Source organism: Dreissena polymorpha, chromosome 6, assembly GCF_020536995.1.
Source record: "Dreissena polymorpha isolate Duluth1 chromosome 6, UMN_Dpol_1.0, whole genome shotgun sequence".
Taxonomy (NCBI): domain Eukaryota; kingdom Metazoa; phylum Mollusca; class Bivalvia; order Myida; family Dreissenidae; genus Dreissena; species Dreissena polymorpha.
In genome coordinates, this window is record NC_068360.1 from 23542192 (window position 1) to 23614280 (window position 72089).

Sequence of the window (72089 nt, forward strand, 5' to 3'; positions counted from 1 at the left end):
CCTCCTGCACTCATGTTGTGTCTCTTTGCAAGCCTGTTTGTAGAGAAGCATGTCTGCCTCTGAGAGGGTAGATCTTGCCCTAAGATAGGCCTTCTTCTTTCTTCTAGAGAGACGCTTGGTTTTCTGGGAAATCCAGGGTTGATTGAAGCGTGTAGAGGTCATCTTTGACGGCACATGGGTTTGGAGAGAGGTCTCGACAAAGGCTCTGAATGTCTTCCATAGGATGTCGATTTTGGTTTCTTTGGTGTATCTCGACGTGTAGTCTCTGCTGAAGTCTAGTATGGCTGAGCTTATCTCTGTTGTATTGGCATTTTTCCAAAGCAGGATCTTCCTAGGGGAGGGTTTCAGTCTGGCTGCTGTGGATCTGGCCTGTATGAAGACAGTTTCGTGGTCGCTGATGCCTGGTAATGGTTTACAGCGCTCTATTAGGGACGAACGGTTTGTTAGGAAGAGGTCTAGGGTGTTGTTACCTCTCGTGGGGAAGTCAACCATCTGTTCGGAGCCTGTGTCCATCACCGCATCCAGGAATGCTTGGCTTATCTGCTTGGAGTAGCTGTTGCTGGAGATGGTGTTCGTGTCCCAGTCAATGTCTGGTAGGTTAATATCACCTGCTAGCCATATAGTCGAGTTGGGGTAGGAAAGGTGGAGCTGACGGAACTGGGTGCATGCCTCTTCTGTGTAAGAAAGAACGGAGTTTGGTGGTCGATACGTCGATGCAATGATGAGTGGGTCTTTGCCCCTGCATATGAATGATGCAGCTGTAAACTCTGCAGACGTGCTGACATTCAGGTCGGTACCTATTATCGTCTCTTTGGAGGCTATGATGACGCCACCATGCCTGTCTTGGGTGCGATCTCTCCTTGAGATAACATGGTATCCTGCTGGGAGTATTTCTCGTTCGTAGACTGCAGGGTATAGCCAGGTCTCGCTGCCGATTATAATGTCAGGGTCTATTTCCTCGAGGAGGAGCCAGAATGATGTGCGTTTGGCACGCATACTCTGAAAGTTTACAACTAGCACTCGCATGCTGGTAGGGCTATTGGGGGTTGGTCTTTGCTTTACTGGCGAAGATGTTTGTTGGGGGGACCCTATGGAGCTACCCTCTGAGTGGAATGAGGTAGTAGTATGGCAAGTGTCTGGTGAGCGTGTCGTGTAAGAGAGGATGCTATATGTGTTCTCTGTGGCTATAGAAGTATGGACAGAGTCTGCTGACACAGTGGTGAAAAGTGTGCTGGAAAAGTTAGGTAATCCACAGCTGCAACAAATCCAACTGACGTTCGGAGTGAGGCCTTTATAGACGGTGTTTGGCATCCCCATGCAGCTGGTGTGAAACCAGGTATCGCATGTGTCACACGCTACGGCACGTTGGTTTGATTTGCAAGGTTTTCCGCAGACGCCGCAAGGGAATTTGATATTTAGACCTGGATTCGGATGGCAATCCCCGGATATCTTGATCAGGCGAGTGGCTAAGTTCCATTGTTTTTGGCTTTTTCCAAGTGGCAGGGGCTGGGAGCCAAGAATAACCAGGCAGATGGTTATATGAGTGAATGCAACCTTACCCATACCTGTTTTTGGGTCGTAGGCGTGTTGGAGACACCGTGATGAAGTTTTACCTGTCCACTGTTTACACCAGAAGTCGGGATTTCTTGTCTTCGCTAGAGCGAAAAAGTCTAACTAAGCAACAAGGTACTCGGTAGAACCGTGATTTTCGTTTTGAGCTGACGAAAGGTATTCTTAGGAATAGTCTTCGAGGGGAACTCCTGTCCCGAGCAACGGCAGGGCCCGAGAAAAAGAATAATTTTCGACTCTGTCTGGACAGCTAGTGCGCGCCGTGCAAACGACCTTGACAACTGTAATCAGTTTTACTTTTATAATCATTTCACGCGTAAAATCAACTTTGATGTGTATTAATGACTATTGTGTCAATGATTTTAAGTAAATTAAAATGAAAATTAGGTGTTGTTTGTTACATGCGGTTAATTATTTATTAAAATATCAAAGTTTCTTAGTTATGTGTATAGATCGATTGAATTACAGATATGTTATCATTATCCACATATCTGTGCGACGGAAATAAAAAAACTAAAATAAAAATGTAATAATAAATTCAAAGAATAAAATAAAACAATGTTTTAATACATATATGTATATGTCTCCTGCCAGTATGTACATTTTTTGTAAAGCTTTGATATTGTATGTAAATATTGTAATAAAAACTAAAAACAATGTGCATGAAAACATTTGTTAAACTATATATATATTTTTTGAAATTAAAAGTACCAACCATAAATACATATTTTAATGTAAATGTATGTCTGCTATAAATGTGCCTTAGGTATAAAACTTGAAAAAATATTTTGTGAAAAAAAAAATGTTATTTTGTAAAATAATGAAATAAAAAGTATTAAACTTAACTCTTAAAGAGTTTCTCATTTGTGTGTATGCATAAATTACGTATCTATAACACATAAACACAACAATATTTTGAATAAGGTACGAGTTGACTTAGGTATAAGTTGACTTCCGCGCGAGTTGACCAAAAACGTGCGAGTTGACTAGCGAGCGAGTTGACTTAGGTACGAGTTAATTGTAAACCTTGGCAACATATACTCGCGTGGTCACGTGTTTCACCGGAAGTAGCTAATAAATGTAAACACTAAACTTTAAACATTGAATTATAACAATTTAAACTCTGTATTTGTTTCGAATAAAGAATCAAATTTTGACCCAATCAGTATAATCAAGTGTTTATAGCAGTGTATGTAAGTTGTACATAACTTCAATAACCATCGTAATCATTTCGAAAAAGCCTTGCACACACCAACCGTATGCAGTTTGAAGTGGGTGGGGTAATATCGTTATAGAATTATTAAGTAAAATAAAGGTATTTCTCAATATTTATAGAAAATAAACAATTGTTAGTGATAATTTGTGAATAATGCACATTCTATTATGTTAAATAAATTAATCTATGCCATATATAATAAATAACAACACAAATATACAACATCTCAAAAAGAAATATAAAACATATGAATATATGTTTAAGCATCTCAATTCAAATTAACACTGCTATACAATTAAATTTTGTCATTTAAAGATTAGGACATATTTGCAGTTCTAATAATTGTTATAATTATTGGTCTAAAGGTTGTTCCAGTGCTAGATAATTGATTGTAAATATCATAGAGGAGTTTTGTTAATATTAATTTATTAATCAAATAATTAACCCTATACAAATTGACACACGCAGTAAAAACACTTTCTGTATTACTTACACGCATCAGTGGTTTCATTTTTGCACTCTGCCCTGTATGTCCCTTATGTTCTACAAAATTTTACAACTGACAGAAGCTGGTTGCTTTATGTCTGCCACTTGTGTTAGACTCTAAGTATATTTTCATATAGGATTTAGGAGACAATCATTAAAAAATTGCCAGTTTTTCAATTTTGTCACCCTTTGCAAATTTGTCACAAATGACAACTCTACTAAATTTTTGTTTGCTTTATTTAAGTTGTAGACTGTCACTGAAACCAGGTAATCTGGCAGTACCAGAAGATACAATCATTCACGTCAAAACGCCATGTTTACATATCGCATAAGCGTTTGAGGAGGCAATTATAATGAGTCATTGACTTAACTCTGTTATAAAGAAAAATGTAAATTGTTATAATTTATTGTAGTCACAACAAAAACAACACCGTTGTCTGGCATTCTTATCTAGCATCACTCAGGATTCTGTCGTTGAATACGTAAGAAAGCACTTATATTGAATCAAATATGAAATAAACATGGACAGTCAGGAGCCAATGAGACTTCTCATAAACAGCCTTCCATAGTAAATGAGCCCCCACGCCATCAATCCAATTTCTTGTAGTGGTATAGGTAAATATAAAATAATATATATTTTGACCTCTAATAAACAATAAATGACCCCCCCCCCCCTCTTAGGAATATGTAAGGCCCCTTGTGCGTTTATGGGATTATAAGAGGATGTAATATGGAATACTTCCTTGCAAAGCATATTTAATGTCAAAGCTATGGATGTATATTTAAATCATTGAATTGTACATAGCTTTACATGCTCCAAATTGCTCAACATTGGTGCAGGTGACAATCATAAGCAGGATTCGACATTAACTTTTTTAACAGCCAGACCATCTGACCAGCTCCTCTTAAAATGTACTAGCCCGAATCTGATGTCTACTAGACCATAAATGACATAGCAAATAAACACAATTGTGTCTTGTAACTGTTTAATCAGGTTTTATCATTAAATAATTAGTGAACACAAGAAAGTTATTTTGATGCACAGAGTAAAAAATATAATAAAACTATTTAACAACATAAATTGTTTGTTATAATTTCACTGTTTATCACCAGTTAAACAAATGATATCTGTACAGCAGGTGACATTTATTCAACGTCATCAAATTCTGGCCTCCTTGACCGCTGTGCTCCATGCTACCACAGCTCCAAGGCCCTTTTCCCATCAGCGTCATCAAATTCTGGCCTCCTTGACGGCTGTGCTCTATGCTACCACAGCTCCAAGGCCCCTTTTCCATCATAATCTGTGTCAGTTTTACCGTCAGATTCTTCTTTATTAACTTATTTGTCGGACGAAAATCCAATCTTGAACAAAGCCATTCTTTTAATTACATTCTCTCCTCTGCTACGCCAAAATGCTTACATTGATGGTACCGATTTTCGATAGAAGTCGTAAAAACATGATGTAAAGTTCTAAGACACTGCAGAAAATCATTAATATTCTTGACAACTTGACCAATGGAAACAACCAATTTCTGCGGGAAGCTCTCCTTCGCGTCTAAAAATAGCGATGAATCATGTGAATGCTCCTCATTTATTTATATACGAGAGACATAGTTTATTCAGACTTATACAATAGTACATCGTCTTAATACAAAAAATACACATCATATTCTGTCACGTGAATGTGAATAATAACATAACACTGTATAACATAATCAATACAAATAAACATAATATATGTTAATAACACATAAGTTCTAACGAGGGATGGTGAAATCTATTCAAGAGTATTATTTAGGATTGTATTTCTTACAACTAAAGCTTCTATTACTATACGCTAGTTTTGTTCTGATGTAAATAACGGATACGAGAGTTATTTTACACACTAAGAGAAAAAGGTTTTTGGTTAGTTATAGTTATATGAATCAGTATAGATTTTTTATGTACGACCAGTCGGACAAGCTAGCCCACAGTTTTACTAGCCCGACCACCGATCTTACTAGACAATGTCTGTCGGACGTGCCTGAGTGTCAAAACCTGATAAGGCTTGATGTGTTTCTTACTTGTCAAGGATTGTTGCGAACATTTTGTGCCATGGTAAATATTGCACTATAATTTAAGAGAATAGGTACCAATTGTCATATAAATAATTAAATAAAGATGGTATTGATAGAATTTTTTTTTAACAATTTCCAAGATACAACACATTCAAACCCTACCTATGCCACAAATCTAAATCCTACCTATGCCACATGCTGCCATTAAGTAGGTTAAACAGAAACACCCTTTTTTATGCTCCCGAAGGAGGGCATATAGTGATCGCACTGTCCGTCCGTCCGTCTGTCTGTCCGTCACACTTTGCGTTTAGGTTTCTAAAAATGCTCATAACTTATATGTAGCTTTCAGATGTAACCTTGATATTTGGTGTGCATGTGTATATGGACAAGACCTTTCCATACGCACACAAATGTTGACCCCTGTTCATTATGAAAGACTTTAATATCATCTGAAATCATACTCTTATTATAATAGGAAGTTCAGGAACATTTCACAATACAGACAATGTTGGAATCAAGCCATTTCCCTAAGCTTCAAAGTGCCACCTTTGAGCCCCTCACTGGGGACGGTGAGGTCGAGGTGAACTACCGCAGTGGGGCCAGCTTCAAGGGCCAGGTCCAGGGCCATAAAAAAAAGGGGCGAGGTATCTTTACTTGGCCAAATGGGGACAGATATGAGGGCGGTTTCCTGGACAACAACAGGGAGGGAGCTGGTAGGAAAATCCAAAGTAGCCTCCCTCTGTGAAAATGGCGCTTAATGAATGTGCAAAAAGTGTCATCCCAGATTAGCCTGTGCTATATGCACAGGCTAATCAGTGACAACACTTTCAGCTTGTATGGTATTTTTCGTATCATAACAAAGATCGAGTTTTGGCAGAAAGTATCATCCATAATTAGCCCGTGAAGATTGCACAGGCTAATCTGGGCTGACACTTTACACACATCATGCATTATAAGCCCCGTGTTCTCAGACCACTTTTTAATTCTATTCTTAAATTTCATGCACATTATTTTGAAATTATTGTAACTTGTGAATTGTTATATGATTGTATTTTTAAAAATGGAAAATTGTCAAGTAATTGATTTTAACTCTGAAAATATAAACTTCTTTCAGGCATTTTTTTACGTCCCCGGTAGGGTGGCATATAGCATTTGAACTGTCAGTCGGTCTGTCTGTCTGTCTTTGTGTCCATCAGAAAACTTTAACATTGGCAATAACTTTTGCAATATTGAAGATACCAACATGATATTTGGCATGCATGTGTATCTCATGGAGCTGCACATTTTGAGTCAAAGGTCAAATATATGGCGTTAAAAGCGCACAGTAGGGGGAATTGTGTTTCTGACAAACACATCTCTTGTTTTCATTTAGTTTCTGATGAAAAACCAGTTTAAAAGAGAAAATATTTCTTTAAAACGCTTTCTGCTTGGTGAACAAGTTTACTGCATGATAAATGAATAAGTATTTATTCATCTGAAATGTTTTAAAGAAAGTCAGATATATGTTTGTAGGTTTACAAATATGGGCTGATGGTAGCCAGTATGAAGGGATGTTTCATGATGACCTACGCCACGGAGAAGGCTGCCATAGATGGGCCAATGATGAGGTGATTTGAAATAGATATAAGTCTCGCTTTGTGAAAAGGGAGGTTTTAAGGCATGTGCATACAGTGTTGTCCCAGATTAACCTGTGCAGTCTGTACAGGCTATTCAGGGACGACACTTTCCGCTTGTATGATCTTTTTGGTTTAAAGAATCCCTCTTCTTAGCAAAAATTTAGTTAAGCCAGAAAGTGTAGTCCCTGATTGGCCTGTGTGGACTGCACAGGCTAATCTGGGTCGATACTTTAAGCACATGGATTGAACCCCCTTTTCACAAAGCCAGGCTCATTTGTATATGTTAGTGTTTCAAGCTATTACTTTTGCTATGGATTGCAACTAACAGCAAATTTGGTACGGTTAATAAAGTTATGGAATATTTGATCGCTCAGTATTCAATAAATGCGAACAAGCTCTGAAGGTTTATATTGTTTTATTATTAACAAAGCTGCTTCAAACATTTTATTTACACCTGCAACAATATACACACAAATACAAAATAATCTAATATAGGTCCGCAAAGATATACATGTACAGATAGGCCATACAAGTAAAGCTGTTTACATTTTAATTAACAGAACTACTTCATCATGGAATTTCATCTATGACTCTTTAGTTCTTCTGCGATTGTCTCACATAACTCACTTAAAAATGGCAGCCTTTTGAACAGCAAGTGTAACAGGGATCCCAGAACAGTTTTTTATTGGTTGAGAGTTTAAAATTTTCAAAAATGATTAACAAGAGTCACTATGGTATGTTTGTCTGCCTACCTGCCTGTCCGTCCATCCGTCCGTCCGTCTTTCCATTTGTCTGTCCGTAGCAACACATTCGTTTGGAGTTTCTCGAACACTGTTAAACAAACAACATCCAAACATTCTGCTTTATGATATGACAGTGAGCATGTGAAATATGTATTGACGTTAAAAATACCAAAGTTATGCCTCATGTTTTAACTTAGAATTTCTGTAAAGACTAAAGTAATATTATTTATAATAAAAAATGTGCTCTGAAACTGCAATGTTAAGATGTATCATATTTGGTTTTTAACATTCTAATTGCCCTTCTGGGGATTGGATCGAGGGGGGGTATAATTGTCACTTCTTTTAGAAGCTCTTGTTTTATTTGGCTTAATTGCTTTTCTAACGCTAAAGATATGCAATTTTTATATGATTTAATTTGATTATGCTGATTATGTAATTGCCTTGTTTAATAATACATTGTAATTTTAATGCATCATATTGAATAACCGTTTTTAGCTTTTTCTAATGCAAGCATAATTATGTTGTTTAAATAGAGCCCAGATGGCTTGACCAAATGTGTTGATTTGTATGCTTTTGTTAAATTAGGCTTCAACCAAGAGCACTAGCTGGACAGTAAGAAATGTTATAAGGAATAGTTTGTTCACAATCTCTGTTTTGCACAATAATTGTACTAATAATTGTGTCTTGTAAGATCTAGATAGAATCTACTTCTTGATGTTTATGTGTTATACGTATTCAGAACAACACAGGCCTCTATCTGTTCACTCACATGTCTCTATCTGTTCACTCACATGTCTCTATCTGTTCACTCACATGTCTCTTGCTGTTCACTCACATGTCTCTTGCTGTCATTCTGTGCTTCACCGATCAGTGAGCATGCTTTAGCCAGTTCTAACTAACAAATTCATATGAATTTTGTTTGATCATATACAATAAAACACTTGTTGTATCACAAACAATAGTTCGTATTTCTATTAGAAAGAACTGATAAACTTACTAATAAACGACCTTTAAATTAACACTTCATTCATTTATAGTTATGGAAAATCTTTTAATCTAAATTGTAAGAGAAATCCAGAGAAAATGAGCTTTTTCAAAACAGTATTTAATGAGAATAAATAGTGGTATGCACCATATAAATGACATAATTTATTGTTTACTTTTCTTTTAAAACAAATAAAACTATTTTTAATTAATAATACTACACAAAGTATTTATAAAGATAATGATGTTAAAAAAAATATAATAAAAGGAAAATATATTTTGGTTGATTCAAATTGTTGTATGATGTTACATAATTGAATGTCATTTTTATCTGATTTTGAAATAGTAACCTTTGTGTTTGAAGTTGAATGAAACTTTATTGTTTAATATTTAAACTGTCATCTTAGGGCAGTTAAAGAAACTGATAATGTTAATTGGCTTTTATTATATAAGTATCTTATCTTCAAAGGCACATTAAAGAAGCCATTCATCCTCTGTTGTCAAAAAAATCCCTCTGGCAAACATGTCTATTGTGACAATAGTGTTTGTTCAATAATAATTATTGCATCTTATCTAAATTGATTTTTATCTAATATGTCTCCTGTATCTGTTGTTTTGACAACTGTTTGTAAAATTTGGTATAAAAGTGAAGAACATAAAATATGAAAAATATATATATATAGGAGATAAGAGATAGACTTTAGGCCTTCTTTGTGAAACTTGACTGTGTGATTACTGTGTGATAAATATAAATTACATTAAACATTATAGGAAAACATTTATGAAAAACTAACATTAATTTAACTTAACATTTTTTTAACTGTGTGTCATTATCGTGAACTCAAAGGATATTTGTTATTATTGCTGTTAAACTTTATACTTCGTGAAAATAAACACCAAAACTAATTAACACTTCGTGAGTTGCTTTTGCGTGTCTTTCCCAACAACGTGGAACTGTGTCCCCAAAACACAAAATCTCCGGCAGCGGAATAATAATAGTAATAATTATTCTTCATTTATATTTCTTAGCATCCCAGGTAGTACATTAAGGTAGAGCACCTCTAATGATTTCCCGCGATTTATTTTACGATCATTGCCGATCTTCAATGATCGCTGATTTCCAAGAGATGCATTTTATTTTTTTCAAACTTCGAATTTTGATATATGTTTAACTTATTCATTTAGAATACATTATTTTCACTATAAATATTGACTTTGATCCAATTAATATCTGAAAAATACGATTTCACCGATTTCTTCAAAGATCGAGCGAGCCTTTTTACCTGTTTACTTATGGATATCTAATTTAAGTTTGCACTGATTTGAAGTTGTCGTGGCCAGGGTGGTTAAGGCGATAGACTAGAAATCTTTTAGGAATCTTCCCACAGCAGGTTCGATTCCTGCCGACATTGCATACTTTTTGCGACGCGTTTTATTTCTTTTCTAATGTAATTTGATTTAATATAGCACATAAGCTATGTTTATTGTTAAATATGTTGAAAACTGTATGCACATCCTTCAATTTTAAAATTAAAACAACGTTATGGCTAAATTGATTAATTTACTGCTGAAAGTACGAATGATTCATGTTGCATTTTTATTTTTATTTCAAAAAGTAAATGGTAAATCTGTCTATTTTTTTGGTTTATTTGCTGTATATAGTGTTTCTATAAAAACTAAGTTTAAAATATAACTTAAATGATACTATTTTGAATTTTATGACACTTTGTTTTTAACCGACCCAATTTTTACTTGGCTGAAATCCCTTACATTTCATGGCGCTATTCCATAGATTAAAATTTGTAAAAAATAAATGTCTGTAAAATAATACTTATTTCATCTTGTTTAAACTTTAAACACCTTTACTACATCTGTACACACCAACTGCATGCCCATATTTGGAAATTTGAATGAATTATGGAACTTTTATATACCCCAGGGGTGAAAATAAACTGGACAAAAGCCGGGCGTGAGGGTGGTTTTGAAAAAATCGGTATATTTTTTTTTAAAGCATGGAAAGCCTACCTACAAATTTGCATGTAGTTCAGTGAAATGATGCTGATTAGGAAAATAAGTAATTAAATTATATTTGGATATGTGCCCATTAGAGGTGCGCTACCTTAAAACCGTTGACTTACTGGCTCGCTTACCATAAAGCTAAGCATTGATTTTATATTGTTCTCACAGATCATAATATTATATACAGTGGAACCCCTCTAAACGGGACATCCCCAGGACCGATAGGAAATTCCGGTTTAGAGAGGATTCCGGTTTAGAGAGGACATTGAATATTTTACTTTCAGAAGGTCAATTACATAGTCTAATTTAGGGGGAAAAACACTTTCAGCAAATTGTAATTGTAATAGTTTATTTACATATAACATTCATTCATACTTCATCACATTATAACAATACATGTCACTTAATCTGTTGATTCGAAAGCACAACATAAATCAAACAGTGCACCTCTGAAAAACAAACAATGGTATATGTATACTTTTGTTAGTTCCTTTTTACACTTAAAAACATGTCAAGAACGACCTGTTTTTCCAAACATCTACCACTGCACAATAGTCTTCTCCACCTTGTTTATCATAGCCTGAACGGCTTCCTACATAAAAAACAAAACACACTAAAGAACTCTTTGTTTGTTATCAGTAATTATAATCAGTATTAACACCTCTATTGATCAATATGTACATCACAGGACAAGTATCTTTAAATTGTTTTGCGATATTTACAGTTTGCAAATTTTTCGACCACCTTTATCAATTTCACGCGTCTTTAATCCGCTATTCACAACTTGTTGACACTAGGTCTGAGGTGCGATAAACAGACCCTGAGCAGTTTAGAGAGGTACAATTACGTATGGAATAACCTAATTTTGATCCAAAGAATGACCAGTATTCGGAATTGAGGGGATTCCGGTCTTGAGGAGATATTTTACGCATGGTTTTATAGGAACAAATTTGGGATCAGACAATTTGTCCGGTTTAGAGAGGATTCCGGTATAGAGAGGATCCGGTTTAGAGGGTTTCTACTGTACATATATGTGTGTAAATATTGTTCTTACATTTTGTGGTCACAAATCAGATTCTTGGAATGTTCAATGTATTACTACTGTCGTAAATATCATGTTGAAATTTTTTGTAAAACAATCTTATATACTTTTAATGCCTTCTACATGTTGATGCAGTGACCATTCCCATTAACCCATATCACACCCAACCTTTGACTTTGGCCTTGTCTTGAAAAAAGTGTAATCACCATCCACAGGGGCCATGTGTGTTTGTCAAACATAATTAATCTTGGTATAGTTTTTAATGTAAAACTGACTGAGCACTATTGGATTGATTACTAGGGCCTTACCTTTTGCGTTACTGAAAAAGTTTAACTGTGTGATTGACAGGTTATATGAGTCATGTTCTGAGAAAATTGGGCATAATGCATGTGCGTAAAGTGTCGTCCCAGATTAGCCTGTGCAGTTCATACAGGCTAATCAGGGATGACACTTTAAGCCTAAATCGGATTTTTGCTAAGAAGAGACTTCATTTAAACGCAAAATGTCATAAAAAGTGGAAAGTGTCCTCCCTGATTAGCCTGTGCAAACTGCACAGGCTAATCTGGGATGACAATTTACGCACAAGCATTATGCCCAGTTTTCTCAAATGTGACTCATATAATTGAGCCTTGCTGTGGGAAAAGGGGCTTAATGCATGAGTGTAAAGTGTTGTCCTAGGGAGGACTCGTTCTGTTTCATAAAATTTTTGTGTAAAGGAAGTTTTTTTTTCAACAAAAATCCAGTTTAGGTGGAAAGTGTTGCCCCTGATAAGCCTGTACAGTCTACGCAGTTTTATCTAGGTAGACACTTCACTGACATGCATTAAACCCTGTTTTCCCAGAACGAGGCTTATATAATTGTGTATTTTCTGTGTTGTAGGTTTATAAGGGCATGTTCTTTCAAGACCGTCGGCATGGTGATGGAACCTACAGGTGGCCCGACGGTTCTTCGTTCACTGGACGCTTCTACATGGACAGGAAAGAGGGATACGGGAAGTTCCTGTTTGTCAACGGAAACACTTTTGAGGTGACATTATTTTTAATTATGTGTAATAAAGTAATTTTACATATGCCATATTTAGAGGCTAGGAATAGTGCCAAAGCTCTGTCGGAAAATTAGAGACATTTTACATCTACTAAAAATATTATGATGGAAAGAATCTTTGATGAAAATTTAATGTAATCAATTATGATGACCTGTGAATCTGTATTTTATGACAATATAATGCAGCAACAAGTTGTAATATTATCGAGTTTTTAGGGAGGCTGTTTTCGGAGAAATCCCGAGCTATTGTCATAGCCAGTTCGTCGTCCGCCGTCCGCCGTCCGCCGTAGGCGTCGTGCTAAAACCTTAACATTGGCCATAACTTTTTGAATATTGAAGATAGCACCTTGATATTTGGCATGCATGTGTATCTCATGGAGCTGCACATTTTGAGTGGTAAAATTTCAAGGTGAACATCAAAATGATCATCCTTCAAGATCTAGGGTCGAAGAAAAACAAAGTCCAGGGAAGTAATAAGCTTTAAATGGACATAGTTATCTGACCTGCCCATGTATATATTTTTGTTAAATAAATCAAAGCGGCGCAGTAGGCGGCATTGTGTTTCTGACAAACACAATTGTGGTCAAAGGTCAAGGTCATCCTTTACGGTCTACGGTAAAAAATAAAAGTTTAAGGGAAGTAATAAGCTTTAAAAAGGGAGAAAATTATTCAATATTGAACATAGCCACTTTATATATTTGGCATGCATGTGTATCTCATGGAGCTGCACATTTCAGTGGTCAATCACAGTCACGGTAGTGGCTTTTAATAATTTGCTACTAAAAATAGAGATTTGTTAGAGACAATTATTTTCAAGGGAAGTAATTTATGTAATTATTAATCTCGTATTATATATTTCCTTAGCAAGAATTGAAGTTCTTTTCACAGTTACTGTAAAGGTTTATTATTTTGATTATTTATAACTCAAATGATTGATTTGTCAAAGTTTTTTTTAAATGATATAATTTCTTTGATGTTCATTACATACATGTGGACTTATGTCCATAGATACATGATCAACTCTGGCTATGATCTCTTTTTAACCACAGGCCTTGGTTGTCAGTGATGTCTGACATGGTCATAATTGACTGTGAGACCCTCCCCCCCCCCCCCCCCAGTTGGATTGGACAAAAATTCAAGGGAAGTAATAAGCTTTAAAGGGAGATGTTTTCTATACCTGCCAAATGATAAATAGCAATTTTTTTTCAAAGCGGCGCAATAGGGGGCATTTTGTTTCTGACGAACACATCTCTTGATATAATTATCATTTCTTACCTGTTCTAATTTGTGAATGCTAGTTTTCATTAAATACCAGTGGACTTATGTCCATACATACATGATGAACTCAGGCTATGATCTCTTTGATGAACCACAGGCCTTGGGAAGTAATAAAGCTTTAAAGGGAGATGATGTCTATACCTGCCAAATGTTAAATAGAAATTTTATTTCAAAGTGGCGCAGTAGGGGGCATTGTGTTTCTGACAAACACATCTCTTTTTGGGTCACTAGGTCAAGTGTCAAGGTCACTGTGACCTCTAAAATAAATTATTCTGACAAGCTTTCGCAGCCAAGTGTGGCACCCGTTATGCTGTGCTCTTGTTCATATTTTATAATGTCCATGCTCCTTTTCTTACATAACTTAATTTTGTTTAGAAAAAACTTGTTTAAACAAAAACAACCACTACAACTGACTCTAGATTTTATCTATTGAACAAGTTTAGAATAAAATGTTTAATTTCATCTTATCAATAGGACCATGTGCATCTTTTCTTATAAAGGCTGAAATGTTGATGTTGGAAATTTACCCTTTCCAAATCAGAAGCAAAGTGAAAATGGCTATGTGCAAACAGCATAAAACCAGAACAGCCTGCGAGTAACTCACAGTCTGTTAAGGTTTTATGCTGTTTGCTGCTCATCAGTATCTTAGGTTTGGAAATGAAGCCTTTAAAACTTAAATCCAGTAAAAAATATCTTTAATTTAGTTTAACTTTCTAAGTGACTACAAATGCGTCAAAATACATATTTAAGTGGTTATGGGTTATTACATACTTCTTCAGGGCCTTTATAAAGAAGACGAAAGAGAGGGCCCCGGGGTGTTGACCTACATTGACGGGACACAGGATGTTGGTCTGTGGCAGGGGGAAAAACTCATCAAGGTATGCTCGCCTATAGAAGGAGCCTTTGCCATGTGTGACCACAATGAGTTTGATTACAATCCGGAGGAGCATGTAAAATATCTGGAGGAGGACACCTCGAGCGCCGGGAAGGAATTTGAAAATACTCTCAAAGAGCCAGAGGTTCTCTATAAACCTGAAGCCAGAGTTACTGAACGAGTAAGTCAGATGTTCAACATAGCGCTTGACCCAAGGAGTCTGGCAGTAAACAAACAGGCTTTTGATAAGGAGTTTTACAATCAAGGGGAATGTGTGAATGAAAAAGAAAAGATGTGGAACAGCACGCCGTCCATTATTGCCTTGCAGAGGCATGTGCGGAAACATGCCTACGGGAAGAAAAGTTTATCGTATGATGTTGATGACGTGATTAAGGGCAACAGGAAGACATTTAAGGAGAAAGGACCATTGGAGTTGGCCTCTGAAGAGCTGATTGTAGCTGCAACAGAGGGAAATGTTAACAAGGTCCAGGATTTACTGGCCTCAGGAAAGGTGTCCCCAGATGTCGCCGATAGAAATGGTCATACACCCTTAATTGGAGCTACAGTAAGATGTTTACTTATTTTTAGTTTTAGGCAATTTGTTAAAAAAACATAATGTATAGTGACACGATGGAAATCTAGAAAACACAAGTAGCCTTATTTGTTTTTGTAAAAGTAAAAATATAAAATATAATAAAAAATAAGGACAGACATTTGTCATGTCAAAGCCAACACAAATATAAAAAAGTAAATATATGAAGGCATTGTGGTATGCTGAATGCTTTTATAAATATGTACCTTGACCACATTCATTTTAATAGTAAATAGGTGTCTATCACAAATCTAAGGTCATATTTTGTACCTTTAAATGTTCTGTCAATATATGTGTAAAAAGGGCAGATATCTTTACATATTGAGAATTAAGTCTACTTCTGTTTTTTTTATAACTGACTTATGCAGTTTAGATAATGGAGTTTAGATAATGGTATGTAGCTGTTCATGTATGTTATTGCATGATTCTTTTTTTTGCAGTTGTCATTAATGTTTGTTTTCAGGTCAACTGGAACATTGATGTGATCAACTGCCTACTTAACCATGGGGCCGATGTAAACAAGCTGTCTGACGAAGGTTGCTCAGCGCTGTCTGCAGGCTGCATATTCTTTTACCCCAGTGAGAGCTTCAGGTATAATATAGCTGAAAGATACTTAGTGGAACCCAAAGAAAATCCGATGAAGTCAAAGGAAGAAAATTTAAAACCAGGACAGGCTCAAAACCAACAACAACATCAAACTAGTCACACAACATCAACACCTAAGAGTATTCTATCTAAAAAGCCTAATACGAACAAAAAGAGGGACAGTTCTTTAAAAAACGACAGCATCATGAGTAATGAATCAGAGAAACAAATGAAAAACATGCAAAACGCTAAACAGCAGGTGAGAATAGATGAAAATACTAACAACAACCAGGGTACGCCAGTGACGAATGTCGATGGAAAGGGGGACCAGGGTACGCCAGTGACGAATGTCGATGGAAAAGGGGACCACGTGGACTTCGATTCAAATCTGAGTTTGAAATATTTCCCGATTGAGGTTTCAGACCAGCTTATTGAGCGATGTGCGACACAGTTGAGCATGAATGAGAAAGTGGTGGCAGGAAAGAGAGGCCATAATAGCGCTGACCTGGGCACTGTCAGGCATTTAGCCGTGATTAAAAACGAGTAGGTGCATTTATTTTATTACAATTAAAATATTGAATGTAAATGACATGTGAAATTGTATGTCACTTATTAAGACCAATACATTTCGGTTGCTTGGGCATTTATAAAAAAAAGTCATTAGTTCATTTATGAGTCTTAAGACTCTTAACCCTTTCAGTGCGGGAACCGAATTTTGAAGGCCTTTGCATACAGTTTGGATCCATATGAGACGCCACAGAACGTGGCGTCTCATCAGGATCCAAACTGTTTGCTATTCTGATAGTGTTCTTTGAAAAAAAATCGAAGAAAATGCTAATTTTAGAAATTCAGCAGAAGACATTTTAGCAGACGACAAACTTCCCAGCATGCAAAGGGTTAAGTATAATTGTGAAAAGATAAACCACATGCTAAATCTTACTTGATATGTACTATGTTGATGGCATGATGCAAGACATATCAATTAAAATAATACTGGCACATACATTGTATGTATTTCAATTTGTTGTTCCATTAATATTTTAGATTTTTGAAAGTACACGTACATAACATCAATATTTAAATTAAATCACTCAGTAAGCATAATACATTTTCTAATAGAACTGATTGAATGTTTCTTATGTGTCACATAATCTGTTGCTCTGTAAAATCATTGGTTATACATGGAAGGTTTATTGTAAAACAATTTTATTTAGTTTAAAACTACCAAACAGCTAATGCAGTTAAACCCTTTCCCCCATAAGAAGCAAAGTGAAAATGGCATTTGCAACCAGCATATAACCAGAACAGCCTGCGAGTAACTCACAGTCTGTTCAGGTTTTATGCTGTTTGCTGCTCATCAGTAACTAAGGGTTGGAAATGGAGCCTATAAAACTTGAATCTAGTAACTTTCTAAGGGACTACAAATGCGGCAAAATACGTATCTAAGTGGTAAAGAGCTAATGCTTGAAGTCGATATATTGATAAGTAGCTTACTTGAGCACAAATTCTCATGGGGCCTTTTATGATACCTGATGTCCTTTGTCTGTCAGCCCGTGTTTGCATGTGACTGTTAACTTTAATTTCATCTAACGACTTGTACGCCTGAATCTCTAGGCAGCTTTAAGTACTTGACTGGATTGATTCTCTTTCAAATTGCTCTGGTCTATTGCATTTGTGGATACTAGAGCTAAAAAAGTATTTAAAAATTGAAAACTCTATAAATTTTCCTATCTGAAACCGCAAGGGTCAGATATTAAAGGGGCCTTTTCACAGATTTTGGCATTTTTTAACTTATTCATTAAATGCTTTATATTGGTAAATGTAAACATTGGATCGTAAAAGCTCCAGTAAAAAATCAAGGAAAAAATTAAAAAAAGGAAAAGAACTTTGCCCGGAGCAGGTTTCGAACCAGTGACCCCTGGAGTCCTGCCAGAGTCCTGAAGTAAAAACGCTTTAGCCTACTGAGCTATTCCGCCGAGTACACATTAGTGACGTATTTTATACCTTATATAAGCAATTTTCGTAGTTTCACAAAATTTAACGACAAAAACAGAGCTCTCCAAATTATTCAATCGTTTCGCGTTGCAACGCTTTATAATTTTTAGGTTTTAAAATCGTCAAAAGATGCATATAATGGCTATATTAGAGCATGGTTAATGTTCAGTATTACTGTTTCCTCACAAATATCATAACTAAAACGAAAACTTACGAATCTGAAACAACTTTTCAATTTTGTCAATTTACCAAAGCGTGAAAAGATCCCTTTAAATATTTTTAGTGTAACATCATTCTAGTGGTTCTCTACTAAGTTCGTTCAAATCATGCCCTTGGGGTCAAAAATGGTGACTCCTTGATTTACATGATTCTTAAATACTTAAGTTACAAAACGACTTAACATTTTCTGTAACAACAAGGCCCACAGATTTCATATTGAGCAGGTAACAGCATATTTTGGTCATCTAACAAGTGTGCTCATATCATGCCCATGAAATTTAATTAGGCTTATTGTTTCCCTTTCATATATATGTATTTTGTGAAAACTTCAAAAATCAATGAAACCACAAGGCCTAGAGGTTTGGTATTTGGCATTTAACATTAAATGGTAGTTCTCGTCAAAGTTTGTTCAAAGTATGGCACTGACGTAAAAACTTGCCCTGCCATAATATAGAAATAAAGAGTTTTGTTGAACCCTCTAAGCCTGTAGGGCATTTTCCTACCCTGAATTGGTTCTTATATCACATCCCTGATGACCCTTTTGCATCTTTCAGACGCGGGAGGATGAAGGATACTCTGGAGCTGTTACTGAAGAGGGGAGCCGACCCCAACGCGTCCGGGGTGCCGATGCCCGTGCTGTTCTTTGCCATCAAGGCAGCGGATGTTGAGATGGTGCAAGCCCTTCTCGCCAAGAACGCTGCCACGGGGATAAGACTGCCCAGAGAGGTATGATGGAAATCTTTGTACATGCCTGAAGTGAGTTTTTGATTTAGAGGATATGGGCCTTGCTCTGGGAAAACGGGGCTAAATACATGTGCGTAAAGTGTTGTCTCAGATTAGTCTGTGCAGTCTGCACAGGGACGACACTTTCCTCCTAAACTGTATTTTTGCAAAGAAGAGACTTCTTTGAACGACAAATGCAGTAAAAGCGTTACTGCGTAAAAGCGTAAAGTGTTGTCAGTAAAAGCGTTACTGCGTAAAAGCGTAAAGTGTTGTCAGTAAAAGCGTAAAGTGTTGTCAGTTAAAGCGTTACTGCGTAAAAGCGTAAAGTGTTGTCAGTAAAAGCGTTACTGCGTACAAGCGTAAAGTGTTGTCAGTAAAATCATTACTGCGCACCAGCGTAAAGTGTTGTCAGTAAAAGCGTTACTGCGTAAAAGCGTAAAGTGTTGTCAGTAAAAGCCTAACTGCGTAAAAGCGTAAAGTGTTGTCAGTAAAAGCGTTACTGTGTAAAAGCGTAAAGTGTTGTCAGTAAAAGCGTTACTGCATAAAAGTGTAAAGTGTTGTCAGTAAAATCGTTCCTGCATAAAAGCGTAAAGTGTTGTCAGTAAAAGCGTTACTGCGTAAAAGTGTAAAGTGTTGTCAGTAAAAGCGTTACTGCGTAAAAGCGTAAAGTGTTGTCAGTAAAATCTTTACTGCGTAAAAGCGTAAAGTGTTGTCAGTAAAATCGTTACTGCGTAAAAGCGTAAAGTGTTGTCAGTAAAATCGTTAATTTGTAAAAGCGTAAAGTGATGTCCCTAATGAGCCTGGATTAGGCTAATCTGGGATGGATGACACTTTCAGCTTTTATCATATTTTTGGTTTAAAGAAAGTCTCTTCGTAGCAAAAATTCTGCTTAGGCGTAAAGTGTTGTTCCTGACTAGCATGTGCAGACTGCACAGGCTAATCTGTGACAACACATTACACACATTTATTCAGCATTATTTTCCCAGAATGAGGCCCATTTTCTGATTGGGTGAGGAAGAGATATAATTTGATAAAGAAATTCTGTTCAAACTCTACATTTGCCTTAAAAGAGTAGTTTTTAATAGTTACTAAGGTAAATACTGTTCAGCTTGACAATTTCATGAATTCTTTTACACAACTATCTAATCAATACCGGTAATAGCAATTTTTTTAAACACAATGATCTTTATACATTATTTGTTCAGTCAAACAACGAAACAAACGAAATGTGTGCATTTGATTGAAATCTTTTTGTATTATAATGATTGGTAATGCTCAATGACAAATGTTGTTATGAACAAATATAACAAGACTTGATTATGTGCAGACCCTTAGGACAGATGGTAGACTGGTTAAGGTAAGATGTCATGGGGAGCAAAATGATGTTAACTAGTCAACTATAGTTGATCATATTTTCACATGGATGTCTTTGCACTCAAGATTCCACAGTATTTTAACTATGAAATTCAAGAAGATGTAGCGTGAACTAAAGTCTATTTGACTACATTGTTTTAATGCTGCAAATGCCTTAAAATAGACTTTCAGAGTTGTATTGTTTATTCTTCATTTTATTTTAGTACTTGTAGTATCCTTATTTTCAGTTAAAACAATTTACAACTCACTATTTGTTAAATGTTTATCAATATTATACAATATAGCATAAATTGCAAAGATTGTTATTGTGAAAATAAACTGCAAAGATTGTGATGGAGAAAATGTGATTGGCAATAATATAAATCTGTGTGCATATGTCAGCGTAAGAAGTAACAATTTAATCGTCTTATTAAATCTAGCATAGCATCATACTACATACTGTACCTTACCGTTATTTTAACAATAAAACCACCAGCAACAAAGAAGGGGATTTACAGCACTCACCATGGACGTCCGTGCTACTGTCTGTCTGTAAACTTGTCTGACAAAAAACACCTGCACTTTAACCCATTTATGCCTAGTAGACTCTCCCATCCTTCTAAATTGGATCAATTTATTTCCAAAATTAGGGATGTCTTGTATATTAATTTCTATATTTAGAATACTTCTTACAGAAATTCCTTTGAGCAAACAGCGCAGACCCAGATGAGGCGCCGCATCATGCGGTGTCTCATCTGGGTCTACGCTGTTTGCCATTGCCTGTTTTCTAGAAGCTAGGCATAAATGGGTTAAAAGAACACCATTCAAACTTGCATGCCTAATTCCTTATGATAAACAGTTGCGCATGCAATTATAACATGACCATTAAAGCTGGTTACCAGGTGGCAGTAGTGTAGAGGATATGTTGTCAGCCTAGCAATCAGGAGGTCATGGGTCCAATCCCCAAAGTGGGAGCGTTCTTTATATTTCCCCCATAGACACCAAGTACTGGTTCTAGTCCCAGGAAACGGACTCGAGAGGGTTTCAAATAAGCCTGAGGCTTTATATGCAATCCAGCTAAAATAAAAAGATTCAAACTAAAACTTTCTAAGCATTACAACATGTGGCGTTGTGGGGGTATTCAATCACTACTGTGACAAGCTCTAGTTATTTATTGACCTGTAGCTATTTCAGTTTTCTTTTTTCTGTGACTCATAATTGATCATTTTGAGTTGTACTTAGTTATAAGTGTAAGAATAATAATGCATGCTCCAGTTTCATGATGCTGCAGAGTAATTTACCATACATCATGGGATTTATAAACCCATCTTCTACCATGCTTTAACCCATTTATGCCAAGTGGACTCTCCCATCCTTCTAAATTGGATCAATTTATTTTCAAAATTTTGGATGTCTAGTATATTTATTTCTATATTTAGAATATTTTGTACTGAAATTCCTTTGAGCAAACAGCGCAGACCCAGATGAGACGCCACATCATGTGGCGTCTCATCTGGGTCTACGCTGTTTGCCAAGGCCTTTTTTCTAGACGCTAGGCATAAATGGGTTAAAAAGGTCTTGCTTATCTTCATATGTTGGTATGTTTGTACAAGACAGGTGTGTCAAGAATTGAAAGATAGTATACAAATTTAAGAAATGCATTGCAAACAAATTGCCTTGAATTGTAGCAAAGTTTAAGTATTAAAGTAGTTAGTGTAACATCCATTAGTTTGCCTCAGTAATAACCATTGGTAGTTTATTAATGTGCTTCTGATTTTTGTATTACCATTAGCACAATAAATAATTTAAAATGACTATAGTAATATCTGCCTATGCTTTTATTGTTCAATACACTCATTAAAATTTGCATTTCAGGGTAAACCCATTTATGCCTAGCGTCTAGAAAAAAGGCCTTGGCAAACAGTATGGACCCAGATGAGATGCCGCATGGTGCGGCGTCTCATCTGGGTTTGCGCTGTTTGCTTAAAGGAATTTCTGTAATAAATATTCTAAATATAGAAAAAAATAAACTAGACATCCCTAATTTTGGAAATAAATTGATCCAATTTAGAAGGATGGGAGAGTCCACTAGGCATTAATGGGTTAATTAAGTGTGACACTAGTGAATCTGAACAACTTTTCAATATCAGATACAAGAAATATAGGATCTGACAAAGTTGTCATTTCATATGATATTTTATTGAACATGTTCAGGAATTTTGTAAGTATGCCAGCCTATTGAAAGCTTACAAACAAATTTTCTTATGATATGTCACATACAGTTATTTGAGCAAATTTACCAATGTGATTGGTCAGTCAAACAAACAATAGCCAATGAAAACATTATAAAATCTATATTACACATAGTTAAGATAAAAATATTTGTAGCATGTGATTAATAATTGTTGCCTTAATTTGCATGGTTTTGTATATGAAAAGACAAGCAAAGCTTGATATAGACAAGTATAAACAGATGCACTCAAAGAAACAGGCACTGCCAATGTCGTACAAGCATCAACTGTGTGTATTACCCAGAAACAATGGTGATTATAATTATACACATCTACTTCTTATGTCATATTTGTTCTATATTAATATAGTACTTCCAATTATTATAACTAGTAACCTTGTATTTATTTAAAATAACAATAGTGATTATGAACACAGTACTGCTAAATGGTACTATTTGTTCTACATTTATTTTGTACTCCCTGTTGTTAATGCCTTCTAGTTATTGCATATCTATTAAAAAGTATGGGTTTGTACTATTCTGCAATCCTTGTAGTGTGTATCATTATTTATACAGGGTTTGAGTGCAAAACTGTTCTATCTCTTTGATATTGCTAAATGAGTTATTATAGCTTCCCATCCACCTGGTGAGGAGAAGCCCCTTCTGTCTTATAAAATGTACATTCATCTTGGAAATAGGCACCAATGCATAATCACCCTAGGCAATATAAGGTTGAAAGTTTTGGGCCCATATTCACAAAGGTTCTTCTGAAAATATTGCACCAAAAATAATTAAGTGAAATAGTGAAATGCAATGAATTATTTTCACGGATGAGAAAAATATATGAATCTTCAGCATTTTCTTGGGAGATATTTCTATCTTGAAAGAATGGTTTTCATTTCCATGCATAAAAACAGACAAAGACTTTCACAGACACAGACTTTCACATTTCATAAATTTAGAAAAAAGGGAACTTTGTTAATAAAGGCCCTAGCTACTGTATATGTATAAGGCAGTTGTTTTAAAGACATATCATATGTTAAATGTGTTTTTTCTACATCTGTATTACAAGTATTACATGTTTTGTGTGTGCATAATGTTGTTTAGTGCATGTGCAATGTTGTGTTTCTTTGTGCTGTTTAATTGTTGACATGTTATTCTCAGTGTTCAGTACTTGTTCATAAAGCAACATTAAATCTTTAAAAAATATAATTAGTAGGACTACCAGACGCTATTGATTGTCCTTAACTGATAATATTTTAGAACTTTGACACATTCATTTGATTACTGATTACCTTTTTGTTCTTGCAATGAGTGATAGACAGGATGGTGTTTTTTATATAGATGATGAAGGAACCTCATTCTGGGAAAACTGGGCTTAATGCATGTGAGATAAGCCTCTTCAATCCACACAGGCTAATCAGGGGTGACACACAGCTTTTATGATATTTTTCATTTAAAGGAAGTCTTTTTTCAGCTAAAATCCAGTTTAAGGTAGATAGTGACGTCCCTGATTAATATGTGCAGACAGCACATGTTAATCTCGAACGACACTTAAGGCATGTGCATTAAGCCCTTTTTTCTTCCACAGCAAGGCTCTCACTGATACATTGTTGCAAACTCTGTTCACAGAAGGGAGGCCTGGCCCCGCTACATATTGCTGCTGCCATCCCTGGGGAGGAAGGGGTCCTCATTACAGAGCTCCTGCTGGGAGCTGGGGCCGACCCCAATGTGAGAGCGGAGCCAGACGATGCCTTCCTAGACACGTCATTGGTCAGTATACTGAGTTTAGGTCACCTTGACAGGTCATTGGTCAGTATACTGAGGTCAGGTTGCCTTGACACCTCTTTGATTAGTATACTGAGGTCATTTTCAGCTAGACACATTATTGGTCAGTATATTGAGATCAGGTCACATTGACAGGTCGAAGGTTAGTCTAGTTCAAGTACTTGTAGGTACATGTACTACTTGAAAGTACCCTGGGTACTCATAAGTATAAAAAAATGAACCACAGGTACTAGTAATATGCTTGAAGGCAACCAGCCATACTCTGGGGGTACATTCAAGTATACTTAAGAGTACCTGTGGCATAGTTGAAACATGAGTTCAGTCTCCACTGCGCTTATGTTCTTAACCCTTTACCTCTCAGATAGCTTTTTGATGCGTTTGAACTCCTCAAGAACATCAAATTAAATTAAAGACCTTTCTTACTGCGTTCAAGTTTTAAAGGCTTCATGTCTAGCACTAAGATACAAATGAGCAGCAAACAGCATAAAACCTAAACAGACTGGGAGTCACTTGCCAGCTGTTCTGGTTTCATGCTGGTTGCATTTAACCATTTTCAAGTTTCTTTTTAGCAAAAAATGGTAAAGTTCTCACCCTAAGACACCAATTACTGGTTCTTCACAAGAAACAAGGCACGTATTTGGCGGCAATCAAGCTTAAATGCACAAGTTTAAAGGAGTGTATTGAAGATGGAACATGAAATTATTGTATGACTGCCCCACAAAGCTAAATGAGATACTTTGGTTTAAAACTGACTGTCAACACAGTGATCGGTTGATGGGAGTACCATAATTAACCCTCACCAAAGGCGGAGGGATATTGATTTAGCATTGTCTGTACGTCAGTTTGTCAGTCCGTACATCTGTCGCAAACTTTTGATGGCTATATCTCAGAAACTATACAAGATATTAATATGAAACTTCAAGGGTGTATATATATATATATACATGTATATCAATAAGGAGAAGTAGCGGGGGATATCAATTCAATGAATTTGCTTGTTTCTTTTAGTTTTCTGACACTAGGTTTTTTATCAAAGTCTTTTATAGCCATTGGCAAACTTATTAATTTTCATGACTCTCAATTACTTGATATCCAGATTTTCCCCTGTAACAAAGGCTAAAATTGTCGGACATATTTATGAAGATAACAATGATTGTAGCAAGAAAAGAATGAGTTACAGTTTTTGTATAGAAGCATTTCAGTATGATGTCAGCAAGAGCCAATTGTTATAATTGGATTGCTATTGAAAATAAGTGAGCTGTTAATAAATGCCAATTAACAATTTAGTTTTCTAAAAGCAAAATGCCCTTTTTCAAAACAAAGTGTGTGACAAATGAAATAGGCGGCACATGTAGTGTGCAATATTTGAAGATGTTTAAGTCAATAATTCACTGATAAAGAAATCAATACTTCCGCACTTAATTTTAGTTTAATAATATAAAGTTCATACAACAGTATATCAAATGCTTACCATCAGGCAGATGACATTACACACAATAATATACAAATGTCAATTCAACCAGTTTTAAGACATAATGTGGGTTTTTCCCAATTTACAAATCTTTCCATGGTAAATTTCCCTATTTAACAAAGAAAGTTTCCCAAAATTGTCTGAAAAAGACTTGCAGAATCATAAATAAGTTTATATACATTCCTAAGAAACTATTGGAATGTTGTCTGTGGTTATTCTAAATTTTGAATGCGCTGCCCACTACAGATGGATGAATGGTCCAGGGACCTGATACAACCGGACAGTCAGGAGCTGCTGGGAGGTCGCACTCCACTACAAATAGCGTGTGCACGGGATGACAACTACAAGGTACTTACTCCCTACATTTGATAGTTCTAGCTTTGAACATGGTGTTTTATTCATTATGTGGTACTTAGTTTCACTTATTGCAGAAATTGTTGAACTTATTGTAACAACTAACTCAATTGCCATTTCATATAATTTGTTAAGTTATTTTACTCCCTTGACATGGTTCATATAATTTCTAATCAAAATGGTACTCACTTGCATCAATTCTATGAATTTCTAAATTATTATGTACTGACTTGCAACATTTTACAGAATTTCATTAACTTGGTTGCTTGGAATATTAAAATGAATTTGTTAACAACATGGTTTTGCATTCTACATTTCAATGAATTTGTAAAGTACATGTTAGCTTGCTATAGTAAAATGAGTTTGTAAACTACATGTTACTATCTTTATGCCCCCCTTCGAAGAAGAGGGGGTATATTGTTTTGCACATGCGGTCGGTCTGTCCGTCGGTCAGTCTGTCGGTCTGTCGGTCTGTCGGTCCGTCGGTCCATCCACCAGATGGTTTCCGGATGATAACTCAAGAACGCTTTGGCCTAGGATCATAAAACTTCATAGGTGCATTGATCATGACTGGCAGATGACCCCTAGTGATTTTCAGGTCACTAGGTCAAAGGTCAAGGTCACAGTGACTTGAAATAGTAAAATTGTTTCCGGATGATAACTCAAGAATGCTTACGCCTAGGATCATGAAACTTTATTCGTACATTGATCATGACTGGCAGATGACCCCTATTGATTTTCAGGTCACTAGTTGTACATTTCTTTGAGTTAAGTTAAAACCTATTTATTTGAGTTGATTGCATAGAAAGCCTAGGGCTTATTTGAAACCCTCTTGAGTCCATTTCCTGGGACTAGAACCAGGACTTGGTGCCTATGGGGAAGATCTAAAAAGTGCTCCCTCAGTGGGGATTCACCTCCCGATAATGAGTTTGTAATTTCGAAGAAATTTCTATGAACTTCATACTACTAACTTAGTTGAACAGAATTTATGAACCTCATTTTAAAGTTTATGATCACAGTTGAAGAGTGTATTTAAGGTTTCAAAGATATAGATAGAGCTCAACAGATAATACTGAGTTTTGATTTGAAGTTGAAAACTTCCTTGAGCTAAGGTCCAATTTGAGTTATCACCAACTGAACTACCGGTATTGTTGACTACTTTTCTAGAATGTCTTCATTTTAGCTTTGTTCCCCATTAATCTTAATTATGTTTTAAAGAGGAACACTATTTTTTATTACAAGAGCATTTAACCAATAGATGTATATGAAATATTTATTGAATTGATATTTATTGAATTGATATAATTATTAATATAATAATAAGATATTTAATATCACATATTTTCAGCATGTGACCCAGATTGTGAATCTATTACTGCGGCATGGAGCCAACTCCAATCTTACTTGCAATGGTTTCTCTCCCCTTGCATTGTGTATTGCAAGTGGAAATGACTTGGTAAGTAAGCAAAATCACACATTTTGCTCATTTGTTTTGAATAAAATGCTATGAGCCTCACTCTGGGATAACTAGACTTTAACCCTTTGCATGCTGGGAAATTTGTCGTCTGCTAAAATGTTGTCTGCTAAATTTCTTAAATTAGCATTTTCTTAGATTTTTTTCAAAGAATATTATCAGAATAGCAAACAGTTTGGATCCTGATGAGACGCCACATTCTGTGGCGTCTCATCTGGATCCAAACTGTTTGCAAAGGCCTTCCAAATTCGGTTCCAGCGCTTAAAGGGTTAATGCTTATGCCTAAAGTGTCATCCCAGATTAGCCTGTGCAGTCAACACAGGCTAATCAGGGACACCACTTTCCACCTAAACTGGATTTTCTTTAAGGAACGACTTCCTTTTAACGAAAATTTCCATATAAGCGGATAGTGTCATTTGTGATTAGCCTGTGTGGATTGTGCAGGCTAACCTGGGATGACACTTTCTGCCCATGCATTAAGTCCAGTTTTCCTACAACAAGGCTCATGCACTTATTAGTTGTGTTATGTTGTATTTAAACTTAGTAACATTTAAAGCAATCAAGCTAATGGAAACACTCTTTGTTATGCCACTATTATTTGAAGACTTTAGTAAGATCTTTAAGAAAGTTCACTAAATGGGGATCGAACCAGTGATCTCTCAGTTGCAAGGCTGACACTGTATTCTCTACACATATCATACTGTAACTGTGTCCTTGTTACTTCAGTGTATTGATGAGCTGCTGGTGTTTGGCAATGATGTCAGTCTTCCATTGACCCACGGTGTGGGGAGCGCACTCTGTGCTGCCACCAACATAGCCTACGAGCACAGGCGGCCCATGAGCGCTCGCATCAGTTTGGTAAGAACTGGAAATATTGTGTACATTGTGACATTTATTCCCAGTATAATAAGAAATTATTAGATATAGGTTTTCTTTTATTATGCTCTCTCTACAAAGAAGCAGACATAAAGGTGTCCCAGACATCAAGGTGTCCCACTGTTCCTCTGTCTGTCTGTCTGTCTGTCTGTCTGTCTGTCTGTCTGTCTGTCTGTCTGTCTGTCTGTCTGTCTGTCTGTCTGTCTGTCTGCCTGCCTGCCTGCCTGCCTGCCTGCCTGCATGCCTGCATGCCTGCATGCCTGCATGCCTGCATGCCTGCATGCCTGCATGTCTGTCTGTCTGTCTGTCTGTCTGTCTGCCTGCCTGCCTGCCTGCCTGCCTGCCTGCCTGCCTGCCTGCCTGCCTGCCTGCCTGCCTGCCTGCCTGCCTGCCTGCCTGCCTGCCTGCCTGCATGCATGCATGTCTGTCTGTCTGTCTGTCTGTCTGTCTGCCTGCCTGCCTGCCTGCCTGCCTGCCTGCCTGCCTGCCTGCCTGCCTGCCTGCCTGCCTGCCTGCCTGCCTGCCTGCCTGCCTGCCTGCCTGCCCTGCCTGCCTGCCTGCCTGCCTGCCTGCCTGCCTGCCTGCCTGTCTGTCTGTCTGTCTGTCTGTCTGCATCATCATAGTTTCCTGTTTAAGCCATAACTTAGCCAATAATTTATGGATTTTGAAATAACTTGGCACACATGTTAACAATAAAAATGAAAACATGTTGTGTATAACACCTGTCTCCTTGCCCCACAGGTCACATTTAAAGGTCAAAAATCGAATCTGCCACAAAACAGCTTGACTAATCCTGTTGCAGCCATACATTTGCTATATAAATATGGATTTTGATGTAATTTGGACAAAATGTAACCAATCATAAGATGATTTATAGCATGTAAAACATGTCTCTTCTTCTAAGGACAAGATCACATTCACAGTTCAAAGGTAAAAAATGTCCATAAAACAGCTTGTTTGCATGGCAACTTTTCAAGAATCATGCTAAATTAAAATAGCTTACCTCTAATGACCACCACAAGCAGACAGCATTAAGTGTGTAAAGTCTGTCTCCCTACATTAGAGGTCAAGGTCACACTTAGAGGTCAAAAGTCAAATTTGTCCATTTAACAGCTGATGCTCACTGTAACTTTTTCATTCGTCATGCTTTTTAAAACACTTTCCACTGATGACTATGAGAAGACAGCATATGTATTAAACCTGTGTCCTTATTACCCCAGAGGTCAATGAGAAAGGTCAAATATGGTCATTAAGCAGCCTGTTTTGGCTGTAACTTGTGTAATTGATCATGCAATTTATAAATAACTTACCATAAATGGCAACCACAAGGGACTGCAAGAGTGCCAGGTGCAAAATCCATCTCATTACCTCATAGGTCAAGGGCACACTTAAAAGCAAAAAGTCACATTTGATCTCAAACATCTTGCATTTGTGACCCAATCAGATTTATGAGTCAAAAGTGAAATATGTGGGCATCTGTTCCCTATGGACACATGTCTTGTTTTATGTGTGTCTTGAGATAGCCAAACTAATTTATTTATTTTGCGTTAATGTTATTTAGACAGTCATTACCATTTTAGTCAACCTTATAATTATTTTTAGTTTGAAGAGCATAGTCATTGAATTATTAAGATAGATAGAGTGGCAGTCATCAGAACAGAACTATGATTTGCACAATGAACTTGGTCAAATACACAATGAGTAAATAACATATGGTTGTAATAGTATAAATCTTATATATTTGCAGAGAACGTAGCGTCCTCTCCCTGGAAAAATGGCCAACCTCAATATTTACAAGTTTTCAGAAGAAGGAAAAAAAAATCTTTTTTTTTTAGAATTACAGAATGAAGCTAAAAATTTGTATTATGACTTTTTAGATATCCCTACATGTGTTCTTATGTTTACAGTGACGTTTGACTGTTTCTGTAGTCAAAATGAGAAAATTGTCTAACTCAAGCTTGTACAGCTTGAGTTAGACAATTTTCTCATATTTTTTTAATTGTTTACATTTAGTTTGGAAATTTTCGTTCCAACCAATCGAACTTCGCCAAATCCTCACATGGTATAACTTTGTAAGCCGATTGGAAAGGACCGTGGAATTCTTCGCGGGAAAAGCAGGCCGTTTTTTGCCATTGCGAAAATGTCAAAACCCGTTTTCGTGCCGAAACTGAGATTGGCCATTTTCGTAGGGAGGGGACAATGTATGAAAAGTTTATGTGAACATTCATTAAATTCTCTGTCAAGGTGCAATTATTCAAAGGAGGTTACTTTCAGAGAATTTTTTTAGAATTCACTTTTACGATCTAATAATTACGGAGACAAAGCGAACATTAAAAAATTAATTACCAAAAAAAAAAAAAGAAATAAAATCCATGTTTAAAAGGAAAGTACCCTATCTGATATGAAAATATTAAGCTCATACAACAGTTTTGTTCTCAACTCTCAAATATACAAGCCTCACACTGGGAAAACTGGACTTAACTCTCTCCGTGCGGGAACCGCACTTTGAAGGCCTTTGCAAACAGTTTGGATCCAGATGAGATGCCACAGAACGCGGCGTCTCATCAGGATCCAAACTGTTTGCTATTCTGATAGTATTCTTTGAAAAAAGTTGAAGAAAATGCTAATTTCAGAAATTCAGCAGACAACATTTTAGCAGACGACAAATTTCCCAGCATGCAAAGGGTTAATGCATATGTGTCATGTGCGGACTGAAAAGGCTGATCTGGGATGACGCTTTACTCACATGCATTAAGCCCGTCTTTCCAGAGGCTTAACCCTTTGCATGCTGGGAAATTTGTCGTCTGCTAAGCACTTACAGAGTTATGTAATGTTTGTATTATGTTCAGATTGACAAGCTAGTGATGGCTGGAGCCAATGTGCTGGCTCCCATTGCTATCGGACCCAAGAGGAACATTGGAACAGTCGTGGACTATGCCTACTACATGTTCCACCAGGTATGGTCGACATGGAAACATAATTTTTTATGTATTTTTGCGTTAAAATAATGTATTTATTTTCATTCTTTTTGCAGAAAATATGAAAAGCTTGTAAAGCTTTTAATTGTTTCTTGATATGGCATTTTTATTGTCAATTTTTCAAGTATGTAGAATAATCTTGCATGTATATGCTGCTTTGTTGCTAGACTTTTGGTAATTCTTAAATGTAGACAATATTATATTTATACAATGCCTCATTTCCATTTTTGTTTTAATATATTTATTTACATTCATTTAATTTAAACTTCTTTAGCACAATTGCAGTAGAAGTACTTACTTTTTATTTGAAACTAACTTTTTATTTGAAACTGACCCTGGAATCTGTTTCCTGGTCCTAGAACCAGTACTTAGTGTCTAACGTTCATTTGACTACTATACTAAATGTTCTTGTACATGTATGTAACATTTCTTAGAAATGTTTGTACTTAGTAAATGTTTGTATTTCAATGACTTTCATGTTTAATAGCTATAGACATTGAGCTATATTTTGAAGGGTAAACTTTTTTGTTGTTCTTGGATGAATTTATTTATTGTTAATTGATCTGGGTAAAAAAGTGCTCACTATAGCTGTGCATGCACAGTAATCGTTTCACTGGCCTGGATTTTGATCGATCTTGATCATAACTCTTCCAATGTGTTGGTGTCATATTGTTTGCATGTGTTAGCTATTGTTTGAGAAATCAAGACATGAAATCAGATTTATTCAGTTTTGAAAAATTGTATGCATTTGAAGCTGCAAGTTGATGACAAAATAGATAACGGTACATTGTTTTGTGTCAATGGTCATTGTCACTTTTGAATGAACCACAGTTAATAAAATATTTATCATTTAATTTATTTCTTTGAATTGTGACCCTTTGATAATCACATTTTTTGACATTCTATAAATGTAAGACAATTATGATTTTCATGACGTATATATTAGTTTGTATCTTCATTTAGAAGTTTGTTAGGGTTTATTGTTTTGAATGCCATTTTAGCACGATGTTTGTCGATGTTGTTGTTGTGCTTACCTGAATCTAATATTATAAAACACAAAGAATAACTACCTTTTTCTACACACCTTTCATAGTCATTGGAAACATCTAAAATTGTATCAATTAGCATAAATTTAGAAACTGTTCAGTAAGAAATTGTTCAAAGTATTTGAGAAGTCACTGATTGAGACTCATGGGGTTTCATGGGGTTGCGTTTCAACTGAATTATGTTGGTGAAATGGTGTGAAAAAAAATGTTCCCACTGTGGAAAACTAATTGTAAAATGATAATACAATATTAAATTTACTATTTACATAATTATTTTTTTACAAAAGTCATCCAAAGAGTTTAAACTAAAATTTTAATTTAAATTAATTGAAATGGCTTCCCTGTTTTACAGTTGCTGTGATGACCTATAGTGACATCAATAAAGAAATGTGCAAGTTTTGATGTGAAATAAAAATAAATGAATTTCATGTTTAAAAATGTTTGAGAGTTAAAACCCTTTTAGAAAGAATACACGTAAATGTGCCTGCCGCCAGTCCTATGTATTTTGCAATTTAAACAAGTATTTTAGTTTTCACTTTTAATGAAACTTTGTGGTTGTTTTTCCATGTGTTTCTACTGATCTCTATTAAAATATTCTCTCTTCTCAGGACAGTCACATTGCAAAGACGCCATACCACGCGTTAACTCATGCGGAGAGGGAGACGTTCATCAACCGCAAAAAGCTTCTAGAACACATTGGTGACATTATGCGGACGAAAGCGGTGGAGCGCGAGAAAAGAAGACTGGAGGATGAGCACCTGGATGGTGTACGAAGTAAGGCTTCGGGAAATGTGTTTATCCCATCTTCACACCAGCATTTACATCATAACACCCCATGAAATAAACTGAGATAAACTTAGCTGTATTTACATTAAATTTAAATGTTGCCAAGCATTTAAAGTTTTGAATCATAACCGAATACATTTATTAATTAATTTATGCAAAAAAGGATTCAAAATAATTTATCCCTTGCCAGCTCTTTGTGCTCTTAAAGAGGCATATAAACAGCATATTACATTTTACGGACCATCGACCTAGGAATTTTCTTTTAAATAATTATTTTCTGAAATTTATTTTCTTAAACACGTTCAGATACTGACCTTAGTTTGTGTGTGAGTCTTCCGGCATGACCTACAGATCAATTTCAAGTTTTCTTCTGGTCCATTGACTTTTGACGAAATTAGGGGCCCTGGACTGAACAAGTTCCTCTAAAATAACACTTCTCTGTATTCTTTTGCAAACTCTTTCAGACATTTAACTGATTTTAGGTATGTGAGTCTGTCTGATTGAATTTCAAGGATGAGTTTTGTTATGTATGTGTAGTTTTGAGACCAGTGTGAAATAAGGGGATATCTGTGCCATATGGACACATATCTTGTTTTTATAAAAAATAAATACTTCATTTAGCAGATAAAAAATGTAATAAGTACTTTTAAAAAGAAAATACTGTTTGAAAATATTGTCCCATATATCTAATTAGAAGCAAATTATGCAATTATTATTTCAGAGTAAAAACTTAAGTTACAAAGTCAAACATCATCTCTTGAATAACCTTTTCAAACATTGCTCTGATGTTCCAGGTTTATGCCCCAGCAGTGGGTTTGTCTACATAGGGGCAGGGGCCCAGAAAACAAATCATAAAATAACTAGAAATAGAGCGGCAGAGGCCTACGCATATCCCCATGCCGCATGTTTGACCCAGGGACGCCCCAGGGTTGGAAATGGGGCCATGCCTAGTTGAGATTGACTGTATTGTCATAAGAGAAGTTCAGTATCAATTAGAAGTGAATCGGTGGAGAAATGAAGAAATTATAGTAAAAGGCAATTTCGGGTGGGCGTGGCCTATGTGGGCGGAGCGCCTCAGTGTTGGTAATGGAGCCATACATAGTTGAGATTGACCGTATTGTCATAACAGAGGTTCAGTAGCAATTTGAAGTAAATTGGTGTAGAAATGAAGAAATTATAGTAAAAGGCTATTTTGGGTGGGCGTGGCCTATGTGGGTGGGGCGCCCCAGGGTTGGTCATGGGGCCATGCATAGTTGTGATTGACTGTATTGTCATAAGAGAGGTTCAGTATCAATTTGAAGTGAATCGGTGTAGAAATAAAGATATTATAGTAAAAGGCAATTTTGGGTGGGCGTGGCCTATGTGGGCGGGGCACCCCAGGGTTGGTAATGGGGCCATGCATAGTTGAGATTCACTGTATTGTCATAAGAGAGGTTCAGTATCAATTAGAAGTGAATCGGTGTAGAAATGAAGAAATTATAGTAAAAGGCAATTTTGGGTGGCCTAAGTGGGCGTGGCAAATGTGGGCGGGGCGCCCCAGGGTTGGTAATGGGGCCATGCATAGCTGAGATTGACTGTATTGTCATAAGAGAGGTTTAGTATCAATTTGAAGTGAATCGGAGTAGAAATGAAGAAATTATAGTAAAAGGCAATTTTGGGTGGGCGTGGCCTATGTGGGCGGAGCGCCCCACGGTTGGTAATGGGGCCATGCATAGTTGAGATTGACCTTATCGTCATTAGAGAGGTTCAGTATCAATTTGAAGTGAAACGGTGTAGAAATGAAGAAATTATAGTAAAAAACCTAAAAAGAGGAGTAAAAAGCTCTCACCCGGCCCTCACCCAAACCCCCATAACTTTTGACCCAGGGGTCAGATCAAAATCCAAAATAGTGCAGGGTCACACATATGCTCATAGCTACCATGTGTGTAAGTTTCAAGGTTCTAGTGCTAATAGTATAGGAGGAGATAGTGGCCAGGACAGACAGACAGACAGACGGCGGAGATAACCACAATATCCCCACGCTTTTCAAAAAGCCTGGGGATAATAATAATATGATAATTCATTTTCCTTTGTATGTATTTACACATGTATTTTCTTAAAAGTCATCCAAAAAGTTAAGCAAAAGTTTCATTTACAGGGCTTTCAGGTTTTGCCTATTTGGCAAAGGTGTCATAATGATAGTGATGTTATTAAAGAAAGTTGCAATTTTCCATGTGAAATCAAAATAAACAACATGTTACTAAATACCAGAATGAAAAACGCTTAAACAGAAAATAAACTTTAATGCTCCTGCTGCCACCCTAATCTGCATTTTGTGACAAAAAAAGCTATTAAGTTTTCACTTTTAATTGAACTTGTTGGTTGTAAGTTCAGTAGTTTGTAATGATAGCTCTTAAAACATTTTTGGCTTCTCAGGCAGTCACATAGCAAAGACGCCAGACTCAGCAGTGGGTTTGTCTACATATGGGGCAGAGACCCAGTAGGCAAACCTTACCATAACATTGCTCTGATGTTCCAGGTGTAAGCCACAGTAGTGGGTTTGTCTACATATGGTCAGGGGCCCAAACTTTCAAAACATTGCTCTTATTTTGCAGGTGTAAGCCCAAGCAGTGGGTTTGTCTACATAGGGGCAGGGGCCCAGTTGCCCCCGGATGCAAAGAAGCCCAAATTTCTACGCACGCAGGCTGGGCTGGCGGCTGGGGACAATCACATGGTGAAGTTTGAGGGGCCACACTTGGGGTCCACACCTACGGATGAGGAAGGGGAGGGGTTTAAGGGGCCCAGGTATGTTACATTTTTTCTTGTGTTTATGTTGTTTTAGATTAGTTGTTATTAATTGCAAAAGAATAGAATGTCTTTTTTTGTCTTTCAATTAGCCAAAAGTGTGTAAAAGAATTATACAAGATAAGATGTGTTGTGTAAGTTATTTCTTACTTTTAGAAATGTTAATTAGTTTTTATTTCATTTATACATGAATATAAATGTGAAATATATATTAACATGCGTATAAGTTCAGAAAAGCTGGCATTTTCCTTACAGTTTAGAATTACCAACACATATTAATTTGATTAAATAATAGATTTTTATTAAAGGCGAATTGTTAACAAGAATTTAGTTTTGTCTTGAAAGAGTAGACATGACTGCTATAACCCCATACATGTGCAGATTTAGAAATACGATATTATAAGCGTTCTTTGATATTCAGTGATAAAGATACAATATTTGAGAAGTAAGTGACACACAACAGTGTTTGTTACGGGTGAATTTGCTGTTACATATGTACTCTGCCTCTGTTATTGCACTGTTTGCATTGCCTTTGTATCGTTGGTCCGTAGCAACGGTGGTCTATTTTGTCCCACTTATGTATGGTTAAGAAAGGTTATAACACATCAAATGGAAATAAATTGAAATGACTGTATAACTGTCTTTATTTATTAGACTTTCAGGCGTCGTCCAAACCCATTACAAAATTTTACATAACAGTACCTAATCTCCAACGGTAGATCAATAATCATAGAATTTTAGTAGTATATTAGGGTTCGGACAAAGAATGCCAGCTTGAAATCTGCTCTGTGACTTTTTCAGTTATGCAAATAATGGAAAAAAATATATAAGAGAGAATTATGTTTTAACATTGGCATATGTAAAGTTCAAAGGAATGAGAATGTACAAACATTTCTATTTGGTTTGTTATAACGTTTCGGTGAGATAATGTCACTTATGATACACTTGTATTCCATAAAGCATATAGCTACAGTCATACACACTTTACCTGTGTTCATATACCCTTATATATTTTTAAGTTTAACACACAAATGACCTGTTGAATCAAGATTGAGAAAATAGTAAAAACATGTGAACATGTTTACTTTGCAATTTTCTCTTTTGAGGACAGGTATGTTTTTTGTCATAAAATGCAAAAAAAGTCAAAACATGTATTCACATTTACACGACAATGCACTCTTTTGACTGGACCATTGTTTATTATGTTGTTATAGACTGGTAAACAGTCTGTTCTCAAACATTATTTTTTGCATTTTCCTTAGATATGTAAAATACAACTGTACATTTGAGTGTTGTATGTGCAATGCTTTAGCTTTTGAATGAAACAAATTTGTAACAGTGAGTTTGATTTGGGGATTCTGCTGTGCTTTCTTATCTCATTCTGTCAGTCATAGTTCGACTTGAATTCATATGAGCAGCGTTCTGAGGAAACTGGGCTTTATGCATGTGCGAAAGTGTCGTCCCAGATTAGCCTGTGCAGTCCGCACAGGCTAATTTGGGACGACACTTTCCGCTTTTATGGTATTTTTAGTTTCAAGGAAGTCCCTCCTTACAGAAAATCAAGTTAAGGCGTAAAGTGTCGTCCCTGATTATTCTGTGCGGACTGCACAGGCTAATCTGGGATGACACTTTACACACTTGCATTAAGCCCATTTTTTTCAGAACAAGGCTCATATGTTTCAGCTGATAAAATGTGAATCTCTGCGGGGTTTTAATTTATATAGGTGGATTTACATAAAAGTTATACCTCCAATGTTTGCAAAGATAAGGTAACATGAAAGTTTTTTTAACTGTGATTCCTCTAGATTACTGCATGCGTATGATGTAACAGAATGCATTTAAGTTCAATTAATCAATTTTAGTTCAAACATTGGTTTGAAGTCTGTCATGTAAATAATTTGATTCAAGTTTATTCAAGATACATACAACTTTTTGGGCTGACCTTCAGCGCACGAAACATACTAAAACAAGTGTGACAAGTAACAATTTTGCAGCAAAATTAAACACAATATGATGATTTAAAGTTGTGTTTTAGTAAGACAGTTGAGGTGTAATAGGCACTATTGAATGATTACTTGCAGTGTGTAACCAGAATATCTTATACTTAGTGTTAATGAAAACAATTGCACGTGTAAATTGCTATTATTTTATTGTGTAAACAGTAAAATGATTATAAATGAAAATGACTAGCTTAAAAATTACCAATAGTACATACTGTGGTACATGCATACAGGACCATGTCTTAAACAAAAGACAAATATGTTAATAATACTGGTCCTTTTGTTGTCATCTTATGTCCCTGTGGATATTTTAGCCTATTTCTAGGAAAACAGGGCTTAATTAATGCATGTTTGTAAAGTGTTGTCTCATATTAGCTATTGCAGTCTGCACAGGCTGATCAAAGACAACACTTTCAACCTTAACTGGATTTGATTTTTGATTAGAAGAGACTTTCTTTAAACACAATGTCTTATAAAAGCGGAAAGTGTAGACCCTTATTAGCCTATCCAGACTGCACAGGCTGATAATGGAAGACACTTAACCCTTTGCATGCTGGGAAATTTGTCATGTGCTAAAATGTCGTCTGCTGATTTTCTAGAATTAGCATTTTCTTCAAAAAAAATAAATAAAGAATACTATCAGACTAGCAAACAGTTTGGATCCTGATGAGACGCCACGTTCTGTGGCGTCTCATCTGGATCCAAACTGTTTGCAAAGGCCTTCAAAATTTGGTTCCAGCACTGAAAGAGTTAAAATGCATGAGTTATCCCAGATAGCTGCTCATTTTGTCTGTTTGGATTTGTCAGGGACTTTTATACACATTCACTTGTGCACCGTATGACATATTCGGAGTTTACAAGACTGACTAGAAGCAACCATGCTTTGAGAGTTCGCTTTGACCTGAACAAGCGAATCAGGTTTGCTTTGTCACATATGATCCCTTATTTTATCATTCGATTAGAGTAATACATGTGGCGGGTAGGTAGGTAGAGGGTAGTGTGCACTTTTTTTTCAAATACTAAGAAACAGGGCGACCTGATTCTATGGACATGGATAAAATTGTGTTCCTTTTGGTGAATTTGTGTAGAAAAGATATTTCCATTATTTATTTTTTAGTTCTCATTAATCATGCAATTATAAGATAACTTTCCACAAATGACTGCAATGAGGAGACACTTGTTTCCCTACCTAAAAGTTGAAGGTCACACTTTGAAGTAAAAGATCAAATCTAGCCATCAAACACCATGTCTGCACAGAAACTTTGTTATTCATTATGCACTTAAAAAATTGCTTACCACAAATGACTACCACAAGGAGAATGCGTATCACATGTTACTAGCGTCTACCTACCACAAGGGTCAAGGTCACAATTTGGTCAAATTTGGTAATAAAAGAGCTTCTCCGCCTTTAAAAGTGTTCATTCATGAAGCAATTTTAAAATAACTTTTCATAAATGGTGAGACAATATTATGCATGTTTCACCTGTCTCTAGATCATAAGGGTCAAGGTCATACAAATGTCAAATTTGGCAAACAATCAGCTTGCGCCTCATAAGTCTGATGTCTTAAGAACACAGTTTGTTTTGAAGTTAACATCTCTACTTGTTTTTAATAGAAGTCTCATGGGTCTCAACTTCAAGTATGAATTTTTATGCCCCCGGATCAAATGATTGGGGGTATATTGTTTTTGGCATGTCTGTCTGTCATTCTGTCACTCTTTCATTCTGTCCCAAAACTTTAACCTTGGTCATAACTTTCACAATATTGAAGATAGCAACTTGATATTTGGCATGCATGTGTATCTCAAGGAGCTGCACATTTTGAATGGTGAAAGGTCAAGGTCATCCTTCAAGGTCAAAGGTCAAATATATGGCTTCAAAGCGATGCAGTAGGGGGCACTGTGTTTCTGACAAACACATCTCTTGTTTAAAAAAGGATTCAAGTGAATTTGTAACTTTTTTTACAAAAAGCAATGGCAACTAGCAAGAATGTATTCAGCTTAATATTTACTGCGTGTTTAAAGGTAACTAAAATAATATGTCCTGTCTTAAAGTCTGTAAACAGAAGTATGGATTTTCTGTTGTGAAAATTTATTCCTTTAAATAGGAATGAAATACTAGTACTAAATAAACTATTTGGCATCGTCTAGGTGGCGTGGGTGATATTTCATTGTGTGTTATTGCTCTTTAATTCCTATTCTGTCAGACATTCCAAGAAGAAACGGGTAACATTCAGGTATATAACAATCCTCTACCACATGTATGGTACATATATACCCTTATTGCATTTCTGGTTTCTGATTATTATAGCCCTGCAAACAAAGTCGGTGCATGGGTTTACTGGAATCACTCTGTCAGTGGGTTGGTTGGTTGTTCGGTTGAGATAGTTTGGTCTGTCACAAAGTTTTGGATATTTAAATTATTTGTGTGTATAATCACACTATTAGTTGCAGAGTTATGTGCCCTTGAGCAATTTATGAAATGAAATGTTTGTCTTTGTATGCTACCAATGTGATGTAGGTAACGACACAATTTTATATTAATTTTTATAAAACTCAACTATTGGATCTGCTTGAAACAAGCCAATGCGGGGGTATTTGTGAGCTTCAATGACTTCTATAATGTATGTTTGCATTGCATTACATATATTGCCTTAAAATAGTCTCCTGATAGAATTCTTCTAGGTTCTATAAATCTTAATAGTAAAGTTGTATTTGCATTTTATGAGTTGTATTTTGTTTGTTGAGTTTTCAGTAATATTTGAACTTTAATTCAGTTGCAATTGTTTTAAATGTCATAATTATCACTATAACTTATTCTTGAAGAATGGAAGTTATAAAATAATGTGAACTACATTATTCCAGGCTAGCATACAAACATACTTAAAAAGAAAGCATGTTTATTTTCAAATTGTTAGAAATTACTTTAAATAATATTTTAGAACTCAAAGAAAAAAGTAGTTTTTTTGTTTGTTTTTTATATTACCAATATTGTTAAAGTTCTATTTGAGATAAAAAAAAAAAAAATTATTAAATTATAAGACACTGAAAACATTTTTCATTTGCAACCGTATTTTATTCTGTTTTTAGTGATCTAAATTTTCTCATGGTTATTGGTGGTTGAAAGCACACCTTGGTAGTGATATATATTATGTAAGCTTGAAATAGTAGTCACTAGTAGTTTAGTTCCAATATATCTAATATTAGAACTTAAAATGTATTTTTTTTTTACTTTACCTTTTAACAAAGTATGTTTTGGAAATAAAATGTATGAGATATTTGTCTTTTTGGCAAACTGTATGCAATAATGAAAACACTAGTATATTTTTTTAATTTGATGATAAAGTGATTCAATAGTTTTATTACTATCATCATGCATTTTGATGTGGTGGTGTGTTTGGCATATTGACAAGTAGACTGTAAGTTTTTAAGTATCATGAATATAAAATAAGTTCACAGGTATTAATATCATTACAAAAATGTTACTTTACAGATATTACTATAATAACAAGAAGGTTATTTTACAAGTATAAATATTATAACAATAAATGAAGTTGACAGGTATTAATATCATTACAAGAATGTTATATAGTTTACAGGTTTTTAAGACATTACAAGAATGCACGTTTTATATTCAGGTATTCATATCATGACAACAATCTTTAGTTTACAGGTATTATTGTAATTACAAGAATATACGTTTACAGGTATTAAAACCAAAGGAGATGTTAAACCATTATTTTTCTGATATTGTTGCAGTATGTTGGCTACTTCAAGCCTGTATGTGTCATTGAGTTGCAGAAAAATAATTGTTACCATTGAAAATAAGTCAAGATTCACATAATTGTAGTATCTAAGAGCTATTTGAATAAGTTTATGAAAAAAGTGTGATTATAATTTGTTTTATGATGTTGCCAAACGACACTTTCATTACTTTAATCCTATATTTGTCAATTTGCTGTCAAATTAATAAGATTGAGGTTGCCATGGTAATGAAGTATCACTTGTTTTTGTTGTTTAGGAAGCCGCTGTTTAAATACTGCTACCAGTGCGGTCGCTCTGTGTTTGTTCGTCTGGCTGCATGTACAAGATGCAAGGAGGTAGGTCAAGTTGTGTTATAACTATTGCGTTGTATTGTATTGTGTTCTTAAACACTTCATTTAGTATGTTTGTTTTTATTTAAGTTCTAAAACAGACATTATATTTTTGTTGCAATTTCACTGTAAATTTACAAGTTTAAGACATAACTTCACTTAATACATGTATTCACGATAAACAAGGCCTATGGATTGTATGGATACTAATTTTACTATGTTCAAAATGTACATTTGTTAAGTATTGGAATTGTGGAATTTTACTACTTTCTTATAAACCTCATTATCAGTCATCCCATACTGTCTTTTATCGGTGTACTTTTTTAGTCACTTACTGTCCATTGAATGTTTACTATAGCAGTCACTTACTGTCCACTATGATGTACTATTGCAGTTACTTACTGTCCAGTGCATGTTTACTATTGCAGTCACTTACTGCCAATAGCATGTTTGATATTGCAGTCAATTACTGTCCATTGCATGTTTACCATTGCAGTTAAATACTTTCCATGGCATGTTTACTACTGCAGTCAATTACTGCCCATTGCAGGTGTACTATTTCAGTATCTTACTGTCTATTGCAGGTGTATTATTGCAATCAATTACTGTCAATTTTACATGCACTATTTCATCCACTTGCTATCCATTGCATGTGAACTATTGCAATCACTCACCGTCCATTGCATGTGTACTATTGCAATCACTAACTGTCCATTAATGTGTATTATTTCAGTCACTTTTTTCCATGGCAGGTGTATTATTGCAATCATTTTTTGCCCATGGCAGATGTATTATTGCTATCATTTTCTGTCGATTGCATGTGTACTGATGCAATCACTTACTGTCACTGGCAGGTGTATTATTGCAGTCACTTCCATTGCATGTGTACTGATGCAATCACTAACTGCCCATTGCATGTGTACTATTGCAATCATTTACTGTCCATTGCATGTTTACTATTGCATTCACTTACTGCCCATTGCATGTGTACTATTGCAATCACTTACTGCCCATTGCATGTGTACTATTGCAATCACTTACTGTCCATTGGCAGGTGTACTACTGCAGTCATTTACATATATTGCATGTCTACTATTGCAATCACTAACTGTCCATTGCAGGTGTACATTTTCAGTCACTTACTGTCTATTGCATGTGTACTATTGCAGTCACTTTCTGTCCTCTAAGATGTACTATTGTAGTCACTAACTGTCCATTGCAGGTGTACTATTTCAGTCACTTACTGTCCATTGCATGGCACTATTGCAATCAGTTACTCACATTTTATGCGTACTATTGCAATCACTAACTGCCCATTGCAGGTGTACTATTTCAGTCACTTACAGTCCATTGCAGGACACTATTGCAATCAGTTACTCACATTTTATGCGTACTTTTGCAATCACTAACTGTCCATAGCAGGTGTACTATTGCAGTCACTTACTGTAAATTAAATGTATATTTTTGCAATCACTAACTGTCTATTGCAGATGTACTATTTCAGTCACTTATAATAGTGTTCATTTGCAAGTTTACTACTTACTGACTATTGCAGGTGTATTACTGTAGCAAGGTGTGCAAGCTGAAGGCATGGAACCTCAGACATAAAGAGGAGTGCATTCGCATAGGGGGTAAGTTATAAATTCTTGTCATGTTAAAAAGAATACTATGTTAGTTTCATTACGTACTTGGATTTATCCTACGAGTTAAAGAAAGGTTTACACGGCCGTGCCTCGACATGCAAGCTTTCCTGAGACAAGTTTGATTAAATCAAGTACACAATGACACACAATATTCTATTTATCCTGCAATATTGAATAAACAATTTTGGCAAAACAATCAACATATTAGTGTTAAATTGATAGAAGCAATGGCTGAAACAGATTTTATCAACTGATTTGAACCTTGCATAGTAATATCTTGATCACCTTGACATTTATTTCTGTTTCTAGGTCGATCACGTAGCTCCAGCCCCAAACAAAGAGGGGACAGCCCCACACCGGCCACCAACCCAGACAAAGGCAAGAAAACGACAGTGGCCGAACTGAACAAGGGGAAGAGAATCAATGTAGGTGATAAACAAGGGAAAGAGAATCAATGTTAGTGATAAACAAGGGGAAGATAATCAATGTAAGTGATAAACAAGGCAAAGAGAATCAATTTAAGTGAAAAATAAGGGAAAGAGTATCAATGTAAGTGTTAAACAAGGGGAAGAGTATCAAAGTAAGTGTTAAACAAGGGAAAGAGTATCAATGTAAGTGATAAACAAGGGAAAGGAAATCAATGTAAGTGTTTAACAGTGGAAAGAGAATTAATTTAAGTGTTAAACAAAATCAAAGAGAATCAATGTAAGTGTTAAACAAGGGAAAGAGTATCCATGTAAGTGCTTAACAAGGGAAAGAGTATCAATGTAAGTGTTAAACAAGGGAAAGAGAATCAATGTAAGTGATTAACAAGGAAAAGAGAATCAATGTAAGTGATAAACAAGGCAAAGGGAATCAATTTAAGTGATTAAGTGTTACACAAAGGAAAGAGAATCAATGTAGGTGTTGAACAAGGGAAAGAGTATCATTGTAAGTGTTAAACAATCGAAAGAGAGTAAATGTAAGTAAAACAAGGAAATGAGAATCAATTTAAGGATCTGCCTGTTGCCCAACATGTTTAACTCTTTCAGTGCGGTAACCGAATTTTGAAGGACTTTGCAAACAGTTTGGATCCAGATGAGACGCCACAAAACGTGGCGTCTCATCAGGATCCAAACTGTTTGCTATTCTGATGCTAATTTTAGTAATTCAGCAGATGACATTTTAGCAGACGACAAATTTCCCAGCATGCAAAGGGTTAAAGACAGACCATAATGAAGTGACCCTCACTCTGGGAATGCAGAGCTTACTGATTAATTCCTGTAGTTTTGGTTTTGTTTTCAGGAATCAGGAAACATTTTTGATACACTACCTGTTTATTGATTGTAAAAAAAGGATATATTTATTTTCTTCTTACCACACATACAACTTTGGTATGTATTGATAGCTCAAATATAACAAATTTGATAGATATTTATGTTGTTGTGAGGCCACACAATTGCAATTTCATAATTTTCACAAATGTTGCAAATATTGCTCTAGATGCAATTTATGTCAAACAAAAATGTGTTAAATGAGTTGTCCAAATTGCGCCAAAACATATCAGGTATGAATATAAAATTTCTCTAAATTTACACAGTACAAATCAAACTTTTGTTTTGACCTGTTTTGTTATTGGTTGAATCAAATATTGATGCTACCATCTTGGCCAATTGTTATTGCATTCAAGATATTTCTCCTTATTGAGGAGTAGTTATCTTTGTTTTCCAAGAATGTATTGTCTACTGCAAAAAAGTTCCGATTAACTGTAATTAATGCTTTCTCTTAACAAAAGACCAAAGCTTAAAAATATAATTAGTTAATTAAAAAATGAGTTGGTTGCATTCTGTCGCATAACATGTTATTAAATAATTTACAATAGGTTACAGTTTTAGTAATTCTGTGACCGAAACTGAAAAGGTTATAGTATAAAGAGTTTAGTTTGCTTGTGTTTGATGGTAAAATAAATGTGTATGCTGTTTCTTAATCGTTTAATACACACAATAGTAAAAAACAAAATTAAACAACATTAACTTGTGAAGTTGTTATATTAGTTTGTATATCAAAAGTATAGAAAATGTCCCCAAGTTTTCAAGAGCTCTGAGACGTTTGTCCCACCTTTCTTGATACCTTGTCATCACACTGTACATGAACATGTGTTCCCATACAGAGACTGTCTCTGTTGAAGTTTGTCTGTTCCCATTAAATTGATGTCAACATTCTGATAGCATGACTAAGAAATTAAGAACAGATTACTGCAAATACTTTTCATTTGCTCTGTGAAAAGGGGGTTTAAAGCTTGTGCGTAAAGTGTCGTCCCAAATTAGCACAGGCTAATCAGGGACGAATCCCTTTCCGCTTTTATGGTATTTTTTATTTTAAAGAAAGTCTCTTGTTAGCAAAAATCCAAATAAGGCGGAAAGTGTTGTCCCTGATTAGCCTGTGTGGACTGCACAGGCTTATCTGGGATGACGCTTTACACACATGCATTAAACTCCCTTTTCACAGAGCACATCCCATTTGTATTATTTGACGTAGTGGGCGTTTTAAATTACTGTGCATTTGTGTGCTTGTGGTCTATGTATTAGATTTGAATAGATATGAAATTAGTGGTTCTCTGGGAAAACATGTGGAATTCATGTGCGTAAAGTTCCGTGCCAGATTAGCCTGTGAAGGCTCAGGGATGATACTTTCCACTTTTATGGAATTTTCCGTTTAAAGGAAGTCTCTTTTAAGCAAAAGGAAAAAAATTCCAGTTAAGGTGGAAAGTGTTGTCCCTGATTAGCCTTTCCAGACTGCACAGGCTGATCTGGGACGACACGTTACGGACGTGCATTAAGCCCTGTTTTCCCAGGGCAAGGTTCCAATATTATGCATATATTTCATTAAAAAAAGACCAGCAACAGTTACAAAGTGCTTAACTTGTTTTTAGGCCGATGATGAAATGGGTAGTCTAGGTGGAATGCTCGAACAGCTTGGATTTGACATTGATAAAACTGGTACCCACTGTTGCTATAGTGAAGGTCATAATTGACATGTTAAACTAACAAAAGTGAACACGTGTATTTTTCTAAGATTACTGTGCTATGTAGTGGAGGAAGCGATAATTCATATTTAACCTGCTTTTTGTAATTAACGTATAACATAGAAATGTTCAATATGGTTATAAGTTTTAAGTTTAAGACTGTCTCTGACATATAGACAAGGCTTATTCCACCAGGGGCATCAGTGTTTATTGAACACAGCATCTTCTTGTCATGCAGAATTTCTGCTCAATAACCAGTAAAATGTATATGTTTATCAGTTTTTCATGAATGGCGTATAATATCTGCCAGGTTTGGTGTCAAAAAGGCATGATGGCTTCAAGGTTTATTCCAATCATTCTCACATGGAAATGACTTCTTAAAATGTTTGCAGGTACAGTCTGAGTTTTTGAAACAATGTTGACCTACATTTCCCCAGTTCCTGATGACCTACTAGTAGGCAGAGTAGGCAACTGCCTGTGGGCTTTTAGGGGCCCTACTAGACTGTGAGGAAAGAATATATACTTATTTGCTTAGCCTTATCTAATGACTCATCTTCTTCAATTCTTAATCTAATAATTATTATGTTGTAGTGGCATTCACTGTATTATCATGACAGTTTATGCTTATGAATGGACATTTTATGTCTTTCAAGCCTAGGCACTGGTAGGCTAATTTAAATGAGTGAAAACAACTGGGCACTGGTGTTGTTGTAGGCACTAAGGTTGACTAGGGGCCTGGGGCGTGGGCCCCAAAAGTTTCACTGCCTATGGGCCTCTGGGTGCTAATCAAACACTGCATTTACCGCGTCTTCCATAATCAATATTGTGATATGACAAGTCTTACAACAGGCCTTCAGAAATTGTTTGTTTCTAATCATATTTAAAACTATATTGGTAAAACCCTCAACGCTGCTATTGGAAATGGAGGATCCAACTTTGTTTTAGATGTGAAACATGCCCTTGTAAAAATTGGGGGTTTATTTAGTATAACTTATGTTCATTATTTTCCAGTCAGCAACAGTTTCAGAAAAATGTGCCTCATTTAGTCGGGAAGGATCTGCCCATCGTAAATCCTTGACCCCAGGTCATTCTATGGGCATAAAAGCCTTGACCTTTGACCTGTTAACTAAGAACAACAGGTCAAAAAAGGGGTCAAAAGGGGGTTCACTCACTGACTCCATAAAAAGCCATGCTTCAAAAAGTATTGAGGTGAACATTGGTGAAGTATATATTTCAGAGTTACTCCCCTTTAATATTTGCACACCATGGATAATGTTGTAGTTATATGCAATTTTCTTAAACGGACAGAACTCATAGTTTGCAGTGTTAACATATAAGTATGAACTAAATCATAAAATGTTGTAAACTATACATAGATAAATTTCCATACTAATTTATTTAAACATTGTATACGTTAACATTTTAGCTTTTGTTGTTTCTTTTTCAAACTTTTTTTACAGATCACAAAAAAAGTTTCAACTGAGTTGCTGATTTGTTCATTCTAAAAAAAAAAGTTCAGTCAAATTGATTTACTTTAAGCATGTGTTTTCATTCAAATTCAGGCGCACATTTTGGGAGTTGGGGATTTAATTATTGTTAATTAGGTAAGCGCTAGTGGCATTTATATGGTTGACAGCAACATTTACGGGATAAGAGTGTGGAAATGTTTCTATGCCTTTAACCACTGTTTCCTTCGTTTCAGCATTTTGCACCCAGCACCAAACATTAATTATAATATTGCAGCTTGGCTATATTAAATTAGTGTTTTACATTTTAATGCATTTCTCCAGTCAGTCAAATTTACTTTATGCAAACTTTGCAAAGTTATATTTTAACAAATGATGATTTTTTGCCATAATTGTGTGTACCGGTATTTGATTTCAAGCAAGTACATATTCACTTGAAATTTTTACAGCAAATTTTGTTTTCATGGACAACAATTTTTGAATAAACAGATCATTTAAAGTTACTCTTGCATAAACTTAACATTTACTAATTTCAGCCAATTTACATTGTTCACTTAAAAAGCAATTTTATACGGAGCTAAACCACTTGTTATTATTCTATATGTGTAATCAAATTGGGGCTATAAGTTTACCCTGCGACCCTCTGTCTGTGTTTCCTTTTGTAAGTGTTTCCTAGTGTCCATTTGGGCTGTGCTCTGTGATAAAGGGTTTTAATGCATGTGGGTAAAGTGTCATCCCAGATTAGCCTGTGCAGTCAGCACAGGCTTATCAGGGACAACACTTGACACTTATATTTTACGTTTCAAGAAAGTCTCTAATTGGCAAAAATCAAGTTTAGGTGGAGACTGTTGTCCCTGATTAGCCTGTGTGGACTGCACCGGCTAATCTGGGACACTTTATGCAAATGCATTAATCCCCTGTTTCACAGAGTACGGCTCATTTGAATCTGGATCATGTGCTAATTCAAAGAGCACCTAAGCAGTATGTTGATGAAACTTGGTATGTGGATAGACAGCCTTATAGGGGAGAATGTAGATTATTTAAGTTGTTTCATCTGACCAAAATTGTGGTTTTGCTATTGTTACAGAAATAATGGTATACTAAAATCTGCATCATGCCATTACTAAAAAGTACTTGAGCAAGGTTAATGAAACTTAAATAATTAGGTTAAAAAAGTGCTGTTTACAATTACAAATTATGTTACTCAGAGACTAAAGGGTGCTATGTTATTGATTGTGTTCAGAAGACTTTGTTTGATGTTCCAGCTAAATCTCCTTTCCACTGATAATATTTCAATGCATGTTTAGATAGCCTCATTTCTAATAAAAGGAAAATAATTTTTTTTTTTTTCACTGCAAATTATTTTGTTTTTAAGGAAAACATTTAACTATGTTAAATTTTGACACCTGGTGGGAATAGAATATTATACATAACTGTACACTCGGTAAGACAACAAACTACTTACTCAATTTACTTCATTGGCATCGCAAAATATTGCCTGTATAGAAAATATTTGCTTTGCAGCCCAAATGTTTTTATTTATTTGACTGATTTCAAATCATTATTTGTAAGTTTTGGGGTTGTTTGGATGTCAATCATACATGATTTGTGTAAAGTTTTTTTTTTATAACATTTATAACATTTGTTGACTGGGTTTTTTACATGCAGTGCATTGAGTTTGAACAAAGTGTCCTAATACAAAATTAAGTGTGCATTCCTTTACCGTGTGTGAAAAACTAAATTTTGTTTTCAAGTGTTATCTGAATTACTTGATGATGTTGTTTTCATGTTGTATTTTACTTTTACACGTATAGTTATCAAATGTATTTTTGATAATCTTTATCTTAGTTACATGGATACACAATTTAGCTTGTATATTTTGCACATTTTATACACTTTAAATGAGCCGTGTCATTTATGTGACATAATGTAATTTATGCCAACATTTTGGCATTTTTAAAGATTTGCATTGACTTTGATTTCTGGTAGATGTTTTTATATAGGTACCAACGTGATACTAAAATTATTGATTGCAAAGTATATGTAACTGGCTGATGAAACAAACCTATTTGACCTTCAGTCCATAATAAAACCTACTTTGATGGTTGTAAATTCATATAAGACCAAAAAATTGAAAAGTTTTTGCTTTTTGTCGTTTGCCTTGTCATATTGACTGTAGACCATATGTATTCAATCAACTGAGAATATCTACTCAACTGTCTATAAATATGTACTTTCTTGTATTTTTATGCCCCCCTTCGAAGAAGAGGGGGTATATTGCTTTGCACATGTCGGTCTGTCGGTCCGTCCACCAGGTGGTTTCTGGATGATAACTCAAGAACACATATGCCTAGGATCATGAAACTTGATAGGTAGATTGATCATGACTCGCAGATGACCCCTATAGATTTTAAGGTCACTAGGTCAAAGGTCAAGGTCACGGTGACCTGAAATAGTAAAATGGTTTCCGGGCGATAACTCAAGAACGCATACGCCTAAGAACATGAAACTTCATCGTTAGTTACATCATGACTCGCAGATGACCCCTATTGATTTTGAGGTCACTAGGTCAAAGGTCAAGGTCACGGTGACCCGAAATAGTAAAATGGTTTTCGGATGATAACTCAAGAACGCATACACATAGGATCATGAAACTTCATAGGTAGATTGATCATGACTCGCAGATGACCCCTATTGATTTTGAGGTCACAAGGTCAAAGGTCAAGGTCACGGTGACCCAAAATAGTAAAATGGTTTTCGGATGATTACTCAAGAACGCATATGCCTAGGATTATGAAACTTCATGGGTAGATTGATCATGACTCGCAGATGACCCCTATTGATTTTGAGGTCACTAGGTCAAAGGTCAAGGTCACGGTGACCCGAAATAGTAAAATGGTTTTTGGATGATAACTCAAGAACGCATATGCCTAGGATCATGAAACTAAATGGGTAGATTGATCATGACTCGCAGATGACCCCTATTGATTTTCAGGTCACTAGGTCAAAGGTCAAGGTCATAGTGACAAAAAACGTATTCACACAATGGCTGCCACTTCAACGGACAGCCCATATGGGGGGCATGCATGTTTTACAAACAGCCCTTGTTTTAATAGCTTTTGTTTTTCTTATGCTGGTAAATGTAAATATAGAAATAGATAAATATGAATCAAAAACACATTTCATTGATTTTTTTTCTTCACTTTTTCAGGTGGCAAATAAGGGTTCGAGTAAAGACAACAAAATAGAGGATGGCAAATATATTGACAACTATAGCTTTGTATGATGTCCTCTGTCTCTTATCAGACTAGTGTTAAATGACATGCCTTACTTCAGGTGTTTAGTTGTGTTTATCAAATTTATGTGTGCATTTCTATAATAATTGATTGTACACATACATGTATATTATGCACTTGCTTTTATTGCAATGCACCCTTATATTATTCAACATATTTCATATTTAAAAAATAATGAAAACAAATTAAAACTTAAAACAAATTTATACATTTATGACTTCCATATTTTGTATTATTTATTGGTACTGTATTATTATATTATTATTTTTTTACACTTGGGTAATACAGATAGTGATGTTATTATTATTGTATGATGGGTAAAAAGGCCGATATAAAAAGAATGCTGTATTTCTATGATGGTTTGTAATCAACATGCAAGTGTAGGAAACATGTGTTAACAATCATCTGCCAAATCAGAGAATGAGGACAATGATTAAATCTTGTATTATTCATGTATAAATTGTATCTATATTTTTGTTTTTCAAATGAAAGCATAATTATAGTTCCTATTATATAATTATTTATTTACAAATATTTAATTTTACAAAGAGTATTAACTTATTGTTTTATGACAATTTACACACATTAGTTACATTGTCAAGCTTGTGTAGAGCCCAATAAATGTTTGATATACTAGTTTATATGTAATATAATCTGATAAAACAAATATGCACATTTAATGTGGAATATATAATTTATATACTTATTAAATATTGTTGTTTTACACATGACATTTTACCTTTATTGTTTAAATTTTGTCCCCAAATAAGGATGCAAATTTGGGAAAAAATAACTTACTGAAGTAAGATATAAAAAAATATCCAATTGAAACATAAAAAGCAAAGAAAATGTTCTGATTTTCATATAAGAAAAAAAATGTATTAAACAAAATCACATTAAATAAATTTGCAGCAGATGCTTAGAAATTTCTCACCATTGAGTCCAGTCTGTCTTTTAAGCGATTTTGTTACATTTACTATATATGTGTACATTACATTTATTAAAAACTTAAACTTGTTGAGTTTATCATAATGAGAAGCCTTTATATAATCTTGCATTTAGCTTAGAGAAATATATTTTCACAATTACCTATATTATTATTTAATGTGATTTTCAATTGTGCATTCTGTTGTATTCAAATTGTTCTCCTGCTTTATCATTATGAAGGATACAACATCTTGCTTTTGTAAAAAAATGATCATGTATATAATCTTTTCAACTTTAAAAAATTCAAAAAAAATGTTACAAGTGACACTTAGAAAATTGTTAGTAATGGAAATATGGACAGCATTTTAAATCTTAGGACAAGAGCACCGCATAACGGGTGCCACGCTCGGCTGCAAAAGCTTGTTAGAATTTTTTTTTTTTTTAGAGGTCACAGTGACCTTGACCTTTGACCTAGTGACCCAAAATGGGCGTGGCGTGGAGAACTCATCAAGGTGCATCTACATACGAAGTTTCAAAGTTGTAGGTGGAAGCACTTTGATTTTAGAGCCAATGTAAAGGTTTTATCACGACGCCGTCAGACGGCGTATGATGAGCAGGCTATGTTAATACCTCAGGTTTTCTCCGAAAACAGCCTCGCTAAAAACTAAGATTTTGTTTTGTTTGAGATGCATTTTATCAGGGTTAAACTGTTGAATTACGAAGGGTATTCCTGCATGTCTATCTGTTATTGTTGTTGATATCATATATTTGAATTAATCTTATGCATCCAATAAATTGTGTTACTTATTATGGTAATTTCAAACTGTAGCACACATAAAATAGCAAACAACTGAGCCATTCTTCGAAAATAACAAATACAACCTTGCAATGACCAAAAAGCATTTTAGAATTACATTATTAAATGGTATATGAAATACAGAAATCTTTCTACACTTTTTTCTCATTTCACAAATATAAAAATTAAGAATTATATTTCCTCTATCATCACTTACCCGACTAATACGTGTTTCTACATGGCTCATTATATATGAGCTACACTATTGGAAAACTGGGCTTAATGTATGTGAATAAAATGTAGTTACAGATTACCCTGTGCAGTCTGCACAGGCTTAAGGGAAATTCTTTCTTCATAAATGGAATTGTTTTTACCCTGTCTGTTGTTTTTTTTGTTTGTGTGTTTGTTTGTTTGTTTGCCCCAACTTTAACATTTGCAATAACTTTTGCAATATTGAAGATAGCAACTTGATATCTGGCATGCATGTGTATCTCATAGAGCTGCACATTTTGAGTGATGAAAGGTCAAGATCATCCTTAAAGGTCAAAGGTCAAATATATAGCTTCAAAGCTGCGCAAAGGGGAACTTAGTGTTTCTGACAAACACATATCTTGTTTGTTTTAAGGCAGTTTCTTCTAAAAGATAATCCAGGCTAGGCGGTAAGAATTGTCCCTGATTAGTATGTGTGGGCTGCGCAGGCTAATCTGGTACTATACTTAACACACATGCATTAAGCCCAGTTTTCCCAGAGTAGGGCTCCTATAACAGTTTATAATGTCCAGTGTATATGGATCTCCTGAATACAAAGAACGAGAAATGGCTGTCCAATATTTAATGACACCTTCTTTTTAATATGTTTCGGTATTTGTTTTGTTTTCACTAGTTATTTCAATGTACTGTTACTATACTTAAAGCATGAGCATAAATGTGCTATGTATTTTTATTATCTACTATTGTTTTTTTTATCATAAATAATTGTTATGTGAACCTGTGATTGTTTGGTACTTTTTCTTTATGATGAAATATACTTTTTATTTGTATACCTTAAAGTGTTTGTTATGCTTAAACAAATGTTTTGAATCACCCCAAAGGAGGGGATTTTGAAATCAAACTGTGATCTTTCAGACCAAGGTCATTGTAACGTTTTAATTTAAGTCAAATAGCTAATAATACTTTGCAAGTTATTTTCTTTTTGCAACTGAAAATACGCTTTTACTGTAACATTTTCTACCAGAGAAAACAATACCCATACAATTTTTTTTACTTTGACCAGCATTGATTTTCTAATATATTTTTTTTATTTTACACATAATATAAAATATACTTGCATGTTGTTAATATTTAGAGCTCCAAAACACACACCATATTGCACATGCAGAATACAAAGTTAAATTTAATTCATAATAATCCAGACAAGAGGGCCGTTTATCTGAGACCCGAAGGAACTAAGGAATAAGTCTGGAAGGTGTAGTTCATAATAATAAAGTGCTTGATGAAACATAAATATTAAATTTCTAGGCACATATGTTTAGTTTTTAAACTTGGCTTAGGACATCATGTGAACAAATGTTCTGACCTTGTTTCAGGAAGATTTGAAATGTGATTTATATGGTGTTATCAAGCTTTTTATTTAATATTGCATAATAACATAGGTTTTTACCTCACCTGACCCAGATTCACACTTGGACGAGATATTATTAGGACAAATGCTCACACCAAGTTTCATGAAGATTGGACAAAAACTGGTACTTCTGGAGTATTAACAAGGTTTCACTGTATTTATATAATGGAAACATTTTAGAACAATGCATAGTTATCGTTAGCAGTTAAACTCATTGTTCTGAAAACGTTTCATGAAGATTCGACTAAAAATGTGACTTCTAGATTGTTAACAAGGTTTCACTTTATCCATTTAAGAGAAAACTGTCCCGCCTTCTGGCGGTCATGATTTTGACACCATGAGAGAAACTTGTCTGAACTGGTATTAAAAATTTAGATTCTACCAAAATGTGACTTCTAGAGCGTAAATAATCGTTATGAGGACAAATGTCTTGACCAAGGCTCACGAAGATTGGGCAATTAATATGGCATTGAGAGTGTTTACTATGTTAATGTTGACGACGAACAACGGACAAAAACGATCACAAAAGCTCCTCATGAGCGCGTTCTGAATAGGTTTCCTAATAACAATAACACTTTCAGAAAATCTGAGTTTTTCTTTAATAATTCGACTGACCCGGGTCTGTCTCTTCTCGCCTAAGGTCGATGTTTGAATATAAACAAATTGAACTTGAGCTGTTCCAATAGGAGCAAAGCCTATAACGCATGTAATGCGTATTTTATGACAAGGGCCCAAATAGCCAATTACAAAGTAGTAAGATACAACATAAAACTTCTAGACATAGACAAAACCACGCACAAGGCACACGCACAACTGCAACCTCCGCGCAGAGCTGAAACTGGAACCAGCACAGCTGGATCAAATGGTATGTCAGAGCAAGGAACGACAACTCTGCGTGGAAATTGGAAGATTGGCACAACTGGAGTCGCAGTATTGGAAAAGTCAAATATGAGCGTGGACAGAACAGAACACATTCGGGAAAAGACCAAACATAAGACGATATTTTTTTCCGAAAGACACTTTAACATAGTTTACTGTGCGTCTTACTTCTTCATCCTACTAACGGTCTTCCCTCATGACTAAAACTATAGAAATCCTGTTGCATAAAAATACTGAGAATGAAATTGAAATAAATTAAACAAGCCTTGCGTCTATTTGGCGTCTTATCACACAATACGCGTCTCATATATCATTGAACAGACTTATGTTTACCCAGTTTCACCAACTGCCTTGTACCTACCACGCCTGATACGGAACACCATAGCCCCCACCCCATCGCCATCATTCATAGAAAAGCTCCTTTATCCTCAAAGTAAAAGGCACCCTGAACGACTATTAAGATGCATGCCAGTAGCATATGAAAATGGTTGATAACAGTCTGGTACTGGCAGCTTTTGGTATTTTTTTCTCTTTTGAAGATGGGGCCTCAATCAGCTTAATTTTCATAAATTGTTTGGGAGAAATTAACCGAAGTAGGGTCAATATACACTTTGACCCCCCCCCCCCCCCCCCGAAAAAAAAATTGCTACAAACCGTATTTCATCTGATCCTGGTAGGATAGATGGTCCTTAAAAACATATTAAAAGTTTACCACCATCGGACCTCCGGAAAGTTGTGTTTTTTCAAGATGGCCGCCAAGACCTAATAATGATCATAACTATGTAACTATCCAATCAAATTTGATGAATTTGGTGTCTATACCTTGGTTTCAAGGGGCAAAGAACACATAATGATCATCAGAAATTGTTTAAGTTTAATTTAGTACACACAAATTCAACATGGCGTCGACAATGGCCGCCAAGATGGCCGCCACAATCTATTTATGATCATAACTATGTAACTATTAACATTATTAAATTTGATGAATTTGGTGTCTATACCCAGGTTTCAGGGGGCAAAGAACACATTAATATCATCACAGAGAGCGTAAGTTAATTATGTTACACAGAAATTTAACATGGCGTCCTAAATGGCCGCCAAGATGGCCTTTAAGATGGTCGCCAAAACCTATAAAAAATGATCATAACTATGTTACTATCCACTCAAATTTGACGATTTTAGTGTCTATACATAAATTTCAGGGGGCCAAGAACACATTAAGATCATCAGACATTGTTTACGTTTATTATATTACGCACAAATCCAACACAGCGTCAAAAATGGCCGCCAAGATGGCCGCCAAAACATATTTATGATTACAAAATATAACTATGTAACTATCCACTCAAATTTGATGAATTTGGTGTATATACACAGGTTTCAGAGAGCAAACAACACATTAATATCACATTTATATCATCAGACAAAATGTAAGCTAATTATGCTTTGCAGAAATCCAACACGGCGTCCAAAATGGCCTTCAACACAAAACGAAGAACCACAAGTCCATAACTTGTTACTCAAACGTTATGGTTGTTATGTAAAATGCCATAGTTTAGGAGACAAGAAACACTTTAATCGAACTGAGGTCATCACTAAGGAGTTCAATACTCATAAAATCCAATTTACGACATTGGAAGAGAGAATGAACCAGCACATGACTTCATGGTAGGATCAGGTTTTACTTACTTCTGTAGACTTGATTTTTTACCGTTGCTGAAAATCATTGAAGATTAATAACAGCCTGAATAAGCACGAGTTCTTTCAAAAGGTTAATATTATACGCTTTGCGTTCCTTTGACTATTCATTTACATAAAAGCGTAAGTAGATGGTCTTATTGTCGCATCGGAGTAATGCAGGATCAAGATGAGCAAATATGCATCCTCGCCCACCAACGTTGTGGTGCTACGACGGGATCGTTATATTGTATTAAACAATTTGAACGTCTGCATCCCCTGAAGACAAAACACATAGCATCACATTTTAGTCAGCGGTGTGCTGATCAGAGCAATCATGCCGGCCTTGTTTCTGTCACGAGACAAAAAGTCTTCCTTTTTACACGAGCATTCTGTTTCTTTGCTGAAACTCACAATATGATTTACAATTCCGGTGCGTTTTGGCTTTGTTATAATCACCGTCTTCGTAGCCATCGAACCCCATTGTCGCTTGTCCGTCATGCCTTTCACTGAATCTGCATAAGACTCGGCTATTGCGTTATATAAGTCGCCCTTCTCCATGGTTAACGATGCAGCAAAGTGTCACCATCATGCATCTGTTTCATGAATACAGTTCATCACAGCCTCACATGATGTGTCTACAGCATACTCTCAAATTGACTGAGCGATCTGAGGCTTATCTGCTGTACAAAGTATGTTCTTGGCTTCAAAGAAGGCAGCAGGATGTGAGCTCAGTTCATAAGACAATACGACTGCAAGGGAAGGATCTCCATATTTTGACACCACCAGAAAACGCTGGAACAGAAGAGCAGGATCAAAAGCACTGTCAGAAGCGATATTAACAGCCAAGCTATTCCAAAGAGATTTGGCTCTGTATTTTCTCGTGAATTTATAAGCAAAGACCGACTTTCCTATGATATCCTTATGATCGTTTTCCCAAGCGCCTAAATTGCATGAACATTCACATGTGACCCAGCTATATCCCATTGACCATGTTTCTGAGAGTAGGGTCAGCTGTATATGGTGATCAGGTTGTAAACTGTGTCTGCATTTTCTCTAGATCAGAAGAATCCCCTTTGATGCACGCTTCAGTTGAGTCTTTGTGTTGTGGACATGTAGTATAGATCAGGTCTGTGAAATCCTGCATCGCACTGTTGTGCTCGGATGTTGCAGATAGCGTCCAAGGGGTTTGCATTTCCTCAGTCATTCCACTGCCACGAGTAAGACCACGTGTGCTCTATAAAAACATCATTAATGTTTGCTCAATAACAAGATCAAGTCCAGGCCCAGCCCAGAACTGATGGCTCCTACAAACAACGTGAAAACCAATACCGAATTTTCGATAACCATCCGGGTGCGTTTCCTCTAGTTTGCTTATTTGCTGCAGATATATGTTGTTATACGCAGATTGCAGGTAATGTATACAGCAGCAGCAAAGATGGATAGCAAATTTGGCACAGCCTAATGCATCAACCAACACCCAGTACGTACGATATGCTTTAATCAACACCATTGAATTGTTAATCATAAGCTAATAATTCAGCCATACTATGCTTGTCTTTGAATCTGGGCAATTTCATGTTTCTACTTCTGTGTAGCTCTCTCGAGTTTGATCAAAATCGCATAACATATCATCTGCTAGCGTCGTTTTGCCCCTGAAAAAGGAAGAGTACAAATCCTTGGCATGATCCAGCAGCATCTGAATGTCTGGATCTTCCTTGGTCATTTCGGCTGAAAGCTGGCTGTGTATGCACTTTTCAACAAGAAGATGGTCCCGTGAAGCCCTCTATACAGCTTTTCGTGTCACAATGTACACAATTGTATTTCTCAATAGAAAGCCTCAAGTATGTTTATGAGAGCGGTTTCTTCCATGATGGATCCTTTGCCCCAACCCCGCAACTTCATACGTTTATGAAACATCCCTTTGTGGCGCATCAATGATGATTTCCGCAGCTTTCCAATGCTAGGGATGGTCAAACGTTACAATGGTGTGAAGGTTGTGGCAAGGTTGCAAAGTTAGCCTCATGTTGACAGAATGCACGCTTTGTCCCCATTGTACATATTAATCATAGGCAAAAATTTAACGGACAACAGCCTAGGGTACTGGCTTTGCTGATGCAACAAAATCATCTATTCTGAGTGGATAGTTACAGAGTTATGATCATTAATAGGTTTTGACGGCCATCTTGGCGGCCATTTTGGACGCCATGTTGAATTTGTGTGTAATATAGTAAACTTAAACAATGTCTGATAATATTAATGTGTTCTTCGCCCCTTGAAACCTATGTATATCCACCAAAATAATCAAATGTGAGTGGATATTAACATAGTTATGATCATTAATAGGTCTTGGCGGCCATCTTGGCGGCCATTTTAGACGCCATGTTGGATTTGTGTTTTCTATTGTTAACTTAAACAATGTCTGATGATCTTCATGTGTTATTTGCCCCTTAAAACGTATGTATAGACACCAAATCCATTAAAGTTGAGTGGATAGTTATATAGTTATGATAATCAATAGGTTTTGGTGGATATCTTGTCGGCCATTTTCGACGCCATTTTGGATTTGAGTGTTCTCTAATAAACTTATACAATGTATGATGATCTAAATGTGTTCTTTGCCCCTTGAAACCCATATATAGCCATCAAAATAATCAAATTTGAGTGGATATTTACATAGTTATGATCATTTATAGGTTTTGGCGGCCAACTTGGCGGCCATTTTTGACGCCATTTTGGATTTGTGAGTACTATTGTACACTTAAACAATGTCTGATGATCTTTATGTGTTATTGTCCCCTTGAAACTTAGGAATAGACACCAAATTCATCAAATAGACACCAAATTCATCAAATTTACAGTTACATAGTTGTGATCATTAATAGGTATTGGCGGCCATATTGGTGGCCATCTTAAAACAAAACTTTCCGGAGGTCCGATTGTGGTAAACTTTTGATATGTTTTAAAGAAGCTTCTACCCTACCAGGTTCAGTTAAAATACCGTTTGTAGCAATTTTTTGGTGGTTGAAGTTGTTTTTTTCCATATATTGACCCTACTATTTTGGAGGCTCGCTAGTTTTTAGGAACTTTTCTTGCAATCTCATTAATATTCATAGATATGCAAATGTACTTATTTGCATATTTAACTGCAGATCATACTAGGTAATAATCATAATTTTCATTTTAACAACACACTTTTTTTCCCGAACCAATTTTGAAGAAATATTTAAGAATTATACTAGCTAAACTAGCTTTTTAGTCAAAGACTGACGGTTGCCATAGAAACAGCTCCATTATAGCTTATAGCTGCCCTACTGAGATTGTTATCACACATTTCTTTATATTGAGTATACAATCAAGTAAGATAGGTGTTGTTTTGCCCCCCTGAGTGGTACACCCTTACTCATCTGGCTGATAGACTATATCACAGAAATGGGCATGGCCTCGACTACGGTGTTTGGACAAGCGTCATCGCTTCCACTCTTGAAATTAGCTTGGAAAATGAAGGCGCTGAAGGCCTGGGGAGGGGTTAAGTGTGACGTAAATTGCATTTACGATGTTTTGTCCGAATTTCTCCCTTTGTCCGAATTTATACGGATTCACCCAAGCGGTTGAGTGCAGAAGCTCAGAGACTGTAAGACAAGACAATAATTGTGTATATACTACAGTGTACATAGACGGTGGAGGAAAACACGATACTGGTTGTGGGAACGATAACTTTTTGTTCAACTCTATAGATCTGGTAGGGGAAGAGGACAATTACAACAAGTGAGGCATGGTATAGGAGAGATAATCCTGGGCTATGGTTAGGTTAGAGTTAGGATTAGGGGTCGGGTTAGGGTTAAGGTATGGGTTAAAGCTAACCCTAACCCGAACCCGACCCCTAACCCTAACCTTAACCCTTACCCTAACCCTCTACCCCCATGCGCATAACGATACCATGCCTCGCTCGTTGTCGTTGTCCGCTTCCCATCTGGTAGAGGTTCGTCTACATAGGTGGTGAAGATATACAAAAACAACAACATGGCCGCAAAAAAACTGTTATGGTTGGCGTCAAATAAATCACTTTCAATAGCCTAAAATAGCTTTCTATTACATAATTAATAGATCAGGAAAACACTCATACTTTCTTTGTAATGTGTATACAAAAGAAAATCCACTTAAGCCGAATTTTAAGTCTCACTTTTGACGGTAGAGCCCCGGTCCATCCCGATTTGCTAACTCCGGTCGACCGGCGAGGACCGGGATGATTCGTATAAAATTGTTAACGCAGTCACACTATTTAAGTCTCACTGTTGCCGGTAGAGCCCCGGTCCATCCCGGTTTGTTAACGCCGGTCGACCGGCGAGGACCGGGATGATTCGTAGAAATTTTAACGCAGTCACACTATTTCCCGGTGCCGCCCCGGTTGAAGCCGGTCAACAGCTCGGCAGAGTCCCGGTCAACCTGGACTGGCTACGGTTTATCCCGGTGAAGCCCCGGCAGAGCCCCGGTTGTCGCCGGTAGTGCCCAGGTGAAAGCCGGCAGCGTCCCGGCATAGCCCGGTTGTCGCCGGTAGTGCCCCGGTTGAGCCCCGGTGTACCGTAACACCGCCGGCACTCACCGTGCCTATACCGGCATCAGACCCCGGCAGAGCTACGGCAACGCCCCGGTTTTACCCCTGTCGTCGCCAGTAATGCCCCGGCGGAGCCTCGGTGAATGCCGGTGGCGTTCCGGCAGAGCGCCTGTTTTCTTATATACCGTAGCTATACCGAGACTCTAACGGCATTCACCGGGGCGTTGCCGTAGCTCTGCCGGGGTCTGTATGGGCCCCGATGGAGCTACGGTGCCGTCCCGGTTGTTCCCGGTGCCGTCCCGGTTGTTCCCGGTGCCGTGCCGGTCCTTGCCGGTCCTTCCCGGTGACCCCCGGTTCGTTCCGGAGGTATTAAACATTTTAATACTTTCCCGGTGGATCCCCGGTTCATCCCGGTCGTCCCCGATGGAGCCCCGGTTATTCCCGATTGAGCCCCGGTTCATCCCGGTAGATCCCGGATCACGCATAGGGGCTCCGCCGGCATCATAGTGAGACTGGGCCTTTACCATGATAAAGAACGGTTTACAGATTGTGTACGTTGTCTCACGTAGAACTTTTTGCGCTCGATTTTTGGTTTACCTGAGAATTAAGTGCTAATGATGAGCTTTTGTGATCTCCTTTTGTGAGTTGCAAGTCGTATGTAGTCAATATTGGTCTTATTTAGTGGTTCCCGATAACTTTCCATGATCTTAGAACGCTATACTTGACCTCTTGAGCGAGAGGCTGTTTTTCCAGCAGATGGATGAAACATTATGTTCCGTGTTTCTAAATAAGGCCGATATAACGCGATTGTAAGGTTTTAATTGGGAATGGTTGGCAAAAGATTTGATCATTGGTGAACCAGCCATGAATATTACCGCCATCATTTGGCCAGCGATGTTCCAACATAGCACATTTGTTCGTTCAATGCTAAGTGATGGTTGACAGACTATTGGTCCAATGTCCAATCATGTCCAAACAATAAAGGCTGTTTTGACGCTTTGGATAAACATTCTGCCAGTATTTGGGTTTTGTTTGGCACAACGTGGGTCCAATGGTGACCCAACAAACAAACAATATCGAGCGTGAAACATCGAGCAAAACGAAGTGTTGCAAATGTCATATACCAACGTTTGGCCAACAAATACATATATTTATCACATGCTATACCCTGTTTCCCATGTAATGCAACAATTACATATTTGATTTTATTATATACCTGTTTAATGCTTTTAACAAAATACAGGTTGTATCAATCGTTGTAATAAAAAATCCAGTATTACGCTACTCGCTGTTTCCAATTCCGTATTACCATACTAGCCGGACTACTTCGACCCATTTAATGACGTCACATTACGCGCACCGAAAATAGAAATATTTTATATTACGAAATATATTACGTAGTACATCGTGTGACGTCATTTCTGTGACGAAACACAATAGTTTTATTTAAATTCTATGGAATTTAAGAACCTGTCGGACGTGGTGTTTTTTAACAGTAAACTATTTGTTAAAAACATCGAACGAATTCAAAACGTATTTTGGAGTGTGTGTTAATCATGCATAAATGAATATTTCGATAGGAATACAATAAAATAGTGTGGTTTAAACTAAGTTTCGATAAAGACATGGAAGATAGAAGTGGAAGTGCATATTGTTTCAACGTTTTTGTTATAAACGTCGGATTAAAGTTGTAAACTTAATTGTTATAAACATTGGATTAACGATGGCATTAAGGTTAGCATGTCGGAAACCGGTGTTTTCCCGGTTCGAATGTTTACACGTAAATTTACATAAACTGTATTCATACGCGTCTTAAATAAACTATGGCGTACCGTTTTAGTCATTGTTTTGTCAGTTTTGTTAAAGTAAACAAGAAATATCTTTAAAAAAGATATACGGCGTTGATTGTGGTCGATGTTTATGAACGATCAAAAGTTATCTCTATGAAATAAAAAGTAGCGGATGCCTTTTTTTTGCGCAGTTCTTAGCTACATCACAAGCAAATCAATTACGGGGTGTTGCGCCAGATTTCGTGGCTTATTTTGCTTTATGTGATATTATTACTCAGATATCCATATTTACAGAATAGAAAAACACAAGAAACATGAAAATAAACGAGTGCATATAGGTCAGCCGGCAATACTCGAATCTTATTTAATTGCATAATTATAAAATAGTGAATTATTGTGCTCATGCTTAATAAACTGGTCTTAATGGATAAATATTTCTAATTAATTTTATCAAAATTGGTCCTAATCATGCAAATGTTGAAAACATATTAAAAATCGATGATTGACATTCCACAATAATATCACCGAATATCTTTATTTAGTATCTTTCTGATCAAAACAGACTTCAAGTGCACAAAGTTTACGAGACGGCGTTTATATAAAGATATCTGCAACTGACCGCAAACTGACCTTGATACCTTGCGGATTGGAATGCAATGCATTAAAGTTAGGTAACAATTCTGCTACTGAAACGACGGCTTGTTTACGCCAACTGTACACGACCAAGGCAACAGCCTTGCCTAAAATATTGATATATCGACAAAGCGACTAAACGAACTATTTACTCCATCAGACAAAAATAGCAAAGATTCCAATTTTTTCCTTCAATGAAAAGATCGCAACCCCTTCTGCGAACTCCGGTGATGAACTGTATATAAACTCTGACTTTCACACACTGGCCGCGAATTGACCCGAAACCTCGCGGGTTGAAATGCAATGCAAGTAAGTACTAAATATGAGAATATAGCCTTTAGTATAAACGCTTTTGCGCTGGTAATTCTCTGAAAATAAAAGGTGAACGCACAAACTGTATTTATGTCGAAAATTGATTGTACAACTGTTCTATCTATTGAGCCTTTTCATTAGAGATAAAATTGTTTCATGCAGTAAAACAGTGTTACAAAGACGCGGATATGTTTCCAATGTTCTGGTGTTATACTCAAATCAGCCAATGGAATAAATGAAGTGTATTCATTCGTACCTAGCCGCGGGAAATTTTATTTGAATATTATTGGACACTTACAAAGGTCAAGTCAGGGTGAAAAGCTGGCTTAATACAGCTTACGCCGAAAAATACAATTGTTAACTGTTGTCGTTAGTTGTTGTATATAATAAAAGGAATATTACGCTAGTCAATTGTCCCAAGAGTTTGTATCACTCTCGTGGCTTGTGCTATTTCGCATCACACTCGAGACTCCGCTTCTCGTGTGATACGTCATCACACAAGCCACTCGAGTAATACAAACTCTTGGAACAATTGACTAGCGTAATATTCCGTATATATTACACATGATGTTTAATACAACATTTTCAAGCGTTTTCATTGGCTTAGTTTTCGTTTATTGACCAATCGCATTTTGTTATTATGCTGAAATGACGTTGCAACGTAAAATGACGTCACGAAATGTAAACAACATTCGGGATTTATCATTATGTTTGCGTAAATATTTATTTAATTTGCTCATTTAAAAGCATGTGATAAACAATATCTGACACTCGTTGTCATATCATACCATATTTTATTAAACTCGTCCAGGAAATTCGTTAGTAAGATCGCCAAAGGCTCGCTTACTTACAAAATTCCGAAACTCGTTTAAGGTTCATGGGGGGGATAAAATTCATTAAAACTTCGCTTAGGTTTTTCTTCATTGGATGTGGTACAATATGGTCAAACTATATATCATTTTAAAGCTAAAGACGGATAGAATAACATAAACACATTTTTGACATTCAATATTTGTGTGCTTTATGCATATTTTGGTTTAAAACCAATACTTTTTTACACTAATTTAAAAAATCTCAATCTAAAGTTAGGAAGGATATGCACTACCTTAAGTTGAATAAATACAAAGCTATATGCATATACAAGGTCAAGTTAGCAACATTTCACAGAAAATTATTGTCATAAAACAACAAATGAGTTTTTATTCTACTGCCTTTTTTGGATAAATATCCTTAACATAGTTCTAAAAATAACTAAAACGTAACTACTTTTTAAAAATCCAGGTATGGTGGATAATAAGAGTCACAATTCTATTTCAAAGGCTTAACAATTTTGTTATTTACCTCTTAAAGGGATCTTTTCACGCTTTGGTAAATTGACAAAATTGAAAAAAGTTGTTTCAGATTCGTAAGTTTTCGTTTTAGTTATGATATTTGTGAGGAAACAGTAATACTGAACATTAACCATGCTCTAATATAGCCATTATATGCATCTTTTGACGATTTTAAAACCTAAAAATTATAAAGCGTTGCAACGCGAAACGATTGAATAATTTGGAGAGTTCTGTTTTTGTCGTTAAATTTTGTGAAACTACCAAGATTGCTTATATAAGGTATAAAATACGTCAAGAATGAGTACTCGGCGGAATAGCTCAGTAGGCTAAAGCGATTTTACTTCAGGACTCTGGCAGGACTCCAGGTGTCACTGGTTCGAAACCTGCTCCGGGCGATGTTGTTTTCCTTTTTTTAATTTTTTTCTTGATTTTTTACTGGAGCTTTTATGATCCAATGTTTACATTTATCAATATAAAGCATTTAATGAATAAGTTTAAAAAATGCCAAAATCTGTGAAAAGGCCCCTTTAACCAAATTGCAAATTTTAAACCATCTCAAATTGAAATAGATTGCAGACGACATATAAAATTGTAAAGGAATATAAAGAAATTGGCAAAACGATTGATTTTATATTTCGATTACTTCTACCCATTTGAAAGCGTGGCCATCGCTGTGATCCGTAGAAAAACGTGCAAAACAAATCGGTCGAAACCACGTGCAGTGGTGAGAAAACCGGGTATGTGTATACACATACCTGAGATAACACATACTTATTTTGACAGTTGGGTGGCAACTAGTAAAACAACTATTAACATTAATCAGCAAGAGATCGCACTAAATAACAGAAATGACCACGTAGAGATATCATCACTTACCCTATTTCAAATATTTTCCAGCTGAAAATTGTCCCCCACACGTCTTTTTTAGTTAATTTGTATTGTTTTTCTGGAGCCGAAGTGCATCTCACAGAATATCCATCCAACTTCCGTTGTTTTCACTTTCGTTATTAAAAACTCCGTTTAAAAGAATTATTTCTACTTTTAGATTGTTAAAGCGATGTATTATTATATATTATCAATAGAATAGTATACCGTGATGAATTGAATTGTAACGTATCGATCTTTCTGTCAGTCTGTAAGCGTACTATTTTATGCGCAATAATAAAGTACATGTGATTCGACAACGATTGTAAACATTGGTGAAATGCTTCTTACATAGTTATTCTTTTGAGTGTTTATGAGGTCTGATCGTGCAGTTTGCAAATATCAACGGAAAGATTACAATCCAAAGCATTTGTCATCGTCAACCGTTTGGAATGTCAATTAGGCGATGAGTGAGTTTTTAGCATGTTTCTTTCTATTTTATTAATTTAAAAATGGCTGCCCCCATGGTGATGAAATGACATGTGTTCGAGTTTTGATATTTCTAGATATGCAAACTTTTTTTACTATTTAAGCGTAACTTGCCCTCGTCAATGTCGATATTATTCACTAGTTATATAATTTTCCGCCGAAATACGTGGAATAAACATGATTCAGATTTTTGAAAATAATGTATATTTTAGTGTTAAAATCGCTGTGTATTTTGATTGATTTTGTGGATGTTATGATACGTTGATGTACAAAATTGGTAGCAGTTTGAAGTAAAAACATCCATTAAAGCATATATGTATACATTATCAATGTGGCACACTTCCTTTAGTCAAATTTGAGTTCAATGCTAGGGGTCCCACATTTTTCAAAATGAAGCCTCTACATAAACCTTAATAAAATATGGTATGTAATGACAACTCGTGCCAGATCCTATATGTATGAAAATGAAACGTTATCAAAACACTGAGTCCTTTAATATAATTTGCATTTCGCAATAGTGACGGAAACGAGCCATTTAGCACTTATATCTGAAGGAGTCAAATAAAATATGGATTCACTTGTAATCTTATAAACTTTCAGATTCAATCAGTGTAGTTGACTATATTTAGATCTGATATACAAAAAATCTTAATTTGATCCAATATATGTTATCTAAATTAAGATTAAATTAATTAATTACATTATCTGTTTAACTGTCTAATGTACAACTACGAGTAAATTTTTGTGTTAATAATTAATCAACCATGTAGGCATTTAATAAAAATGATGCGAACACAAACCTGACTATCGAGAAAGCTGGGAATTTTACTTTACGTGTGACTGAAATGTTAACCATGACAGAACATTTTCTCATCAAGTATTAAGAATTTAGATTCTACCATAAATGTGACTTCTTGAGCGTAAATAATCATGTTTTAGCTCACCTGATTGCTTAGGTGAGCTTTTGGGATCGGTCTTTGTCCGCCGTACGTCCGTCCGTCCACATTTTGTTGTAAACACTCTAGAGGCCACATTTCTTGCATTAAATATTGTTTTCGTCGTTTGAGCACGTGCGAATTAGACGAAAACTACTTTTCCTTGTCAATGTAGTGTCCGATAGGTGGCTTTGTAAGAGAGCGTTTTACTCGTGACCGAGTAACTCTGTGCAGTCATTCAGCGTTGGGATTGACTGATCGATACATGTGTTAATTTGCACGGGGTAAACTTGCATATGAAAATGACCACGCGGTCTGGCGAAGAGTGTGCTTCTCAGGAAAATATGGACTTAAATAGTTCAATTAGGGAACTTTGAGTAGAAATGCGCGAACAGAAAAGAGAAATAAGTTCTCTAAAAGAAGAAGTTCGAGGGAATTCAATTTCCGTGCGTTCTGAAGTTAAAAAATTGAAGACGGAACATGAACTAAAATGGCGATACGAAAGCAACAAAATTCAGCACGATTTCAATTCGGAATTGCATGAGAGAATTAGTCAGGTGTTTTGGGCAATTGAAAACAGCAAACAAGAGTACTCTCGCGAGCTAGTTAATTACGCTTGTGAACAGTTAAAGCGACGAAACAAGCTTATCCGTATAGCAGACACGTCTGAGGGCGGATGGGAGACGGTTCGCCAATATGAGGCAAACCCCGTGGCTAGCGACTCGAGTGATGAATCAAGGATCAACAGAGCGGAGGCAAGAGAAGCAAAGAAGAAGAAGGCGAAGTCAACGAAAAGTTTTAAGCCTTCCGCTACCGTCACTTCCGGAAGCTTGCCACGTGGCGGAAACACGTTTTCGTTTCCGGTGAAACAGCAGCGCTCAGGACCCATGCATCAACTGCATACTTTTCGTCCCCATTACTTCAAGGGCAATGCAAGAGACGGAATTGGTCCCTGTTTCGCTTGTGGAGAAACCACCCATCTCAGACGCCACTGCCCCTACACCCGGCGGTTCCCGCAGCTTGACGTTATACCAAACAGTAGTCACAGACCGCAGAACCCGGTTATACCAGACGAAGATTTAAAAGATGAGTATTTATCGTTTACTGATAACTTTGCTAACAGTCAGGAAATATTTACTGACGACTATTATGAGTACGAACAAGGCCAGAAAGAAATACTGGTTAAAAGTAGATTAAAAAATCATGTGCAATTTTGGAAAGATATTGGAGCTAACCAATTCATTTTAGACACTATTCAAAATGGTTATAAAATTCCATTCTTTTCTTTACCAGACCATGTACCTTGTCGAAACAATCGTTCAGCTTTATATGAAAATAATTTTGTGACTGAAGCTATAAAAAGTTTGTTAGATCGCGGTCTTATTGTGAAATGTACAAATGCTCTACACGTTGTTAATCCGCTGACAGTTTCTTGTAATAATAATGGGAAAAACCGGCTTATTTTAGATTTACGAAAGGTTAATCTTCATGTTTGGAAGCAATCAGTAAAGTATGAAGACTTGCGTTTAGCATTGATGTATATCAAAAAGATTGTTGGATGATTAAGTTTGATATAACGTCAGCACATCATTTTGTGGATATTTTTCTGCCACACACAGATTATTTAGGTTTTGCCTGGGAAGATTATTCAGGTATTCTGGTCTATTACAAATTTTTGGTTCTTCCTTTTGGTTTGTCGTCTGCTTGTTATATCTATACAAAATTAATGAGGCCATTAATTGCAAAATGGAGAGGCGAAGGTAAAAAGATCATCATGTTTTTAGATGATGGTTTTGGCACCGCAGAGACATACGATAAGACAGTAATTATGTCACGGGAAATAAAATCAGATTTGTTGTTATCTGGCTTGGTGCCTAAAGTTGATAAATCATGCTGGGAGCCAGTGCAAGAATTACAATGGCTAGGATCTCAGTTAAATACAGCTAATTTCACCGTGCGTATATCGGGGTGTAGAATCGATAAAGTTCTACAGACACTTAGATTTTTACAAACTTCGGACTATGTTTGTGTGCGAAGAGTTGCTAGTTTTGTGGGACAAATTATATCTATGGGTATAGTATTGGGAACTGTTTCTCAAATTATGACTAGGTGTTTAAGCATTGACATACTTAAAGCAAAAACGTGGAACTCTTATATTAAGTTGTCTGAAGGAAGTAAGGTTCAACTTTCGTTTTGGAATGAACATTTACAAATTATAAATGTTAGAACATTGGCAATCAGTCATGGCTGAACTAGAATTGTTTATAGTGACGCTAGCAGCACTGGTTTAGCAGGGTATGAGGTCGAAATGCAAAGCGGTGTAGTGCACGACACGTGGTCGCCGTCGGAAGCGGCAAAATCCTCCACGTGTAGAGAATTGTGTGCTGCTTACAGAGTACTGTTGTCGCTTGAGCATGTATTGGTAAATCAAAGAGTAATGTGGTTTACTGATAACACAGGCGTATGCAGCATTGTTGCTAAGGGCTCCATGAAGCCTGAATTACAAGATTTAGCGATGAAAATATTCGGGTATTCTTTAGTTCATTCTATTCATTTGGAGGTTGAATGGATACCAAGGGGAGAGAATTATGTGGCAGACTATTTGTCCAAAATAGTAGAAAAAGACGACTGGGGTATTTCCCCTTACATTTTGTCAATAATTCAGTCTTCATGGGGAAATTTAGAGGTCGATTTCTTTGCCTCTAAACATAACGCCAAATTACAGCGATTTTATTCTAGATTTTGGTGTAAAGAGTCTGAAGGAGTTGATGCTTTTACTTACCCATGGACGCATAGTTTTGGCTTATTTGTACCACCTATAATATTAATACCAAGGGTATTGCTAAAAATGCAATCTTGTGGGGCAAAAGGTGTTTTGATTGTCCCAGAATGAAAGTCGGCTATTTTTTGGCCTATGATTTGGACTAGTGATGGACATTTTAAGTCGTTTGTAATAGACTGTATGGAATTACCTACGGCAAAAAGTTATTACATACCTTGTAAGAATGGTTCTGGGTTGTTTGGTGTTGAAAATCTTAATTTTCGCATGTTAGCACTTTTGATATCATTTGTGAATCATGAACATTGATATTGTTGCTTACTGTTTGTAAATATAATGTGTTAAGTAACAAACTGTGTCAACTTTAGTGCTGTTACACATTTATTTTTTCAGAGATACGGAAGTGAAGTTGATGGCTTGCCAGAGGTCTTGGCGGAGAAGGTATCCTTGCTGCCCGAGTTGCTTCAAGTCACCAAAGCGGAAAACACGCACCTCAGTTACAAAAGGGGCTTCAATCGATGGCGTCGTTGGGGGTATGCTAATGGGCTTTCAAGCGGGGATGCCTTGCCCGCCAAGGCTTTTCAAGTTGCGCTATATTTAGCGTCAATTATACAAACAGCTATTAGTGCAAGTCCGATTATAAATGCGTTTTACAGTAGTAAATATTATCATGATTTATTCGATTATGTATCACTTACTGATTCAAGACTTGTTATTAATATGTTAGAAGCTGCAAAACGGCGTTTAGCGAAACCTGTGAATAAGAAAGAACCAATGACTGTTGATTTACTGCAACAAATGTACACACATATGTATGT

The 72089-nt window shown here is 36.0% G+C and overlaps 1 protein-coding gene across 7 annotated transcripts; it reads left to right on the plus strand.

Moving 5' to 3' along the window:
* Nucleotides 1-2606: 2606 nt before the first annotated feature.
* On the plus strand, nt 2607-54446 carry LOC127834115 (ankyrin repeat and MYND domain-containing protein 1-like). Of its 7 annotated transcripts, none has more exons than XM_052359734.1 (20): nt 2607-2649; nt 5804-6041; nt 6841-6935; nt 8273-8299; nt 12612-12758; nt 14834-15493; nt 15984-16648; nt 18874-19045; nt 24258-24398; nt 26131-26232; nt 27587-27694; nt 28439-28570; nt 31438-31545; nt 33221-33386; nt 35993-36182; nt 40388-40417; nt 42202-42280; nt 43830-43905; nt 44227-44342; nt 51599-54446. In XM_052359734.1, exons 2-20 carry the CDS (start codon nt 5834-5836, stop codon nt 51671-51673), a joined length of 3297 nt encoding a protein of 1098 aa, XP_052215694.1. In that variant the 5' UTR covers nt 2607-2649; nt 5804-5833; the 3' UTR covers nt 51674-54446. The 7 variants fall into 7 exon arrangements, with proteins under 7 accessions (XP_052215694.1, XP_052215692.1, XP_052215695.1 ...); XM_052359732.1 differs by having other exon boundaries at nt 2620-2762; XM_052359735.1 differs by having other exon boundaries at nt 2620-2758.
* The last annotated feature ends 17643 nt before the right edge of the window (nt 54447-72089 follow it).

Coding starts and splice junctions, on each gene's coding strand:
- LOC127834115 (XM_052359729.1), top strand. CDS start 2,829: ATGCAGTTTGAAGTGGGTGGG. Junction 33,387..35,992: donor GCACCTGGATGGTGTACGAA/GTAAGGCTTCGG, acceptor CTTATTTTGCAG/GTGTAAGCCCAAGCAGTGGG. Junction 42,281..43,829: donor CATGTACAAGATGCAAGGAG/GTAGGTCAAGTT, acceptor TGACTATTGCAG/GTGTATTACTGTAGCAAGGT.